The sequence below is a fragment of the Coccinella septempunctata genome, chromosome 3, assembly GCF_907165205.1.
Source record: "Coccinella septempunctata chromosome 3, icCocSept1.1, whole genome shotgun sequence".
Classification (NCBI taxonomy): domain Eukaryota; kingdom Metazoa; phylum Arthropoda; class Insecta; order Coleoptera; family Coccinellidae; genus Coccinella; species Coccinella septempunctata.
This window is the reverse complement of record NC_058191.1, coordinates 17,231,783-17,303,871: the sequence shown is the minus strand read 5'-3', so window position 1 is coordinate 17,303,871 and position 72,089 is coordinate 17,231,783. Positions and strand designations below refer to the sequence as shown.

At 39.5% G+C, this 72,089-nt stretch overlaps 4 protein-coding genes across 12 annotated transcripts; 1 reads left to right on the top strand and 3 right to left on the bottom strand.

Moving 5' to 3' along the window:
- Positions 1 to 14,692: 14,692 nt before the first annotated feature.
- LOC123310313 (histone H1-like) lies at positions 14,693 to 15,140 on the bottom strand. The gene is made up of 2 exons (XM_044893779.1): positions 14,940 to 15,140; positions 14,693 to 14,872 (listed from the first exon to the last, which is right to left on the bottom strand). The coding sequence occupies exons 1-2, from the start codon at positions 15,138 to 15,140 to the stop codon at positions 14,693 to 14,695; spliced, it is 381 nt and encodes a 126-aa protein (XP_044749714.1).
- A 13,949-nt stretch (positions 15,141 to 29,089) lies between these two features.
- Positions 29,090 to 33,162, bottom strand: LOC123310233. 9 transcript variants are annotated; one of them, XM_044893690.1, is made up of 11 exons: positions 32,612 to 33,161; positions 32,184 to 32,542; positions 31,986 to 32,087; positions 31,604 to 31,927; positions 31,212 to 31,537; positions 30,909 to 31,144; positions 30,711 to 30,851; positions 30,112 to 30,652; positions 29,908 to 30,061; positions 29,404 to 29,523; positions 29,090 to 29,350 (listed from the first exon to the last, which is right to left on the bottom strand). In XM_044893690.1, the coding sequence occupies exons 1-10, from the start codon at positions 32,623 to 32,625 to the stop codon at positions 29,501 to 29,503; spliced, it is 2,220 nt and encodes a 739-aa protein (XP_044749625.1). In that variant the 5' UTR covers positions 32,626 to 33,161; the 3' UTR covers positions 29,090 to 29,350; positions 29,404 to 29,500. The 9 variants fall into 9 exon arrangements, with proteins under 9 accessions (XP_044749625.1, XP_044749623.1, XP_044749631.1 ...); XM_044893688.1 differs by having other exon boundaries at positions 29,090 to 29,337; XM_044893696.1 differs by lacking the exon at positions 29,908 to 30,061 and having other exon boundaries at positions 29,090 to 29,337; positions 29,404 to 29,531; positions 32,612 to 33,162.
- Positions 33,163 to 41,863: 8,701 nt separating this feature from the next.
- On the top strand, positions 41,864 to 42,311 carry LOC123310312 (histone H1-like). The gene is made up of 2 exons (XM_044893778.1): positions 41,864 to 42,064; positions 42,132 to 42,311. Exons 1-2 carry the CDS (start codon positions 41,864 to 41,866, stop codon positions 42,309 to 42,311), a joined length of 381 nt encoding a protein of 126 aa, XP_044749713.1.
- Positions 42,312 to 70,027: 27,716 nt separating this feature from the next.
- LOC123310311 (histone H1B-like) lies at positions 70,028 to 70,690 on the bottom strand. Its single transcript, XM_044893777.1, has 2 exons — positions 70,547 to 70,690; positions 70,028 to 70,480 (listed from the first exon to the last, which is right to left on the bottom strand). The coding sequence occupies exons 1-2, from the start codon at positions 70,688 to 70,690 to the stop codon at positions 70,028 to 70,030; spliced, it is 597 nt and encodes a 198-aa protein (XP_044749712.1).
- Between the last annotated feature and the right edge of the window lie 1,399 nt (positions 70,691 to 72,089).

The window sequence follows — 72,089 nt, the reverse complement described above, 5'->3', positions numbered from 1 at the left end:
ATGGATTAGAATTACCGAAAAAAAAATTACCGATTAATAAAATGATATCGTTCCGAAAAATATCTTTTATTGCACCAACCGAAATGGTGGATGCGCTAACCGGAGTAGTAGTCGATTCGTCAAAATATCATTTCAATTCCTAAGGAACTATTGGATCAATTCGAACCAAATCTTGAAACTGCACATAGTTTTCGCATGCATCTCAATATGCAACTCAATTCGAAAACTATGTACAGTTTCAAAATTTGGCTCGAATTGATCCAATAGTTTATGGGAAATTGATATCACACTATGTGAAGTTTGAAGATTTGGGTCGAAATGATCAAACGGTTTTTGAGGAATTCATATCACACTTTGCCGAATTGACCACAGAAATCTTAATTCCTATCTGAATTATCGAACTGAATGAAACTCAATACGTATATCTCAGTTCAAAAATTGTGTAGAGTTTCGAGATTTGGATCGCATTTTGATGGTCAATGAATAATTCCAGATCAACGAACTGAAATTCAACATATGCATCTCAATTTGAAAACCAGTTACAGTTTCAAGATTTTGCCCGAATTGATCCAACAGTTTATGGAAAATTGATATCACACTTTGCCGAATTGACCACTGAAATCTCAATTCCTATCAGAACTATCGATATGAAATTCAACATGTGCATCTCAATTCGAAAACTATGTGAAGTTTCAAGATTTGGGTCGAATTGATCAAACGGTTTTTGAGAAATTCATATCACACTTTGCCAAATTGACCACAGAAATCTCAATGCCTATCTGAACTATAGAACTGAAATTCAACATGTGCATCTCAATATGCAACTCAATTCGAAACCTATGTACAGTTTCAAAATTTGGCTCGAATTGATCCAACAGTTTATGGGAAATTGATATCACACTTTGCCGAATTGACCACTGAAATCTCAATTCCTATCAGAGCTATCGATATGAAATTCAACATGTTCATCTCAATTCGAAAACTATGTGAAGTTTCAAGATTTGGGTCGAATTGATCAAACGGTTTTTGAGAAATTCATATCACACTTTGCCAAATTGACCAGAGAAATCTGAATTCCTATCTGAATTATCGAACTGAATGAAACTCAATACGTATATCTCAGTTCAAAAATTGTGTAGAGTTTCGAGATTTGGATCGAATTTTGATGGTCAATGAATAAAAGAATAAGTTCTATTTATCATGAATTGTTCGATCAAGGAGACTCAACTTTCGGAATAATAACTTCTTTTTTTCATAAAGAACTATTCATGCCCCTCAAAAATAATGAATTGCATTCGATAGATCATCTATCTAGGAATACTATCCAAAAAACAGTTTGAAAAAATTCCTTCATTTGGAGTCTTGCCTGCAAAACGAGTGGCGTAGGGTGTAATTCTCTTGAATTTTCGAAAATCTCCAATATCTCGAAAACCAAGGCCCTTTTACTGAACGTAAAATATATTTTTCTGAACCGCCATAGAGTCCTCTACCCCCAGGCTCAATATTATCCATTCATTACGCCACACCCTGTATATGGATACCTTGACAAGAGCGACTTCGGCAAGTCTTGGAAGAATTGTTTCGGTCCGTCAAAAATGACATATCGGCCTATTTTCCATATCGCATTCGTCCGAAATACGATGCAATGATGAACCCAATAATTGGTACAAATAAAAAACTTTGAAATCCTCGAGATTGCGCAGGAAACTTTCAATTTCAAGTCCTTAGCAATAATTTACCAACCATTCGCCCGTAAAATTTCCGTCAACTTGGCTAATATCGGTCCCACTATTTGAAGAAATCCAAAGTGTTAAGGTCAAACAATGTCATTCTCAGCCTCCGAGTCTCAAGTGCGACAGGCAACCACGCCCGCCACTGGTGTATGTACACAGTTTTCGAATTTAGATGCACATGTTGAATTTCAGTTCGAAAGGACCGTGGGGACCTGTGGACTTCACTTCTACCTGGGGTTAGGCCCCCACAGTTGCTGGCGGTGTGGCAATGAAGGCCACCACAGGGAGGACTGCCGAGGGGAAAGGACGAAGTTCTGTTCCAGGTGCGGCCGTGTGGGGGTCTTTTCCAGGGTGTGTTGCGTTAGAGATAGGGGATCAATGACCGCCAGAACTGACTCAGGACCGACCGCAACTCCAGGGAGCAGGAAAGAGGCCATACTGCCGGACCTCCGACTGAGGCCCGCCGTACCGCCAACACCGTCAGAACCGTCGCCGCCCACATCGTTGCCGCCCCTACCGAAGTAGAAGGTGAAAATGGATTAGAATTACCGAAAAAAAAAATTACCGATTATTAAAATGATACCATTCCGAAAAATATCTTTTATTGCACCAACCGAAATGGTGGATGCGCTAACCGGAGTAGTAGTCGATCCGTCAAAATATCATTTCAATTCCTAAGGAACTATTGGATCAATTCGAACCAAATCTTGAAACTGCACATAGTTTTCGCATGCATCTCAATATGCAACTCAATTCGAAAACTATGTACAGTTTCAAAATTTGGCTCGAATTGATCCAACAGTTCAAGGGCGGATTTAGGGGGGGGGCACGGGGGCACGTGCCACCTTCCCCCCCAGACGGACGGATCTTTCTATACATACTTGACTTGAACTCTTAAAAATAAAAGTGAAGTTAATTTCTCACAGTTACTGTTGATTTTTTTGCTCGTCTGCCAGTTGTGCCCCCCCCAGAAAAAAATCCTGGATCCGCCCTTGCAACAGTTTATGGGAAATTGATATCACACTTTGCCGAATTGACCTCTGAAATCTCAATTCCTATCAGAACTATCGATATGAAATTCAACATGTGCATCTCAATTCGAAAACTATGTAAAGTTTCAAGATTTGGGTCGAAATGATCAAACGGTTTTTGAGAAATTCATATCACACTTTGCAGAATTGACCACAGAAATCTTAATTCCTATCTGAATTATCGAACTGAATGAAACTCAATACGTATATCTCAGTTCAAAAATTGTGTAGAGTTTCGAGATTTGGATCGAATTTTGATGGTCAATGAATAAAAGAATAAGTTCTATTTATCATGAATTGTTCGATCAAGGAGACTCAACTTTCGGAATAATAACTTATGACAAGAATATCCATGAACCTTGACAAGAGCCTTTTTCTGGGTTTTAACCATGTAGAGAGGTATTGGCTTCTTTGTCATTGTCGATGTCATTCTGGACACCTCAGCGTCTGATATTCCCTGGAATATCAGGTCGTACTTAATCAACGCAATATCAGCGTCGGTTGGTAAATGCCTAATAACGGCATATATCTTCTTCTCCTCCTCCATTTGGTAGGTAAAAAATTCTTTACCATGCTGCTCGAAGAATGTAGTGATTTTTCTAAAATCATCTACGGTTGACGCGATGATTTTTATACCGTCTTTAACTGTAGTTTTTTTTTTTTTATAGCAGGGGGAATCTGCGACCGTGAAAACACGGGGCTCTATCTCTCGCCCAGAGGAACCCATTTCTAGGGAACACTGTGGGGTTACTCACTCTCCTGAGTTCGCGACCCACTAAACCTAACCTGCTTTTTGTTGGTTCCGGGCATTTGCCTATAAACCATTTATCCCTTAATCGGTTGATTTCTTCTTGCACATTGTCGTGCTAGGGTTTTCATGTTCGTCCATTTCGGATATCTCTTCTTAGTATAGTTTTAATAAGTTGTCGTACTCATTTTAATCTCTCCTCAATTGATCTCTCGGTCTCTTTTGTAAATTCTCATTCTTCTTCTGTCTTCCTCCGGATCGTAGTCCACTAGTCTCCTGAGTTCTTCGTTTGGATGTTCCTTCGCTGTTTCGAATAACTTTTCAGCTTTCCTCTTCATAAATTCGGTGATGGTTTCCCACTCCAAATCTCGATATATCTGTTTGTTCCTGACAAACCAAGGCGCATCTATACCATATCGTAGTAGCTTGTTTTCTGTTGCCTGAATTCATTGTATATGGCTCTTTGCCGCGAATCCCCAAGCACCTGATCCATAAGTCAGTTGCGGTCTAGCAACGGCTTTGATTAGTTTCAATTTTCTCTCATTTGACATGTGGCTCTTTCTACCTATCAGCGGGTAGAGCATATTCATCGCTGCCTATGTTTTGTCAACGGCTTGTTTGATATGGCTTCTCCATGTTAGACCTTTGTCTAGGGTGATACCTAAATATTTTGCTTCGTTTTTCCATTCGATTTCTTCTCCATCTACCTCTAGATTTGTTGTAGTTCTTAGTCTCCTCTTCTGCAGTAATGTCGCTTGGCTCTTATGTCTGTTGAGTTTTATTTTCCATTTAATACACCAGTCATTTATTTCATCTATAGCTTCTTGTAACATTCCTTCTATAATAACTGTAGTTGCACGGTTGTAATTTATCATTTTTGTGTAGAGAGCTTTAGATATCTCTACCCAATCTGAGGTGCCCATCATCGTGATGGGTGGAATTTTATCGAACAATTCATGATAAATAGAACTTATTCTTTTATTCATTGACCATCAAAATTCGATCCAAATCTCGAAACTCTGCACAATTTTTGAACTGAGATATACGTATTGAGTTTCATTCAGTTCGATAATTCAGATAGGAATTAAGATTTCTGTGGTCAATTCGGCAAAGTGTGATATGAATTTCTCAAAAACCGTTTGATCATTTCGAGCCAAATCTTGAAACTTCACATAGTTTTCGAATTGAGATGCACATGTTGAATTTCATATCGATAGTTCTGATAGGAATTGAGATTTCAGAGGTCAATTCGGCAAAGTGTGATATCAATTTCTCATAAACTGTTGGATCAATTCGAGCCAAATTTTGAAACTGTACATAGTTTTCGAATTGAGGTGCATATTGAGATGCATGCGAAAACTATGTGCAGTTTCAAGATTTGGTTCGAATTGATCCAATAGTTCCTTAGGAATTGAAATGATATTTTGACGAATCGACTACTACTCCGGTTAGCTCATCCACCATTTCAGTTTGTGCAATAAAAGATATTTTTCGGAACGGTATCATTTTAATATCGGTAGGAATTGAGATTTCAGACGTCAATTCGGCAAAGTGTGATATCAATTTCCCATAAACTGTTGGATCAATTCGAGCCAAATTTTGAAACTGTACATAGTTTTCGAATTGAGTTGCATATTGAGATGCATGCGAAAACTATGTGCAGTTTCAAGATTTGGTTCGAATTGATCCAATAGTTCCTTAGAAATTGAAATGATATTTGGACGAATCGACTACTACTCCGGTTAGCGCATCCACCATTTCGGTTGGTGCAATAAAAGATATTTTTCGGAACGGTATCATTTTAATAATCGGTAATTTTTTTTTCGGTAATTCTAATCCATTTTCACCTTCTACTTCGGTAGGGGTGGCAACGATGTGGGCGGCGACGGTTCTGACGGTGTTGGCAGTACGGCGGGCCTCAGTCGGAGGTCCGGCATTATGGCCTCTGTCCTGCTCCCTGGAGTTGCGGTCGGTCCTGAGGCAGTTTTGGCGGTCCCTGGTCTCCTATCTCTAACGCAACACACCCTGGAAAAGACCCCCACACGGCCGCACCTGGAACAGAACTTCGTCCTTTCCCCTCGGCAGTCCTCCCTGTGGTAGCCTTCATTGCCACACCGCCAGCAACTGTGGGGGCCTAACCCCAGGTAGAACTGAAGTCCACAGGTCCCCACGGTCCTTTCGAACTGAAATTCAACATGTGCATCTCAATTCGAAAACTGTGTACATACACCAGTGGCGGGCGTGGTTGCCTGTCGCACTTGAGACTCGGAGGCTGAAAATGACATTGTTTGACCTTAACACTTTGGATTTCTTCAAATAGTGGGACCGATATTAGCCAAGTTGACGGAAATTTTACGGGCGAATGGTTGGTAAATTATTGCTAAGGACTTGAAATTGAAAGTTTCCTGCGCAATTTCGAGGATTTTAAAGTTTTTCATTTGTACCAATTATTGGGTTCATCATTGCATCGTATTTCACGACTTGCCGCAGTCGCTCTTGTCAAGGTTCATGGATATTCTTGTCATAAGTTATTATTCCGAAAGTTGTGTCTCCTTGATCGAACAATTCATGATAAATAGAATTTATTCTTTTATTCATTGACCATCAAAATTCGATCTAAATCTCGAAACTCTACACAATTTTCGAACTGAGATATACGTATTGAGTTTCATTCAGTTCGATAATTCGGATAGGAATTAAGATTTCTGTGGTCAATTCTGCAAAGTGTGATATGAATTTCTCAAAAACCGTTTGATCATTTCGACCCAAATCTTGAAACTTCACATAGTTTCCGAATTGAGATGCACATGTTGAATTTCATATCGATAGTTCTGATAGGAATTGAGATTTCAGAGGTCAATTCGGCAAAGTGTGATATCAATTTCCCATAAACTGTTGGATCAATTCGAGCCAAATTTTGAAACTGTACATAGTTTTCGAATTGAGTTGCATATTGAGATGCATGCGAAAACTATGTGCAGTTTCAAGATTTGGTTAGAATTGATCCAATAGTTCCTTAGGAATTGAAATGATATTTTGACGAATCGACTACTACTCCGGTTAGCGCATCCACCATTTCGGTTGGTGCAATAAAAGATATTTTTCGGAACGGTATCATTTTAATAATTGGTAATTTTTTTTTCGGTAATTCTAATCCATTTTCACCTTCTACTTCGGTAGGGGCGGCAACGATGTGGGCGGCGACGGTTCTGACGGTGTTGGCGGTACGGCGGGCCTCAGTCGGAGGTCCGGCAGTATGGCCTCTGTCCTGCTCCCTGGAGTTGCGGTCGGTCCTGAGGCAGTTCTGGCGGTCCCTGGTCCCCTATCTCTAACGCAACACACCCTGGAAAGGACCCCCACACGGCCGCACCTGGAACAGAACTTCGTCCTTTCCCCTCGGCAGTCCACCCTGTGGTGGCCTTCATTGCCACACCGCCAGCAACTGTGGGGGCCTAACCCCAGGTAGAACTGAAGTCCACAGGTCCCCACGGTCCTTTCGAACTGAAATTCAACATGTGCATCTCAATTAGCAAACTGTGTACATACACCAGTGGCGGGCGTGGTTGCCTGTCGCACTTGAGACTCGGGGGCTGAAAATAACATTGTTCGACCTTAACACTTTGGATTTCTTCAAATAGTGGGACCGATATTAGCCAAGTTGACGAAAATTTTACGGGCGAATGGTTGGTAAATTATTGCTACGGACTTGAAATTTAAAGTTTCCTGCGCAATCTCGAGGATTTTAAAGTTTTTTATTTGTACCAATTATTGGGTTCATCATTGCATCGTATTTCGGACGAATGCGATATGGAAAATAGGCCGATATGTCATTTTTGACGGACCGAAACGATTCTTCCCAGACTTGCCGAAGTCGCTCTTGTCAAGGTTCATGGATATTCTTGTCATAAGTTATTATTCCGAAAGTTGAGTCTCCTTGATCGAACAATTCATGATAAATAGAACTTATTCTTTTATTCATTGACCATCAAAATTCGATCCAAATCTCGAAACTCTACACAATTTTTGAACTGAGATAAACGTATTGAGTTTCATTCAGTTCGATAATTCAGATAGGAATTAAGATTTCTGTGGTCAATTCGGCAAAGTGTGATATGAATTTCTCAAAAACCGTTTGATCATTTCGACCCAAATCTTGAAACTTCACATAGTTTTCGAATTGAGTTGCATATTGAGATGCATGCGAAAACTATGTGCAGTTTCAAGATTTGGTTCGAATTGATCCAATAGTTCCTTAGGAATTGAAATGATATTTTGACGAATCGACTACTACTCCGGTTAGCGCATCCACCATTTCGGTTGGTGCAATAAAAGATATTTTTCGGAACGGTATCATTTTAATAATCGGTAATTTTTGTTTCGGTAATTCTAATCCATTTTCACCTTCTACTTCGGTAGGGGCGGCAACGATGTGGGCGGCGACGGTTCTGACGGTGTTGACAGTACGGCGGGCCTCAGTCGGAGGTCCGGCAGTATGGCCTCTGTCCTGCTCCCTGGAGTTGCGGTCGGTCCTGAGGGAGTTCTGGCGGTCCCTGGTCCCCTATCTCTAACGCAACACACCCTGGAAAGGACCCCCACACGGCCGCACCTGAAACAGAACTTCGTCCTTTCCCCTCGGCAGTCCTCCCTTTGGTGGCCTTCATTGCCACACCGCCAGCAACTGTGGGGGCCTAACCCCAGGTAGAACTGAAGTCCACAGGTCCCCACGGTCCTTTCGAACTGAAATTCAACATGTGCATCTCAATTCGAAAACTGTGTACATACACCAGTGGCGGGCGTGGTTGCCTGTCGCACTTGAGACTCGGAGGCTGAAAATGACATTGTTTGACCTTTTTTTTTTTTTCTTTTTTTTTATAGCAGATGAATCTGCGACCGTGAAAACACGGGGCTCTATCTCTCGCCCAGAGGAACCCATTTCTAGGGAACACTGTGGAGTTACTCACTCTCCTGAGTTCGCGACCCACTAAACCTAACCTGCTTTTTGTTGGTTCCGGGCATTTGCCTATAAACCATTTATCCCTTAATCGGTTGATTTCTTCTTGCACATTGTCGTGCTAAGGTTTTCATGTTCGTCCATTTCGGATATCTCTTCTTAGTATAGTTTTAATAAGTTGTCGTACTCATTTTAATCTCTCCTCAATTGATCTCTCGGTCTCCTTTTGTAAATTCTCATTCTTCTTCTGTCTTCCTCCGGATCGTAGTCCACTAGTCTCCTGAGTTCTTCGTTTGGATGTTCCTTCGCTGTTTCGAATAACTTTTCAGCTTTCCTCTTCATAAATTCGGTGATGGTTTCCCACTTCGAATCTCGATATATCTGTTTGTTCTTGACAAACCAAGGCGCATCTATGGCACATCGTAGTAGCTTGTTTTCTGTTGCCTGAATTCTTTGTATATGGCTCTTTGCCGCGAATCCCCAAGCACCTGATCCATAAGTCAGTTGCGGTCTAGCAACGGCTTTGATTATTTTCAATTTTGTCTCATTTGACATGTGGCTCTTTCTACCTATCAGCGGTTAGAGCATATTCATCGCTGCCTTGGTTTTGTCAACGGCTTGTTTGATATGGCTTCTCCATGTTAGACCTTTGTCTAGGGTGATACCTAAATATTTTGCTTCGTTTTTCCATTCGATTTCTTCTCCATCTACCTCTAGATTTGTTGTAGTTCTTAGTCTCCTCTTCTGCAGTAATATCGCTTGGCTCTTTTGTCCATTGAGTTTTATTTTCCATTTAATACACCAGTCATTTATTTCATCTATAGCTTCTTGTAACATTCCTTCTATAATTTCTGGCTTGCGATGTCGCATTGCGATTCCTGTGTCGTCGGCATATAATGTCAGCATAGTCCTTGGAGATTTTGGTATATCGTGGATATATATGTTATACAGTAATGGCCCAAGTACTGACCCTTGAGGCACCCCTGCTTCCATATATCTGGTTGTGGAGTTTTCTCCTTCCACTTTCACGTAGAATCTTCTGTTCCTCAAATAATTCCTAATCAACTTGCACAGTTTCATTGAATATCCAGCATATCTCATTTTGTAAATCAATCCTTCCTGCCATACTCTGTCGAATGCTCTGGCGACATCTAGTAGTACAAGACCGGTTGCTTGTTTATTTTGAAATCCTTCTGTTATGTATTCTGTGAGTCTCAGTAATTGCTGTTCAGTTGAGTGGTCTCTTCTGAATCCGAATTGCTCTGCTGGAATGAGATTCAGATTTTCAGTTTCTTCTGTAAGCCTCCTAGCGATTACCCTTTCTACTACTTTTCCTAGGGCGGACAATAAACTTATCGGCCTGTAGTTTTGGGGGAATTTTTCATCTTTGCCTGGTTTGTTGAACACTATGACTTCTGCAGTTTTCCACTTTTCCGGATAGTGTTCAGTCCTCATTATACCGTTTGCAATATTTGTGAGAGCAGCTATACCTTTTCTAGGTAATTTTCTCAACATAGCATTCGTTATTTTATCACTTCCGGGAGCTTTTCTATTTTTCAAGCTTCTGATTATCTCTTTTATTTCAAATGGAGAAGTTGGTTTTTCTATTTTGTCGTCTACTGGTGGTTCGCCCATTTCTTCTTCGTTGTTCTCTACAGGATCTTCCAGCTCGTCATTATCGTCATCAGGTCTGTAATTTATTCTCGATTCTCTTTCTATCGAGTCCGCCAGTGCTTCTGCTTTATCGATATTCGTATATGCCATTCCTCTTTCTTCGTGGAGAGGTGGTATTTTAGTCTTTTCTCTTCTCACACATTTTTGCATTTTCCATGCAGAATGATCGATAGTATTTAGTTCTTGAACTCTTTTGTTCCATCTATTTGTTCTCATGTCCTTCAGGGCATTTTTTAGAACTTGGCTGTGTCGGTTTAGATTTCTCTTATTTATATCTGTTTTGTTGAGCCTGTATGTTTTTCTTAGTCTCCGATTTTCCCTGATGAGATCTTTGATTTCTCTGGGTGTATCACCGTGTGGATGTATCGGTGCTGGTCTCGTTATTTTCTTTGTGCTTTTTTTGTAGGCATCTATTATATTCTTTTCTAGTTCATCAACTGCTCTTTCTAGGTCTTCCGGTGTGTTGATTGTCGGTATTTCTGTTACCTCCGATTGTATCAGATGGCTATATTTCGTCCAATCGGTGTATTCTCTTGTTTGCATTAGTTCTCTTCTTGGCCCATCTCCTATTGTTAATTCGATGGGGTTGTGGTTAGAGGTTCCGTCCCACAAGGTCTCTATCGAGAATTCTCTAGTGATATTTTTTATAATTGCGATATCAATTATATCTGGTAATCCATTTCCGAATGCTAGGTACGTTGGATCTTCAGGTCCAATAACGATAGCTTCATGTTTTTCAGCGAGATCTTTCAGTTTTCTGCCATTTCTGTTTTCCATCCTGCTGTTCCATTCTGGAGATTTGCAATTAAAATCTCCGATGCAGATTTTCGGGTTTGTTCCATCTAGTAAGTTGTTGATTTCTTCTTCTAATAGGTTATTTGGGGGTCTTTTATATGCCGATGTGACTTCGACTCTTTGTCGATTTATTTCAGCTACAATCGTCACTGTTTCTATTTGTGACTCGTCAGATCTTCCTTTAAAATAGTGTTTCAGATCTCGTCTAACCAGTAAGGCAACACCTCCCCCAGTGTTTGCGATTCTGTCACATCTATATATCTCATAATTCATGATATTCAATCGCGTATTTGGTTGTATTCTTGTTTCCTGTAAGGCTATAATATCAGGTTTTCTCTCTGATATTATTTCTTCTATCTCGGGTTTTCGAGTTCTGACCCCGTTTATGTTCCAGGAGACTATTTTAAGGGAATTTTTCCTAGTTGTATGTTCCATTATTTCAGTTTACTGAACATTCCTTGGAGTTTTTTCTCCATCTCTCTTTCAATTTTCAACATGATTTTGTTGAAAATTTTTTCAGTAAAAGTGTCTAAATCGTCGGCGGATTCAGAGACTTTTCTGTTTTCTTTTGTTTTGTTGATCGTAGGTTTAGCTTGGGGCATTTTCGAGGTCTCCTTCTTCTGTACTGGTTTGGGTACTTTTCTTGTCGTCTACTTTGGAGGGGGTGGGCTTCTTTTTCTCCTGGACTTTTAGAGGAATCGTGCTCTGCTGAGCCGATTTCTGGCCTGTTTCCCTCTTCCTTGTAACTAATTTGAATTCGCTACATCCTTTGTAGCTTGCTGGATGGCCTTCTTCGCCGCACAGAACGCATGTGGCATTTCTCTCCTCACCTTTTCTGGTAAGTTCGCAATCTCTTGTGCAATGATTGCCCAAACATTTGACGCATCTGTATGGAAAAGAGCACTTGTTTTGGGCATGTCCGTACCTCTGACATCTGAAGCATTGGCTTGGATTTTCTGCCCTTCTTTTTGATTCCACTACAATGCAGAGATTGTAGAGGCGTCTTATTTCGAAAATCTCCTTTCTCTGAGTTTTTACCAGGTATAAGGGTATAAACTTTTTGGTTTTATTGGATGTCATTCTGGACACCTCGGCGTCATGGATTCCTTGGACCTTTAGATCATTTTTTATTAAATCTATTTCAGAGATGCACATGTTGAATTTCAGATCGATAGTTCTGATAGGAATTGAGATTTCAGTGGTCGATTCGACAAAATATCATTTCAATTCCCAAGGAACTATTGGATCAATTCGAACCGAATCCCGAAACTGTACACAGTTTTCGAATTAAGATGCACATGTTGAATTTCAGTTCGATAGTTCAGATAGGAATTGAGATTTCAGTGGTCAATTCGGCAAAGTGTGATATCAATTCCTAAAAACTGTTGGATCAATTCGAACCAAATCTTGAAACTGCACATAGTTTTCGAATTGAGATGCACATGTTGAATTTCAGTTCGATAGTTCTGATAGGAATTGAGATTTCAGTGGACGATTCGACATAGTATCATTCGAATTCTTTACGAACTATTGGATCAATTCGACCCAGATCTCGAAACTGTACACAGTTTTCGAATTGAGATGCACATGTTGAATTTCAGTTCGATAGTTCAGATAGGAATTGAGATTTCAGTGGTCAATTCGGCAAAGTGTGATATCAATTCCTCGAAAACTGTTGGTTCAATTCGAACCAAATCTTGAAATTTCACACGGTTTTCGAATTGAGATGCACATGTTGAATTTCAGTTCGATAGTTCAGATAGAAATTGAGATTCCAGTGGTCAATTCGGCAAAGTGTGATATCAATTCCTCGAAAACTGTTGGTTCAATTCGAACCAAATCTTGAAATTTCACACAGTTTTCGAATTGAGATGCACATGTTGAATTTCAGTGGTCAATTCGGCAAAGTGTGATATCTATTGCTCGAAATCTGTTGGATCAATTCGAACCAAATCTTGAAACTAAAAGTTAACTGAATCTATAACAGAAGTCACCACGTTAGAAAGCGAAAAATCGAAAATACTGCAGCGAAGTGAAAGAACTGAAGTAAAAGTCAAAAGTCGAAAAGTGACCGTCGCGGTGGAAAATTTGCTTTTATAGGCATATCCCCTCTCACGGTAAAAATCTGAAAATTCCAGAATGCGACAAGAATGAAAAACGTCGTCAGCTCCGGTTTATCGCATATCAACAGATGAAAAACGTCGAAATCTTCAGCGGCATGTAAGAAAAACAACGTGAAATACAGATAAGCGGTTTTTTACATTCACTCTGCCTATCGGAATGAACGTACGGAATATTCGAGAATTAAAATATTTGCAAAGACGGAAATTTGAAACGAAAGAAATGCACTAAGATGAACTCCAATTTTCCTCAGAAACTGGACTTCATCACATCAGATAGGAATTAAGATTTCTGTGGTCAATTCTGCAAAGTGTGATATGAATTTCTCAAAAACCGTTTGATCATTTCGACCCAAATCTTGAAACTTCACATAGTTTTCGAATTGAGATGCACATGTTGAATTTCATATCGATAGTTCTGATAAGAATTGAGATTTCAGAGGTCAATTCGGCAAAGTGTGATATCAATTTCCCATAAACTGTTGGATCAATTCGAGCCAAATTTTGAAACTGTACATAGTTTTCGAATTGAGTTGCGTATTGAGATGCATGCGAAAACTATGTGCAGTTTCAAGATTTGGTTCGAATTGATCCAATAGTTCCTTAGGAATTGAAATGATATTTTGACGAATCGACTACTACTCCGGTTAGCGCATCCACCATTTCGGTTGGTGCAATAAAAGATATTTTTCGGAACGGTATCATTTTAATAATCGGTAATTTTTTTTTCGGTTTTTCTAATCCATTTTCACCTTCTACTTCGGTAGGGGCGGCAACGGTTCTGACGGTGTTGGCGGTACGGCGGGCCTCAGTCGGAGGTCCGGCAGTATGGCCTCTGTCCTGCTCCCTGGAGTTGCGGTCGGTCCTGATGCAGTTCTGGCGGTCCCTGGTCCCCTATCTCTAACGCAACACACCCTGGAAAGGACCCCCACACGGCCGCACCTGGAACAGAACTTCGTCCTTTCCCCTCGGCATTCCTCCCTGTGGTGGCCTTCATTGCCACACCGCCAGCAACTGTGGGGGCCTAACCCCAGGTAGAACTGAAGTCCACAGGTCCCCACGGTCCGTTCGAACTGAAATTCAACATGTGCATCTCAATCCGAAAACTATGTTCAGTTTCAAGATTTGGTTCGAATTGATAAAACAGTTTTCGAGGAATTGATATCACACTTTGCCGAATTGACCACTGAAATCTCAATTCCTATCAGAACTATCGAACTGAAATTCACCATGTGCATCTCAATTCGAAAACTGTGTACAGTTTCGAGATTTTTGTCGAATTGATCCAATAGTTCCTTAGGAATTGAAATGATGCTATGTCGTGTTCGATGAAAACATCTTGTCTGACATCGTATCTCTAGCGAGCGAAAATCTATAAAAGTAATATTTGATAGAAAATTCTAGAGGCCCTGAAAAGGACCGGATTTAAATTTTTTTCCTTCCAAAATTATATACGTTTTACTTTTGCTTTTTGGGAGACGTTACTTTCTTCGGAGCCGTTACTGATTTGACCGTTTTTGGTTTCGGTGCTTTGGACTTCTTCGTCGGCTTTTTGTTTGCCTTCTTAGCTTTCGAGGGAGATTTCGTTAATTTTGGCTTCTTTTCTGTTGCAATTGCCGCTCTCTTTTCCGACCTACTCACTAGATAGATGTAGACCTGGCAGGTGATGTGTTCTTCTTGTCGGCTGCCATTGTAGGTGATGCATTCTTATTTGCTCCATCGGCCGACTTGACCAATTTTTTCGCAAATTTCTTCGACGCGTTTGTTGTAGAACCGCCAGCGGCCAATTTGAAAGAGCCAGACGCTTCTTTTCCTTTGGTCTGAATCAAGGAACCGGACTGTACAGCGGTCTTTTCTTATGAACGGTGCAAGTTTTTCAGAATCGACCTTGTAATTCGAACCGATGTATTTCTTGATAGCATGCAACGAGGATCCGCTCCTTTCTTTCAATCCTTTGATGGCACGATTAACCATATCGGAAGTTGGGGGATGGCTGGGTTTGACATGTTTTGACCTTGCTGAGGTTTTTTTCTCAGCTTTTTTCAGCGTCTTACCAACAGCAGTGGCGGGCGTAGTTGCCTGTCGCATTTCAGACTCGGAAGTTGAAAATGACATTGTTTAACCTTTACACCTTAGATTTCTTCTGATAGTGGTACCAATATTAGCGAAGTTGACGGAAATTTGACGGGCGATTGGTTGGTAAATTATTGCTAAGGACTTGAAATTGCAAGTTTCCTGCGCAATCTCGAGGAATTTAGAATTTTTTATTTGTACCAATTATTGGGTTCATCATTGCATCGTATTTCGGACGAATGCGATATGGAAAAAAAGACGATATGTCATTTTTGACGGACCGAAACTATTCTTCCCAGACTTGCGAAAGTCGCTCATGTCAAGGTTCCCGGATATTCTTATCATTAGTTATTATTTCGAAATTTGAGTCTCCTTGGTCGAACAATTCATGATGAATACAAGTTTTTCTTTTATTGATTGACCATCAAAATTCGATCCAAATCTCGAAACTGTACACAATTTTTGAACTGAGATATACGTATTGAGTTTCATTCAATTCGATAATTCAGATAGGAATTGAGATTTCAGTGGTCAATTCGGCAAAGTGTGAAATCAATTTCACAAAAATTGTTGGATCAATTCGAGCCAAATCTTGAAACTGTAACTGTAGATAGTTTTCGAATTGAGATGCATATGTTGAATTTCAGTTCGTTGCTTCTGACAGAAAGGGAGAAACTGAGTACAGTTTCGGGATTTGGGTCGAATTGCTCCAATAGTTCCTTGGGAATTGAAATGATATTTTGTCGAATCGGCCACTGAAATCTCAATTCCTATCAGAACTATCGAACTGAAATTCAACATGTGCATCTCAATTCGAAAACCATGTGCTGTTTCGAGATTTGGTTCGAATTGATCCAACAGTTTTCGAGGAATTGATATCACACTTTGCCGAATTGACCACTGATATCTCAATTCCTATCTGAATTATCGAACTGAAATTCAACAGGTGCATCTCAATCCGAAAACTATGTGCAGTTTCGGGATTTGGGTTGAATTGATCCAATAGTTCCTTGGGAATTGAAATAATATTTTGTCGAATCGACCACTGAAATCTCAATTCCTATCAGAACTATCGAACTGAAATTCAACATGTGCATCTCATTTCGAAAACTGTGTACAGTTCCGAGATTTTGGTCGAATCGATCCAATAGTTCCTTAGGAATTGAAATGATAATATGTCGAATCGACCACTGAAATCTCAATTCCTATCTGAACTAACGAACTGAAATTCAACATGTGCATCTCAATTCGAAAACTGAGTACAGTTTCGGGATTTGGGTCGAATTGATCCAACAGTTTTTGAGGAATTGATATCACACTTTGTTGAAAAGGCCACTGAAATCTCGATTCCTATCTGAACTATCGAACTGAAATTCAACAGGTGCATCTCAATCCGAAAACGATGTGCAGTTTCAAGATTTGGGTCGAATTGATCCAACAGTGTTTGAGGAATTGATATCACACTTTGCCGAATAGACCACTGAAATCTCAATTCCTATCAGAACTATCGAACTGAAATTCAACATTTGCATCTCATTTCGAAAACTGTGTACAGTTTCGAGATTTTGGTCGAATTGATCCAATAGTTCCTTAGGAATTGAAATGATAATATGTCGAATCGACCACTGAAATCTCAATTCCTATCAGAACTATCGAACTGAAATTCAACATGTGCATCTCAATTCGAAAACTATGTGCAGTTTCAAGATTTGGTTCGAATTGATCCAACAGTTTTAAGGAATTGATATCACACTTTGCCGAATTGACCACTGAAATCTCAATTCCTATCTGAACTATCGAACTGAAATTCAACATGTGCATCTCAATTCGAAAACTGAGTACAGTTTCGGGATTTGGGTCGAATTGATCCAATAGTTCCTTGGGAGTTGAAATGATATTTTGTCGAATCGACCACTGAAATCTCAATTCCTATCTGAACTATCGAACTGAATTTCAACATGTGCATCTCAATTCGAAAACTGTGTGAAATTTCAAGATTTGGTTCGAATTGATCCAACAGTTTTCGAGGAATTGATATCACACTTTGCCGAAAAAACCACCGAAATCTCGATTCCTATCTGAACTATCGAACTGAAATTCAACATGTGCATCTCAATCCGAAAACTATATGCAGTTTCAAGATTTGGTTCGAATTGATCCAACAGTTTTCGAGGAATTGATATCACAGTTTGCCGAATTGACCACTGAAATCTCAATTCCTATCTGAACTATCGAACTGAAATTCAACAGGTGCATCTCAATACGAAAACTATGTGCAGTTTCAAGATTTGGTTCGAATTGTTCCAACAGTTTTTAGGAATTGATATCACACTTTGCCCAATTGACCACTGAAATCTCAATTCCTATCTGAACTATCGAACTGAAATTCAACATGTGCATCTCAATTCGAAAACTGAGTACAGTTTCGGGATTTGGGTCGAATTGATCCAATAGTTCCTTGGGAATTGAAATGATATTTTGTCGAATCGACCACTGAAATCTCAATTCCTATCAGAACTATCGAACTGAAATTCAACATGTGCATCTCAATCCGAAAACTATGTGCAGTTTCAAGATTTGGTTCGAATTGATCCAACAGTTTTCGAGGAATTGATATCAGACTTTGCCGAATTGACCACTGAAATCTCAATTCCTATCTGAACTATCGAACTGAATTTCAACATGTGCATCTCAATTCGAAAACTGTGTGAAATTTCAAGATTTGGTTCGAATTTAACCAACAGTTTTTGAGGAATTGATCTCACACTCTGCCGAAAAGACCACCGAAATCTCGATTCCTATCTGAACTATCGAACTGAAATTCAACATTTGCATCTCAATCCGAAATTTATGTGCAGTTTCAAGATTTGGTTCGAATTGATCTAACAGTTTTTAGGAATTGATATCACACTTTGCCGTATAGACCACTGAAATCTCAATTCCTATCTAAACTATCGAACTGAAATTCAACATGTGCATCTCAATTCGAAAAGTATGTGCAGTTTCAAGATTTGGATCGAATTGATCCAACAGTTTTCGGAGAATTGATATCACACTTTGCCGAATTGAATACTGAAATCTCAATTCCTATCTGAACTATCCAATTGAAAATCAACATGTTTATCTCAATTCGAAAACTGTGTACAGTTTCGTGATTTGGTTCGAATTGATCCAATATTTCCTTAGGAATTGAAATGATACAATGTCGAATCGACCACTGAAATCTCATTTCCTATCTGAACTATCGAACTGAAATTCAACATGTGCATCTCAATTCGAAAACTATGTGAAGTTTCAAGATTTGGGTCGAAATGATCAAACGGTTTTTGAGAAATTCATATCACACTTTGCCGAATTGAATACTGAAATCTCAATTCCTATCTGAACTATCCAATTGAAAATCAACATGTTTATCTCAATTCGAAAACTGTGTACAGTTTCGAGATTTGGGTCGAATTGATCCAATAGTTCCTTAGGAATTGATATCACACTTTGCCGAATTGACCACTGAAATCTCAATTCCTATATGAACTATCCAATTGAAAATCAACATGTTTATCTCAATTCGAAAACTGTGTACAGTTTCGTGATTTGGTTCGAATTGATCCAATATTTCCTTAGGAATTGAAATGATACAATGTCGAATCGACCACTGAAATCTCTATTCCTATCAGAACTATCGAACTGAAATTCAACATGTGCATCTCAATTCTAAAACTATGTGCAGTTTCAAGGTTTGGTTCGAATTGATCCAACAGTTTTTAGGAATTGATATTACACTTTGCCGAATTGACCACTGAAATCTCAATTCCTATCTTAACTATCGAACTGAAATTCAACATGTTCATCTCAATTCGAAAACTATGTGCAGTTTCAAGATTTGGTTCGAATTGATCCAACAATTTTCGAGGAATTGATATCACACTTTGCCGAATTGACCACTGAAATCTCAATTCCTATCTGAACTATCGAACTGAAATTTAACATGTGCATCTCAGTTTGAAAACTGTGTACAGTTTCGGGATTTGTGTCGAATTGATCCAATAGTTCCTTAGGAATTGAAATGATATTTTGTCGAATCGACCACTGAAATCTCATTTCCTATCTGAACTATCGAACTGAAATTCAACATGTGCATCTCAATTCGAAAACTATGTGAAGTTTCAAGATTTGGGTCGAAATGATCAAACGGTTTTTGAGAAATTCATATCACACTTTGCAGAATTGACCACAGAAATCTTAATTCCTATCTGAATTATCGAACTGAATGAAACTCAATACGTATATCTCAGTTCAAAAATTGTGTAGAGTTTCGAGATTTGGATCGAATTTTGATGGTCAATGAATAAAAGAATAAGTTCTATTTATCATGAATTGTTCGATCAAGGAGATTCAACTTTCGGAATAATAACTTATGACAAGAATATCCATGAACCTTGACAAGAGCGACTTCGGCAAGTCTGGGAAGAATCGTTTCGGTCCGTCAAAAATGACATATCGGCCTATTTTCCATATCGCATTCGTCCGAAATACGATGCAATGATGAACCCAATAATTGGTACAAATAAAAAACTTTAAAATCCTCGAGATTGCGCAGGAAACTTTCAATTTCAAGTCCTAACTGAAATCCCATTTCCTATCTGAACTATCTCGAGAACATGACTCATGAACATGACATGTGACCATGTCCATGTGAAAGGGGAATGGCTTATACCAATACTGATAAGGCAGATGCATTGGCGGACTCGATCGAACGAGATTCGAGAATAAATTACAGGATAGACGACGATAATGAAGATCAGTTCACCTCGAGACGTTGAAGCAGGTAGATGTGTTGAATGATACCAGTGCGATACGTCATCTCTCGTGTTGTAAAAGAGAAAGTCGAAGTGAAAGTGTACACAAGCGAAGCAGTGCGATACGTCATCTCTCGTGTTGTAAAAGAGAAAGTCGAAGTGAAAGTGTACACTAGCGAAGCCACGGAATTTTTGATTCCGTCTACGAAACTTCCGAAGTTTTTTGTAAGTTCTATAAGTGTGTGTGTTATAGAGCGGAAATTCGTTCAAATTCAGTGTGTTCAGTGTCGAGTCCAGATCACCCCCAAGATCGCTGGTTCCACGGATATCACTGGTGAGTCGATTCATTTTTCTCATAGAAAATATATAACTTAGCCACATAGCTTAGAAGTAACATATTAGTGAGTATTTCCAATATTCATTATTACACAGAAATACCTTATATAGTTCAATACGGACAAAAAGCCATGTCGGAGGTCTCAGACAATGAGAGCTCCTACATGGAAGCTACGGACACCGAAGAATTCAGCGATAGAGAAGCAGAGGAGCTTGTAAGGCTCAAAGAAGAGAATGAGCAATTGAAAGCTCAAATAAATAAATTAACTGAAACCGTAGCTCAGTTGGTCGGGGAGATACGCCTCTTGAGAGAGGAAATTAATAAGAATAAAGCGCCTCAATCCCCTAGTTTTGCGGAAATTGCAAAACTTATTTCGGCACAGAAATCTCCCACATTTGCAGAAATTGCAAAGCCGGTAGCAGTCCCCAAAAATTCCTCCAAACAGGAAGTAGCTCCAGAACCGGAAAAGAAGAAAAATTTTGCAACTCAAGTTGCGAAAACCCAGAACGCGCCACCCACAAAACGCGCGCGTAAAGAAAGTGCATGTTCAGACGAAGAGACCGCAAAAAAAGCAACGGAGATACCTAAAAAAGGTAAAATTCCACCCATCACGACGATGGGTACAGCCTCAGCTCAACAGAAAAACACTCCAGTGGAGGAGAGGAAAGAAAAAATCCCCCCTGTCACCCTGAGAGGTACGTCCGAATGGACGTCAATTTCCAACGCGTTTATGCGAAACGGTATTAAATACCAAAGAGAGACGACAGTAAAGGACGGTATAAGAATCGTCCCACAAACCGCCGATGATCATAGAAGGATGACGGACTTCCTTCATAAAATAAATAGGGAGTTTTACACTCTTCAACGGGAGGAAGAAAAGAAAATCTACGAGGTAGTGAGATACCTACCGCTGGATGCAGATATCCCGACGATTCTTGACGACCTCAAGGATCAAGGGATCGTCGATGCTGAGGTCATAAGGATGACCTCAAATAAAACAAAAAAGCCGATGCCCTTATTGCTGGTTAAAACCCAGAATAAGGGTATCTTCGAGGTGAGAAGGCTCTACAACATGAACTGTGTTGTTGAACCTAAGAGAAGGACGACTGGGCCTGGACAATGTTACCGCTGTCAGCGATATGGACATGCCCAAAGTAAGTGCACTTTTCCATGGAGGTGCGTGAAATGCTCTGGTAATCACAGCTCCAAGGAGTGTACGCTTACCAGGGAGAACGAGGAGCGAAATGCCTCTTGTGTTCTCTGTGGAGAGCAAGGACATCCAGCCAGCTACAAGGGATGTAGCGAATGGAAATTGGTCACTAAAAAGACCAAGAGACCGCCAAGATCGAACCAGACCAGCTCGGGGCCAACACAAAATACACCGAGGCCATCCCAAAACTCTTCGGAAGTGAAGAAACCCCAGGAAACTGCAACCAAAGCAGTCAAAGAGACGAAGAAACCAGAGAAAAAGGCGGAAAGGCAAAAACCGTCAAAAAAGCCGAAACCAGAAAAGGAATTTCTGGAATCACTGAGGAACTGGATAAGTTCACGAAAAACCTCCTCAGCACGATGATGCAGAATCTGGAGAAAGAGATTGAGAAGAAGATGCAGCAAATTATTAAGAATATTTAATGGCTGACACGACGATAAAGAACAATCTCATAATCGTCTCTTGGAACGTCGAAGGATTGAGAGCCCGCAGATCAGAATTCGTAGAACTGATTGAAGAGAAGAGACCGGATGTCATAGCTCTCCAAGAAACGAGACTTAACCCCAACGTTCGAATAGCATTTCCCAATTACGATATCTACAGAAATGATAGACCTAACAGCACAGGTGGCGTTGCTATACTGGGTAGAAGGAATATGGATCACCATTTCGACCAAATATTCAATGGACAAGAAGTAGAAGCAATATCGATTATTATGAATACTAATCGAGGACAAGTGAAGATTATTTCAACTTATAAATCACCGGATAAGGACATGCTGGAAGATGATCTAAAAATGCTACTAGAAGGAAGACACCCTAAAATCATAATTGGTGATCTTAACTGCAAATCGCAGGAATGGAATAGTAGAGTGGAAAATATCAACGGGAGAAGACTGAAGATTTATGCTGAAAAACTTAATGCAGTTGTAATAGGACCTGATATACCGACCTACATACCAAGAGTAAATGGACTACCCGATGTACTGGACATTGTCGTGATGAAAGACATCACTGAAGAAATCAGCATTGATACAATAGAAGACGGAACTTCAGACCACAATCCCATAGAATTCATAGTGGGACATGGCCCAAGAAACGAAGAAGAGACACAAACCAAGGATCGCACAGACAGGGAGAAATATAAGAATTTACTTCAGGAGAAAATCACGGAAATTCCCCAAATAAACACCCGGGATGAATTAGATGAAGCAGTTGAAAAATTGGAAAATCAAATAAAAGAAGCCTATGAAGAAAGCACCAAGAGAATAAGGAAACCAATTCCGAAACATTCACACGGAGATACGCCAAGGGATATAAAGGAACTTATAAAAAAGAACAGAAGACTCAGAAAAATCTACAGAACAACAAAAAGAGAAGAAGACAAGAAGAAACTGAATAAGCTTAGCCAGATATTGAAAAATGCTTTAACAGAACTGCGTAATAACAGATGGCACCAGAGATTAAGGGAACTGAATACAATAGATCACTCGGCTTGGAAAATGCAAAAACGCTTACGACGAGAACAGACAGTTATACCTCCACTGCATGGAGCAAACGGAATTGTATATACGAGACTTGAGAAAGCCGAAGCACTGGCCGACTCAATTGAGAGAGAAGCCAGAATAAATTACAGAAATGATGATGACAATGAAGATCTAGAAGAAGAAGTGGAGGCAAACGAAGAACTGATGATGGAACCACCGGAAACCGAAATCATTCCAAAACCGGCTTCACCAACAGAAATCAAAGAGATCATAATGAAATTGAAAAACAGAAAAGCGCCGGGAGAAGATAGGATAACGAATTATATGTTGAAGAAATTGCCTAGAAAAGAAATAGCAGCCTTGACGAATATAACAAACGGAGTGATGAGGACCGAATACTACCCAAAGAGATGGAAAACTGCAGAAATGATAGTTTTCAACAAGCCTGGAAAGGAACGGAAATTTCCTCAAAATTATAGACCAATCAGCCTACTATCAGCACTAGGAAAAATTGTCGAGAGGGTTTTCGCTGAAAGGCTGAATGAGGAAACAGAAATGTTGAAGATAATTCCACCCGAACAATTTGGATTTCGACGAGAACATTCGACTGAACTCCAATTACTACGGCTCATAGAATACGTCACCGAAGGAATGCAGACCAAACAGGCCACAGGATTGGTTCTGATGGATATCGAGAGAGCTTTTGATAGAGTATGGCACGAAGGCCTAATCTACAAGATGAAAAAAGCAGGATATTCGACCAAGCTATGCAAGATTATAAGGAACTATCTGAGGAATAGAAACTTTTATGTGAAAATAGATGGAGCAACCTCTCAAACCAGACAATTGGAAGCGGGAGTGCCTCAAGGATCGGTACTTGGACCTCTGCTTTACGTAATATACGTCTATGATATCCCGAAGAATGCTAGAAATATGCTCACCTTGTACGCAGATGACACAGGAATAGCGTTCAGACATCGACGCCCAGAGATCATACACCGGAGACTGCAGGAAGCCATAGATGAATTACTCAAATGGTGCATCAAATGTAAAATACAAATCAATGGAAGAAAGACTCAATCAATATTACTACAAAAGAGAAGATTGAGGATGGAAGAAACCTTGAAGTTGATGGAGAAGAGGTTGAATGGAAAAATGAAGCAACATACCTAGGAGTGACGCTTGACAGAGGACTTACATGGAAAAACCACATCAAATGTGCAGTTGATAAAACAAAAGCCGCAATGAGTAAACTTTATCCACTCATAGGCAGAAGAAGTCATCAAGAACATCAAGTTGACGATGATTAAAACTATTGTGCAACCACAACTCACATATGGATCGGCGGCATGGGGCTTCGCAGCCAAGACCCACATCAAGAGAATACAGGCCACTGAGAATAAACTCCTTAGAATGGCGATGGACGTACCCTGGTTTGTTAGGAACAAACAAATCTACAAGGACTTGGAATGAGAACCAGTTACAGAATTTATGAAGAGAAAGGCGGAAAGGATATTCGACAAAGCCAAACAACATCCAAATGAGGAACTACGAAGATTAGTCGACTACGATCCAACGGAAGAAGCTAGAAGGTCAAGAACCTACCACCGAAGACCTAGAGATCAGTTAAGGATTTAAATGTAACCAAAGAAGAGCTTAACCTATAAAAGCTTTAGGCAGCATACAACTACCAACACGACTATGATCTTGTGAGAGTCCAGAAACCATAAGAGTCAACTGGTTAATAGGCAAAATGCCCGGAACCTATGAAGAAGCAGTTAAGGGTTTTTAGTGGGTCTCGAGCTCAGAGAGTGAGAATCCCCATACTGTGCCCCCTCAGCAGAGGGTGTGTCTGTTTGCAGATTTTCCCCCTGCTACACCAAAAAAAAAAAAAAAAGGTCAAACAATGTCATTTTCAGCCTCCGAGTCTCAAGTGCGACAGGCAACCACGCCCGCCACTGGTGTATGTAGACAGTTTTCGAATTGAGATGCACATGTTGAATTTCAGTTCGAAAGGACCGTGGGGACCTGTGGACTTCAGTTCTACCTGGGGTTTGGCCCCCACAGTTGCTGCTGGCGGTGTGGCAATGAAGGCCACCACAGGGAGGACTGCCGAGGGGAAAGGACGAAGTTCTGTTCCAGGTGCGGCCGTGTGGGGGTCCTTTCCAGGGTGTGTTGCGTTAGAGATAGAGGACCAGGGACCGCCAGAACTGCCTCAGGACCGACCGCAACTCCAGGGAGCAGGACAGAGGCCATACTGCCGGACCTCCGCCTGAGGCCCGCCGTACCGCCAACACCGTCAGAACCGTCGCCGCCCACATCGTTGCCGCCCCTACCGAAGTAGAAGGTGAAAATGGATTAGAATTACCGAAAAAAAAATTACCGATTATTAAAATGATACCGTTCCGAAAAATATCTTTTATTGCACCACCGAAATGGTGGATGCGCTAAGCGGAGTAGTAGTCGATTCGTCAAAATATCATTTCAATTCCTTAGGAACTATTGGATCAATTCGAACCAAATCTTGAAACTGCACATAGTTTTCGCATGCATCTCAATATGCAACTCAATTCGAAAACTATGTATAGTTTCAAAATTTGGCTCGAATTGATCCAACAGTTTATGGGAAATTGATTTCACACTTTGCCGAATTGACCACAGAAATCTTAATTCCTATCTGAATTATCGAACTGAATGAAACTCAATACGTATATCTCAGTTCAAAAATTGTGTAGAGTTTCGAGATTCGGATCGAATTTTGATGGTCAATGAATAAAAGATTAAGTTCTATTTATCATGAATTGTTCGATCAAGGAGCAAGGGCGGCTCGTCAGAGGAGTCAAGGGAGGCTAAGCCTCCTCATAAAGCTTAGAGCTAAAATACATTCACTTCTGTCCTGATTTTCAGAAAGTAATTTCTATATAAATTTTCCGAACACCTGAACTAGATATTCAGATAAAAATTAGTTTATTTTTCGGTCCTCCGCTCATAAAAATCCAGCATAACAATCATACAATCCACCGGCTGCGTACGCGTCCGCCGCGTCGAATGAATATTTCCTAGTACTGCCTATTCGGACGGACTGACGGAGGCTGTTGGGCCTGCTGCCTCCGTTGATAGTGTAACTCACGCATACGTTCTCTGGACTCACATACTAGCCGAACAAGAATTCAGCTGACTTACTGTACCATATTCGCCCGTTAAATGTACCAGAGGAGGCACAGCTCCCCTGTTCTCCATTGATTCTTTCGTGCCGTCTTCGACTATATTCGCTTGATCTCCGACGGTAGGTGCGTTGTCCGGCGGTAGTTGTTATGATTTCAATTTTCAATTTGAATGTAACGACTTCGTGGAGAACTGGAACTTCGGGAAATTTGTGATATATTCTTGTTAAGATAGGTTGTTTTGTTAGGGCGTTAGGGGTAAGTACTGATACGGATCAAAAAATAAAATGGAATTGAATATTGAGAATTAACTGTACACGTTGTTAAAACCTTTACAAGACCTCCACCAAATTTAATTACACTAAAGTCTACCGAAAATCGTCAGAATAGAAGTTTCAGTGTTGTTTGGTACGATAAATGTGATTGGTTAACTGGATCGATCAAACGGGAAAAATTATTTTGCTGGCTATATTTACTATTTTCTCATCAAACAGAATATCATGGTTCAAAACGATGTTTTCAGAATTGAAAAATTTACCGCGATCTATCGAAAGGCATAACAAGTAAAAGGAGCATATAGCATCCTCTTGCATTCAAAATCTTAGCACTGACAACTTTTCATTATGTTGAAGAAGTATACTTTATTGACTGATAAGAGTTTGTTCCAACACTCCTCGAAAACTATTAGCCTCCTCAGCTCTCATGACCACGAGCCGCCACTGTCAAGGAGACTCAACTTTCGGAATAATAACTTATGACAAGAATATCCATGAACCTTGACAAGAGCGACTTCGGCAAGTCTGGGAAGAATCGTTTCGGTCCGTCAAAAATGACATATCGGCCTATTTTCCATATCGCATTCGTCCGAAATACGATGCAATGATGAACCCAATAATTAGTACAAATAAAAAACTTTAAAATCCTCGAGATTGCGCAGGAAACTTTCAATTTCAAGTCCTTAGCAATAATTTACCAACCATTCGCCCGTAAAATTTCTGTCAACTTGGCTAATGTCGGTCCCACTATTTGAAGAAATCCAAAGTGTTAAGGTCAAACAATGTCATTTTCAGCCTCCGAGTCTCAAATGCGACAGGCAACCACGCCCGCCACTGGTGTATGTACACAGTTTTCGAATTGAGATGCACATGTTGAATTTCAGTTCGAAAGGACCGTGGGGACCTGTGCACTTCAGTTCTACCTGGGGTTAGGCCCCGTCAGTTGCTGGCGGTGTGGCAATGAAGGCCACCACAGGGAGGACTGCCGAGGGGAAAGGACGAAGTTCTGTTCCAGGTGCGGCCGTGTGGGGGTCCTTTCCAGGGTGTGTTGCGTTAGAGATAGGTGACCAATGACCGCCAGAACTGCCTCAGGACCGACCGCAACTCCAGGGAGCAGGACAGAAGCCATACTGCCGGACCTCCGACTGAGGCCCGCCGTACCGCCAACACCGTCAGAACCGTCGCCGCCCACATCGTTGCCGCCCCTACCGAAGTAGAAGGTGAAAATGGATTAGAATTACCGAAAAAAAAATTACCGATTATTAAAATGATACCGTTCCGAAAAATATCTTTTATTGCACCAACCGAAATGGTGGATGCGCTAACCGGAGTAGTAGTCGATTCGTCAAAATATCATTTCAATTCCTAAGGAACTATTGGATCAATTCGAACCAAATCTTGAAACTGCACATAGTTTTCGCATGCATCTCAATATACCAACCATTCGCCCGTAAAATTTCCGTCAACTTGGCTAATATTGGTCCCACTATTTGAAGAAATCCAAAGTGTTAAGGTCAAACAATGTCATTTTCAGCCTCCGAGTCTCAAGTGCGACAGGCAACCACGCCCGCCACTGGTGTATGTACACAGTTTTCGAATTGAGATGCACATGTTGAATTTCAGTTCGAAAGGACCGTGGGGACCTGTGGACTTCAGTTCTACCTGGGGTTAGGCCCCCACAGTTGCTGGCGGTGTGGCAATGAAGGCCACCAGAGGGAGGACTGCCGAGGGGAAAGGACGAAGTTCTGTTCCAGGTGCGGCCGTGTGGGGGTCCTTTCCAGGGTGTGTTGCGTAGCATACACTAATTCCTCCCTGGTACGAAATTTCTCGACCAATCAGGAAACAGCACTGTATACCACTAATTTCCTCCCCACGTCGACGATTAGGTCGTCGACGTGTAGGAAATCCAAAGGGCACCATAAACAACATAACCTGTATTCCGATAGTGACAGAGTGACAACGACATGATCAAAACAAAAATGTTTTGATTGTAGCAGGTGGAATGTGCTATTCTTTCTCATATTTGCGTGTTATTTTAAGGCCTAAATTTAATTACTTTTGTGGAGAGCAAAGATGTTTGCGTGTTGTTTGTTCGTGTGCATATATTTTGTTCTAAATTTTCGAAGACTCGCGGATTATCAAATGAATTTAAAGTTAGAATATATAGATTTGTCATCAATTTTGTAATAAAAAACAAGCAGAAATATTGTAGTAATTCATTTGGGCATTACGATTACGAGTTCAACTTTTCGCAAATTACATACAGTTCGAGTACAATTCAAAAACTCTGAAGTGAAAATTAAGAAATTTTAATTACAGCAATTCGATAGCGAGTTACGAATAAGCATGATCCATTATTTGTGAAGCAGTGAAAATAATGCCACAAATAATATTGTCTTTTTTTGTATATTTCATTTGATCATCTCTAAAAAATTATGATTCGTACATACCGACAGTAAGTCACTTTGTATTATAATTGGAAAGGCTCAAAAAATCTGAAATTAATTTCCTACTGAGGAGTAAAAGAAAAAATGTCTCGCTATTGATAAATGTGCTTCATTATTGTTATGTTAGTATTTAGCTAAGATTTGATCATCTCTCTCTGATTAGTACAGAACATACTTATATTTTGTATTATGATTTGGAAAAACTTAAATCAGTTTCATTCTAAGGAGTAAAGGAAAAAAAAGTCTTGCTTTGATTAACATGCTTCTTTATTCATGTTAATATTTAGCTGAGGTTAGTGCAACGGGGAACCATACAATTCTGCGTATGATACAAGAGCTCAGGGAAAAACCTCAGAAGAAAAAACCCTGCCTCCCCGTGTTTACAAAAAAAAACCAAACGAAATTAACAGGAGATATTCAATACTGAAGGACATCTTATCTTGATTCTTCCATAAAGGGAAATTAGAGTCTTCTCCGAGGTGGTTGAAATTCAAAGTCTGAAATAGAAAGCTGTACAAGATTGAAAATTAATTATGTGTCAAATCAATTAAAAATTGACCAACCTCTTTCAAGTATGGCCTTAAAACCATCCTTATACCAACATGTTGCAATAGAAAAATACATAAGGACTCTTTCAATTCCAATTTTCCTCTTCTAACATTATTTAATTATCTCATTTAGATCTAGAATACTCAAAAAATAAAATTCAAATGTACATCAAGCTTCTATAAATTATAGAAAAAATACTTCCTTATTGAAATTTTTTTTATTACCACTACCTTGAATCGTACTTTTATTTGGTGTTAAAAAACATGCTTTATTTGTCGATAACCTTACAACCTTCCATTATATCACCTGTTAGTTAGTAGATTTGAGTAAATGACATGCAGTATTTCAAAAGAAACTGAAAAGGCAAAGAGTCTTCTTCATATTGATCTGGAATAATCAAAATAAGCTACATTTACACATCATACCAAGCCCCAATACATTAGAAAACATACATTTATTCCATAGACAATAAACCTTTTGACTCCACCAACATGATGTGCAACTTGACTACTTCTTACTTGGGAAATACAACTGTTTCTCTATTTTTCTTTTTCTGCTGGTAGAAGCATTATTGCATTGCAAGTTATAAGCGTCTCTAATAATTTTTGCAATGTTACGAAGGGTACCCACATCCAATAAACCAAGCTGCATTCTAGCTTGTTCTAATACAATCTATAATAAACTATGAAGAACCATATGCATGAATCATCACAAAGACTTACATCTTTTGTAGTAGAATCTATTGGATCATTTGTAATTTGACTGGATCCACCTACGACACTCTGGACATCCATTTCATAAGCAGCCCTACTTGTTGATGGTTGACATATATATAAGTTGTTGTCCTCATCATCATCATTTACAGTTCTCACACCTAAAACAGAATCGCTTCTCTCTGCGACCAGAGCAACTGCATGTATATGTTTACACATGGCAGCTTTTATAGTAAACTCTGCACATTGACATCTAAACCTATGGATGCATATTTTGCACTTAATGCAATATAGAGATGTGCAATCCTTATCACACAACTCATTATATGACACAATATAAAATTTATTACTCACGGATTCCGATGGTACTCTAAACTCACCAGTTTCTAAGCATACTACTTTATCGGTCAGTCCATTTTCTGCTTTCGAATGAGCTTCTCGGTTAACTCTGGCCTGGTATTGATTGGCAGAAGGTCTTTCCGTGTCAATAATGTTTTTCCACATCTTTTCATTTACCAATTCCTCCAAAGTGTCCAGTAATTTCTCTACCCTACAATACATTTTATAGAATATGATTATTATTCATGGTGCATCCTTCAAAACAATACCGTAAATTCTGATTTCCCCTCATTTTATTGTACTTCAATACTTTATTCAGGCTTTCTATAGCCATGTTGGTATTAATCCCAACATTTACTCTGTGGCAGTGAGCCCACATCATGATTCTTTCTTCACTTTGGAAATAATAACTGAAAAACATTTATGAAAATCTTCAATTATACTCTTCCACATTTAAAACAACTCACTTCTTTAAATATTTCAAAAACTCATTTTCCTGTCCTTCTTCCAAATGCTTGAAATATTCGTCTTTCATCTTGTGGAATGTTGATACATCAGTCTCCTTCAAAATTTTTCGCATTCTATTTTTCATCTCTTTTTTGTTGTCCACATTCTTCAACTTGTTTCTCCCCTGTATATTCCAATTCTTAATAACATGCCAAGTACAGAGGAGCCTTCTTGGCTTTCTTTCTGTTACCATTGCCTGGAAAATGTATTAAAAATTTAATAGCTGTAACATAAATCCAATATGTAGCTATGTTCTTCAATACCTGACACCATGCATTATAATATTTTATATCATCATCGGTCATAATATATTCTGCGTCCACTGGCTCTCCAATCTTAGATTTCAAAGCATCAAAAAAAATATTTTGGATGGTTTGATCCAGTCTATTCGATAATAAGAAAGCCACCGGGAAACCGATTTTATTCTCATCTTTGACTAAAACTATAGTCAGATCATAATGTCTTGAGTTTGTGCCATGGGTTCCATCGATGCATATTATCCTTTTGAATTGTTTGAGCTTTCTCTCCATATCATCGTTCATGAATCCTAGAGCAAAGTCTTCTGCCTTCAATCCTGGGTAGGTTTCTCCTGATAATTTTACAATTTGTAAAGAAAGAATAGGAATGAAGGCACAATTTTGAATAATATACATACCAATTTGCTTGAACAAAAAAACATAATTTTTTCCTTGACTGTTCCACTCTTTCACTTTCAAAGTGGTGGCAACCATGTCATCATCATGTCTCCTCTTCTCTATGTTGAATTTTCTTATAATATAAGCAAGATCTGCCCTTTTAAGCACATTAATTCTTTCTAGCTTATTGCCGGTTATAGTTCTTGCATCTTCCAAAATTCTTTCTTTTGTGACTCCAGCTGCCAATTTACTAGCAATCATTTCCTGCTGGTCCTTTGTCAAATGTTTAGATCGCAGTAGATCGTCATGACCAACATGTGTTTCAACAAATTTAACATCCACCCCTTGAACATATTCAGTATATCGCTCTAGAGAATACAACTAAAATATTACAATATTTACCTGTATTACATATCTTCACACGAATTCTAGAAGGGCAGAAACCAGAGATTTTGATACTTCCCCCAGTTTTCATGCTGCGTTTGCTACATTGGCTAGTATATCCTAAAAATGGAACAGATAGATGATATTACATTATCGCTGGTGAAATAATAATACTTCACTTGTAAATATTATGATGAATAACAAATAGGTACAAACCTGAAAAATTACTACGATTGCATTCATAATATACCACCTGTCCATCGCTGATTTTACGATCTCTTCGTTTTACGTAATCCACATTTCTGTTATCAAGTGCTCTCCAAGTCTCAAATTCTTCTTCATTCTTAAAAGTAAAAAGTGATGTCTTGATACTTAGAGAATGAATCTGCTGTAAGTGATTAATCAGCATATCATGAGACTCAAGAGCTACTTTTTCTTCTTGAGGGCAAATGGGGCATTTTATATGCACTGTCTGTTTTGCAATAGGTTGTTCATTATGAACATCTCGCAAATGGCGATATTTCGCCGAAACACTAGAGTATTTCTTTTTACAGATTTGACAAATCAGTTTATCGCTGAAATATGAGGTTTTAATAATGAATCAATAATATGTATAATAACATAACATAACAGTGAATACATACTTTTCCCCATCCATGTTCAAGAATCTATTTCCTGAAAGCTAAACTACAAGTTAAAAATTGAAGCAATGAAAATTGCTTTAATTTGAAGAAACTCCTGAAATACAATAGATATGAATTAGAGCAATAAAAATTGCTTTAATTTGAAGAAACTCCTGAAATACAATAGATATGAATTAGAGCAATAAAAATTGCTTTAATTTGAAGAAACTCCTGAAATACAATAGATATGAATTAGAGCAATAAAAATTGCTTTAATTTGAAGAAACTCCTGAAATATAATAGATATAAATTAGAGCAATGAAAATTGCTTGAAGATATTCCAAATATATTCTCAAAATATTCAGTAGCAGCTTTCAGAGCACAAATGTTTGGGCAAGTAAGCAACTATCAGAACAATTCAGAATTGAATGGCGGAAAGAGTGGAAAGACCGTTACAAATTCTTCAAGTTGAAGAATACGACAGAGACAGAGACAACTCCCACTCTCCCTCTCTCTCTATCGTTGTCGCATGACATGTGCTGTTTCCTGATTGGTTCGCATCAGGGAGAAATTAGTGTATGCTGTGTTGCGTTAGAGATAGGGGACCAGGGACCGACCGCAACTCCAGGGAGCAGGACAGAGGCCATACTGCCGGACCTCCGACTGAGGCCCGCCGTACCGCCAACACCGTCAGAACCGTCGCCGCCCACATCTTTGCCGCCCCTACCGAAGTAGAAGGTGAAAATGGATTAGAATTACTTCCTATCAGAACTATCGAACTGAAATTCAACATGTGCATCTCAATTCGAAAACTATGTGCTGTTTCAAGATTTGTTTGGAATTGATCCAACAGTTTTCGAGGAATTGATATCACACTTTGCCGAATTGACCACTGAAATCTCAATTACTATCTGAACTATTGAACTGAAATTCAACATGTGCATCTCAATTCGAAAACTGTGTGAAATTTCAAGATTTTGTCCGAATTGAACCAACAGTTTTTGAGGAATTGATTTCACACTTTGCCGAAAAGACCACTGAAATCTCGATTCCTATCTGAACTATCGAACTGAAATTCAACATGTGCATCTTAATCCGAAAACTACGTGCAGTTTCAAAATTTGGTTCGAATTGATCCAACAGATTTCGAGGAATTGATATCACACTTAGCCGAATTGACCACTGAAATCTCAATTCCTATCTGAACTGTCGAACTGAAAATCAACATGTGCATCTCAATTCGAAAACTGTGTGAAATTTCAAGATTTGGTTCGAATTGAACCAACAGTTTTCGAGGAATTGATATCACACTTTGCCGAATTGACCACTGAAATCTCAATTCCTATCAGAACTATCGAACTGAAATTCAACATGTGCATCTCAATTCGAAAACTGTGTGAATTTTCGAGATTTGGTTCGAATTGAACCAACAGTTTTCGAGGAATTGATTTCATACTTTGCCGAAAAGACCACTGAAATCTCGATTCCTATCTGATCTATCGAACTGAAATTCAACATGTGCATCTTAATCCGAAAACTACGTGCAGTTTCAAGATTTGGTTCGAATTGATCCAACTGATTTCGAGCAATGGATATCACACTTTGCCGAATTGACCACTGAAATCTCAATTCCTATCTGAACTATCGAACTGAAATTCAACATGTGCATCTCAATTCGAAAACTGTGTGAAATTTCAAGATTTGGTTCGAATTGAACCAACAGTTTTCGAGGAATTGATATCACACTTTGCCGAATTGACCACTGGAATCTCAATTTCTATCTGAACTATCGAACTGAAATTCAACATGTGCATCTCAATTCGAAAACTGTGTGAAATTTCAAGATTTGGTTCGAATTGAACCAACAGTTTTCGAGGAATTGATATCACACTTTGCCGAATTGACCACTGAAATCTCAATTCCTGTCAGAACTATCGAACTGAAATTCAACATGTGCATCTCAATTCGAAAACTATGTGCAGTTTCAAGATTTGGTTCGAATTGATCCAACAGTTTTTAGGAATTGATATCACACTTTGCCGAATTGACCACAGAAATCTTAATTCCTATCTGAATTATCGAACTGAATGAAACTCAATACGTATATCTCAGTTCAAAAATTGTGTAGAGTTTCGAGATTTGGATCGAATTTTGATGGTCAATGAATAAAAGATTAAGTTCTATTCCTCGAAAACTGTTGGATCAATTAGAACCAAATCTTGAAACTGCACATACTTTTCGAATTGAGATATACATGTTGAATTTCAGTTCGATAGTTCTGATAGGAATTGAGATTTCAGTGGTCTATTCGTCAAAGTGTGATATCAATTCCTCGAAAACTGTTGGATCAATTCGAACCAAATCTTGGAACTGCACATAGTTTTCGAATTTAGATGCACATGTTGAATTTCAGTTGGATAGTTCAGATAGGAATTGAGATTTCAGTGGTCAATTCGGCAAAGTGTGATATCAATTCCTAGAAAACTGTTGGATCAATTCGAACCAAATCTTGAAACTGCACATACTTTTCAAATTGAGATACACATGTTGAATTTCAGTTCGATAGTTCTGATAGGAATTGAGATTTCAGTAGTCGATTCGACAAAATATCATTTCAATTCCTAAGGAACTATTGGATCAATTTGACCCAAATCTTGAAACTGCACATAGTTTTCGAATTGAGATGCACATGTTGAATTTCAGTTCGATAGTTCAGATAGGAAATGAGATTTCAGTGGTCGATTCGTTAAAGTATGATGTCAATTCCTAAGGAACTATTGGATCCATTCGACCCAAATCTCGAAACTGTACACAGTTTTTGAATTGAGATGCACATGTCGAATAACAGTTCGATAGTTCAGATAGGAATTGAGATTTCAGTGATCAATTCGGCAAAGTGTGATATCAATTCCTTGAAAACTGTTGGATCAATTCGAACCGAATCTTGAAACTGCACATAGTTTTCGAATAGAGATGCACATGTTGAATTTCAGATCGATAGTTCTGATAGGAATGGATATTTCAGTAGTCGATTCGAAAAAATATCATTTCAATTCCTAAGGAACTATTGGATCAATTCGACCCAAATCCCGAAACTGTACACAGTTTTCGAATTGAGATAAACATGTTGAATTTCAGTTCGATAGTTCAGATAGGAATCGAGATTTCAGTGGTCAATTCGGCAAAGTGTGATATCAATTCCTAGAAAACTGTTGGATCAATTCGAACCAAATCTTGACACTGCACATACTTTTCAAATTGAGATACTTATGTTGAATTACAGTTCGATAGTTCTGATAGGAATTGAGATTTCAGTGGTCTATTCGTCAAAGTGTGAAATCAATTCCTCAAAAACTGTTGGATCATGAGGATAAATTCACTGGTCGATTCGGCAAAGTGTGATATCAATTCCTAAAAACTGTTGGATCAATTCGAACCAAATCTCGAAACTGCACATAGTTTTCGAATTGAGATGCACATGTTGAATTTCAGTTCGATAGTTCAGATAGGAAATGGGATTTCAGTTAGGACTTGAAATTGAAAGTTTCCTGCGCAATCTCGAGGATTTTAAAGTTTTTTATTTGTACCAATTATTGGGTTCATCATTGCATCGTATTTCGGACGAATGCGATATGGAAAATAGGCCGATATGTCATTTTTGACGGACCGAAACGATTCTTCCCAGACTTGCCGAAGTCGCTCTTGTCAAGGTTCATGGATATTCTTGTCATAAGTTATTATTCCGAAAGTTGAATCTCCTTGATCGAACAATTCATGATAAATAGAACTTATTCTTTTATTCATTGACCATCAAAATTCGATCCAAATCTCGAAACTCTACACAATTTTTGAACTGAGATATACGTATTGAGTTTCATTCAGTTCGATAATTCAGATAGGAATTAAGATTTCTGTGGTCAATTCTGCAAAGTGTGATATGAATTTCTCAAAAACCGTTTGATCATTTCGACCCAAATCTTGAAACTTCACATAGTTTTCGAATTGAGATGCACATGTTGAATTTCAGTTCGATAGTTCAGATAGGAAATGAGATTTCAGTGGTCGATTCGACAAAATATCATTTCAATTCCTAAGGAACTATTGGATCAATTCGACACAAATCCCGAAACTGTACACAGTTTTCAAATTGAGATGCACATGTTAAATTTCAGTTCGATAGTTCAGATAGGAATTGAGATTTCAGTGGTCAATTCGGCAAAGTTTGATATCAATTCCTCGAAAATTGTTGGATCAATTCGAACCAAATCTTGAAACTGCACATAGTTTTCGAATTGAGATGAACATGTTGAATTTCAGTTCGATAGTTCAGATAGGAATTGAGATTTCAGTGGTCAATTCGGCAAAGTGTAATATCAATTCTTAAAAACTGTTGGATCAATTCGAACCAAATCTTGAAACTGCACATAGTTTTCGAATTGAGATGCACATGTTGAATTTCAGTTCGATAGTTCTGATAGGAATTGAGATTTCAGTGGTCGATTCGACATTGTATCATTTCAATTCCTAAGGAAATATTGGATCAATTCGAACCAAATCACGAAACTGTACACAGTTTCCGAATTGAGATAAACATGTTGATTTTCAGTTGGATAGTTCATATAGGAATTGAGATTTCAGTGGTCAATTCGGCAAAGTGTGATATCAATTCCTAGAAAACTGTTGGATCAATTCGAACCAAATCTTGAAACTGCACATACTTTTCAAATTGAGATACACATGTTGAATTTCAGTTCGATAGTTCTGATAGGAATTGAGATTTCAGTTGTCTATTCGTCGAAGTGTGAAATCAATTCCTAAAAAACTGTTGGATCAATTCGAACCAAATCTTGAAACTGCACATACTTTTCAAATTGAGATGCACATGTTGAAGTTCAGTTCGATATTTCACATAGGAATTGAGAATTCAGTGGTCAATTCGGCAAAGTGTGATATCAATTCCTAAGGAACTATTGGATCAATTCGAACCAAATCTTGAAAGTGCACATAGTTTTCGAATTGAGACGCACATGTTGAATTTCAGTTCGATAGTTCAGATAGGAATTGAGATTTCAGTGGTCAATTCGGCAAAGTGTGATATCAATTCCTAAGGAACTATTGGATCAATTCGACCCAAATCTCGAAACTGTACACAGTTTTCGAATTGAGATGCACATGTTGAATTTCAGTTCGATAGTTCTGATAGGAATTGAGCTTTCAGTGGTCTATTCGTCAAAGTGAGATATCAATTCCTCAAAAACTTTTTGATCAATTCGAACCAAATCTTGAAACTGCACCTACTTTTCGAATTGAGATGCACATGTTGAATTTCAGTTCGATAATTCTGATAGGAATTGAGGATTCAGTGGTCTATTCGACAAAGTATCATTTCAATTCCTAAGGAACTATTGGATCAATTCGAACCAAATCTTGAAACTGTACACAGTTTTCGAATTGAGATGCACATTTTGAATTTCAGTTCGATAGTTCAGATAGGAATTGAGATTTCAGTATTCAATTCGGCAAAGTGTGATATCGATTCTTCGAAAACTGTTAGATCAATTCGAACCAAATCTTGAAACTGCACATACTTTTCAAATTGTGATGCACATGTTGAAATTCAGTTCGATAGTTCAGATAGGAATTGAGATTTCAGTGGTCAATTCGGCAAAGTCTGATATCAATTCCTCGAAAACTGTTGGATCAATTCGAACCAAATCTTGAAACTGCACATAGTTTTCGGATTGAGATGCACATGTTGAATTTCAGTTCGATAGTTCTGATAGGAATTGAGATTTCAGTGGTCGATTCGACAAAATATCATTTCAATTCCCAAGGAACTATTGGATCAATTCGACCCAAATCCCGAAACTGTACTCAGTTTTCGAATTGAGATGCAGTTGAATTTCAGTTCGATAGTTCAGATAGGAATTGAGATTTCAGTGGTCAATTGGGCAAAGTGTGATATCAATTCCTAAAAACTGTTGGAACAATTCGAACCAAATCTTGAAACTGCACATAGTTTTCGAATTGAGATGCACATGTTGAATTTCAGTTCGATAGTTCTGATAGGAATTGAGATTTCAGTGGTCGATTCGACAAAATATCATTTCAATTCCCAAGGAACTATTGGATCAATTCGACCCAAATCCCGAAACTGTACTCAGTTTTCGAATTGAGATGCAGTTGAATTTCAGTTCGATAGTTCAGATAGGAATCGAGATTTCGGTGGTCTTTTCGGCAGAGTGTGAGATCAATTCCTCAAAAACTGTTGGTTCAATTCGAACCAAATCTTGAAATTTCACACAGTTTTCGAATTGAGATGCACATGTTGAAATTCAGTTCGATAGTTCAGATAGGAATTGAGATTTCAGTGGTCAATTCGGCAAAGTCTGATATCAATTCCTCGAAAACTGTTGGATCAATTCGAACCAAATCTTGAAACTGCACATAGTTTTCGGATTGAGATGCACATGTTGAATTTCAGTTCGATAGTTCTGATAGGAATTGAGATTTCAGTGGTCGATTCGACAAAATATCATTTCAATTCCCAAGGAACTATTGGATCAATTCGACCCAAATCCCGAAACTGTACTCAGTTTTCGAATTGAGATGCAGTTGAATTTCAGTTCGATAGTTCAGATAGGAATTGAGATTTCAGTGGTCAATTGGGCAAAGTGTGATATCAATTCCTAAAAACTGTTGGAACAATTCGAACCAAATCTTGAAACTGCACATAGTTTTCGAATTGAGATGCACATGTTGAATTTCAGTTCGATAGTTCTGATAGGAATTGAGATTTCAGTGGTCGATTCGACAAAATATCATTTCAATTCCCAAGGAACTATTGGATCAATTCGACCCAAATCCCGAAACTGTACTCAGTTTTCGAATTGAGATGCACATGTTGAATTTCAGTTCGATAGTTCAGATAGGAATTGAGATTTCAGTGGTCAATTGGGCAAAGTGTGATATCAATTCCTAAAAACTGTTGGAACAATTCGAACCAAATCTTGAAACTGCACATAGTTTTCGTATTGAGATGCACCTGTTGAATTTCAGTTCGATAGTTCAGATAGGAATTGAGATTTCAGTGGTCAATTCGGCAAACTGTGATATCAATTCCTCGAAAACTGTTGGATCAATTCGAACCAAATCTTGAAACTGCATATAGTTTTCGGATTGAGATGCACATGTTGAATTTCAGTTCGATAGTTCAGATAGGAATCGAGATTTCGGTGGTTTTTTCGGCAAAGTGTGATATCAATTCCTCAAAAACTGTTGATTCAATTCGAACCAAATCTTGAAATTTCACACAGTTTTCGGATTGAGATGCACATGTTGAAATTCAGTTCGATAGTTCAGATAGGAATTGAGATTTCAGTGGTCGATTCGACAAAATATCATTTCAACTCCCAAGGAACTATTGGATCAATTCGACCCAAATCCCGAAACTGTACTCAGTTTTCGAATTGAGATGCACATGTTGAATTTCAGTTCGATAGTTCATATAGGAATTGAGATTTCAGTGGTCAATTCGGCAAAGTGTGATATCAATTCCTAAAAACTGTTGGATCAATTCGAACCAAATCTTGAAACTGCACATAGTTTTCGAATTGAGATGCACATGTTGAATTTCAGTTCGATAGTTGTGATAGGAATTGAGATTTCACTGGTCGATTCGACATATTATCATTTCAATTCCTAAGGAACTATTGGATCAATTCGACCAAAATCTCGAAACTGTACACAGTTTTCGAAATGAGATGCAAATGTTGAATTTCAGTTCGATAGTTCTGATAGGAATTGAGATTTCAGTGGTCTATTCGGCAAAGTGTGATATCAATTCCTCAAACACTGTTGGATCAATTCGACCCAAATCTTGAAACTGCACATCGTTTTCGGATTGAGATGCACCTGTTGAATTTCAGTTCGATAGTTCAGATAGGAATCGAGATTTCAGTGGCCTTTTCAATAAAGTGTGATATCAATTCCTCAAAAACTGTTGGATCAATTCGACCCAAATCCCGAAACTGTACTCAGTTTTCGAATTGAGATGCACATGTTGAATTTCAGTTCGTTAGTTCAGATAAGAATTGAGATTTCAGTGGTCGATTCGACATATTATCATTTCAATTCCTAAGGAACTATTGGATCAATTCGACCACAATCTCGGAACTGTACACAGTTTTCGAAATGAGATGCACATGTTGAATTTCAGTTCGATAGTTCTGATAGGAATTGAGATTTCAGTGGTCGATTCGACAAAATATTATTTCAATTCCCAAGGAACTATTGGATCAATTCGACCCAAATCCCGAAACTGCACATAGTTTTCGGATTGAGATGCACCTGTTGAATTTCAGTTCGATAATTCAGATAGGAATTGAGGTTTCAGTGGTCAATTCGGCAAAGTGTGATATCAATTCCTCGAAAACTGTTGGATCAATTCGAACCAAATCTCGAAACAGCACATGGTTTTCGAATTGAGATGCACATGTTGAGTTTCAGTTCGATAGTTCTGATAGGAATTGAGATTTCAGTGGCCGATTCGACAAAATATCATTTCAATTCCCAAGGAACTATTGGATCAATTCGACCCAAATCCCGAAACTGTACTCAGTTTCTCCCTTTCTGTCAGAAGCAACGAACTGAAATTCAACATATGCATCTCAATTCGAAAACTATCTACAGTTTCAAGATTTGGCTCGAATTGATCCAACAATTTTTGTGAAATTGATTTCACACTTTGCCGAATTGACCACAGAAATCTCAATTCCTATCTGAATTATCGAATTGAATGAAACTCAATACGTATATCCCAGTTCAAAAATTGTGTACAGTTTCGAGATTTGGATCGAATTTTGATGGTCAATCAATAAAAGAAAAACTTGTATTCATCATGAATTGTTCGACCAAGGAGACTCAAATTTCGAAATAATAACTAATGATAAGAATATCCGGGAACCTTGACAAGAGCGACTTTCGCATGTCTGGAAGAATAGTTTCGGTCCGTCAAAAATGACATATCGTCTTTTTTTCCATATCGCATTCGTCCGAAATACGATGCAATGATGAACCCAATAATTGGTACAAATAAAAAATTCTAAATTCCTCGAGATTGCGCAGGAAACTTGCAATTTCAAGTCCTTAGCAATAATTTACCAACCAATCGCCCGTCAAATTTCCGTCAACTTCGCTAATATCGGTACCACTATCAGAAGAAATCTAAGGTGTAAAGGTTAAACAATGTCATTTTCAACTTCCGAGTCTGAAATGCGACAGGCAACTACGCCCGCCACTGCTGTTGGTAAGACGCTGAAAAAAGCTGAGAAAAAAACCTCAGCAAGGTCAAAACATGTCAAACCCAGCCATCCCCCAACTTCCGATATGGTTAATCGTGCCATCAAAGGATTGAAAGAAAGGAGCGGATCCTCGTTGCATGCTTTCAAGAAATACATCGGTTCGAATTACAAGGTCGATTCTGAAAAACTTGCACCGTTCATAAGAAAAGACCGCTGTACAGTCCGGTTCCTTGATTCAGACCAAAGGAAAAGAAGCGTCTGGCTCTTTCAAATTGGCCGCAGGCGTTTCTACAACAAACGCGTCGAAGAAATTTGCGAAAAAATTGGTCAAGTCGGCCGATGGAGCAAATAAGAATGCATCACCTACAATGGCAGCCGACAAGAAGAACACATCACCTGCCAGGTCTACATCTATCTAGTGAGTAGGTCGGAAAAGAGAGCGGCAATTGCAACAGAAAAGAAGCCAAAATTAACGAAATCTCCCTCGAAAGCTAAGAAGGCAAACAAAAAGCCGACGAAGAAGTCCAAAGCACCGAAACCAAAAACGGTCAAATCAGTAACGGCTCCGAAGAAAGTAACGTCTCCCAAAAAGCAAACGTAAAACGTATATAATTTTGGAAGGAAAAAAATTTAAATCCGGTCCTTTTCAGGGCCTCTAGAATTTTCTATCAAATATTACTTTTATAGATTTTCGCTCGCTAGAGATACGATGTCAGACAAGATGTTTTCATCGAACACGACATAGCATCATTTCAATTCCTAAGGAACTATTGAATCAATTCGACAAAAATCTCGAAACTGTACACAGTTTTCGAATTGAGATGCACATGGTGAATTTCAGTTCGATAGTTCTGATAGGAATTGAGATTTCAGTGGTCAATTCGGCAAAGTGTGATATCAATTCCTCGAAAACTGTTTTATCAATTCGAACCAAATCTTGAAACTGAACATAGTTTTCGGATTGAGATGCACATGTTGAATTTCAGTTCGAAAGGACCGTGGGGACCTGTGGACTTCAGTTCTACCTGGGGTTAGGCCCCCACAGTTGCTGGCGGTGTGGCAATGAAGGCCACCACAGGGAGGAATGCCGAGGGGAAAGGACGAAGTTCTGTTCCAGGTGCGGCCGTGTGGGGGTCCTTTCCAGGGTGTGTTGCGTTAGAGATAGGGGACCAGGGACCGCCAGAACTGCCTCAGGACCGACCGCAACTCCAGGGAGCAGGACAGAGGCCATACTGCCGGACTCCCGACTGAGGCCCGCCGTACCGCCAACACCGTCAGAACCGTCGCCGCCCACATCGTTGCCGCCCCTACCGAAGTAGAAGGTGAAAATGGCTTAGAATTACCGAAAAAAAAATTACCGATTATTAAAATGATACCGTTCCGAAAAATATCTTTTATTGCACCAACCGAAATGGTGGATGCGCTAACCGGAGTAGTAGTGGATTCGTCAAAATATCATTTCAATTCCTAAGGAACTATTGGATCAATTCGAACCAAATCTTGAAACTGCACATAGTTTTCGCATGCATCTCAATACGCAACTCAATTCGAAAACTATGTACAGTTTCAAAATTTGGCTCGAATTGATCCAACAGTTTATGGGAAATTGATATCACACTTTGCCGAATTGACCTCTGAAATCTCAATTCTTATCAGAACTATCGATATGAAATTCAACATGTGCATCACAATTCGAAAACTATGTGATGTTTCAAGATTTGGGTCGAAATGATCAAACGGTTTTTGAGAAATTCATATCACACTTTGCCGAATTGACCACAGAAATCTTAATTCCTATCTGAATTATCGAACTGAATGAAACTCAATACGTATATCTCAGTTCAAAAATTGTGTAGAGTTTCGAGATTTGGATCGAATTTTGATGGTCAATGAATAAAAGAATAAGTTCTATTTATCATGAATTGTTCGATCAAGGAGACTCAACTTTCGGAATAATAACTTATGACAAGAATATCCATGAACCTTGACAAGAGCGACTTCGGCAAGTCTGGGAAGAATCGTTTCGGTCCGTCAAAAATGACATATCGGCCTATTTTCCATATCGCATTCGTCCGAAATACGATGCAATGATGAACCCAATAATTGGTACAAATAAAAAACTTTAAAATCCTCGAAATTGCGCAGGAAACTTTCAATTTCAAATCCTTAGCAATAATTTACCAACCATTCGCCCGTAAAATTTCCGTCAACTTGGCTAATATCGGTCCCACTATTTGAAGAAATCCAAAGTGTTAAAGTCAAACAATGTCATTTTCAGCCTCCGAGTCTCAAGTGCGACAGGCAACCACGCCCGCCACTGGTGTATGTACACAGTTTTCGAATTGAGATGCACATGTTGAATTTCAGTTCGAAAGGACCGTGGGGACCTGTGGACTTCAGTTCTACCTGGGGTTAGGCCCCCACAGTTGCTGGCGGTGTGGCAATGAAGGCCACCACAGGGTGGACTGCCGAGGGGAAAGGACGAAGTTCTGTTCCAGGTGCGGCCGTGTGGGGGTCCTTTCCAGGGTGTGTTGCGTTAGAGATAGGGGACCAGGGACCGCCAGAACTGCCTCAGGACCGACCGCAACTCCAGTTAGCAGGACAGAGGCCATACTGCCGGACCTCCGACTGAGGCCCGCCGTACCGCCAACACCGTCAGAACCGTCGCCGCCCACATCGTTGCCGCCCCTACCGAAGTAGAAGGTGAAAATGGATTAGAATTACCGAAAAAAAAATTACCGATTATTAAAATGATACCGTTCCGAAAAATATCTTTTATTGCACCAACCGAAATGGTGGATGCGCTAACCGGAGTAGTAGTCGATTCGTCAAAATATCATTTCAATTCCTAAGGAACTATTGGATCAATTCGAACCAAATCTTGAAACTGCACATAGTTTTCGCATGCATCTCAATACGCAACTCAATTCGAAAACTATGTACAGTTTCAAAATTTGGCTCGAATTGATCCAACAGTTTATGGGAAATTGATATCACACTTTGCCGAATTGACCTCTGAAATCTCAATTCTTATCAGAACTATCGATATGAAATTCAACATGTGCATCTCAATTCGAAAACTATGTGAAGTTTCAAGATTTGGGTCCAATGATCAAACGGTTTTTGAGAAATTCATATCACACTTTGCAGAATTGACCACAGAAATCTTAATTCCTATCTGATGTGATGAAGTCCAGTTTTCTGAGGAAAATTGGAGTTCATCTTAGTGCATTTCTTTCGTTTCAAATTTCCGTCTTTGCAAATATTTTAATTCTCGAATATTCCGTACGTTCATTCCGATAGGCAGAGTGAATGTAAAAAACCGCTTATCTGTATTTCACGTTGTTTTTCTTACAGGCCGCTGAAGATTTCGACGTTTTTCATCTGTTGATATGCGATAAACCGGAGCTGACGACGTTTTTCATTCTTGTCGCATTCTGGAATTTTCAGATTTTTACCGTGAGAGGGGATATGCCTATAAAAGCAAATTTTCCCCCGCGACGGTCACTTTTCGACTTTTGACTTTTACTTCAGTTCTTTCACTTCGCTTCAGTATTTTCGATTTTTCGCTTTCTAACGTGGTGACTTCTGTTATAGATTCAGTTAACTTTTAGTTTCAAGATTTGGTTCGAATTGATCCAACAGATTTCGAGCAATAGATATCACACTTTGCCGAATTGACCACTGAAATCTCAATTCCTATCTGAACTATCGAACTGAAATTCAGCATGTGCATCTCAATTCGAAAACTGTGTGAAATTTCAAGATTTGGTTCGAATTGAACCAACAGTTTTCGAGGAATTGATATCACACTTTGCCGAATTGACCACTGGAATCTCAATTCCTATCTGAACTATCGAACTGAAATTCAACATGTGCATCTCAATTCGAAAACCGTGTGAAATTTCAAGATTTGGTTCGAATTGAACCAACAGTTTTCGAGGAATTGATATCACACTTTGCCGAATTGACCACTGAAATCTCAATTCCTATCTGAACTATCGAACTGAAATTCAACATGTGCATCTCAATTCGAAAACTGTGTACAGTTTCGAGATCTGGGTCGAATTGATCCAATAGTTCGTAAGGAATTCGAATGATACTATGTCGAATCGTCCACTGAAATCTCAATTCCTATCAGAACTATCGAACTGAAATTCAACATGTGCATCTCAATTCGAAAACTATGTGCAGTTTCAAGATTTGGTTCGAATTGATCCAACAGTTTTTAGGAATTGATATCACACTTTGCCGAATTGACCACTGAAATCTCAATTCCTATCTGAACTATCGAACTGAAATTCAACATGTGCATCTTAATTCGAAAACTGTGTACAGTTTCGGGATTTGGTTCGAATTGATCCAATAGTTCGTTGGGAATTGAAATGATATTTTGTCGAATCGACCACTGAAATCTCAATTCCTATCAGAACTATCGATCTGAAATTCAACATGTGCATCTCTGAAATAGATTTAATAAAAAATGATCTAAATGTCCAAGGAATCCATGACGCCGAGGTGTCCAGAATGACATCCAATAAAACCAAAAAGTTTATACCCTTATACCTGGTAAAAACTCAGAGAAAGGAGATTTTCGAAATAAGACGCCTCTACAATCTCTGCATTGTAGTGGAATCAAAAAGAAGGGCAGAAAATCCAAGCCAATGCTTCAGATGTCAGAGGTACGGACATGCCCAAAACAAGTGCTCTTTTCCATACAGATGCGTCAAATGTTTGGGCAATCATTGCACAAAAGATTGCGAACTTACCAGAAAAGGTGAGGAGAGAAATGCCACATGCGTTCTGTGCGGCGAAGAAGGCCATCCAGCAAGCTACAAAGGATGTAGCGAATTCAAATTAGTTACAAGGAAGAGGGAAACAGGCCAGAAATCGGCTCAGCAGAGCACGATTCCTCTAAAAGTCCAGGAGAAAAAGAAGCCCACCCCCTCCAAAGTAGACGACAAGAAAAAAGAAGTACCCAAACCAGTACAGAAGAAGGAGACCTCGAAAATGCCCCAAGCTAAACCTACGATCGACAAAACAAAAGAAAACAGAAAAGTCTCTGAATCCGCCGACGATTTAGACACTTTTACTGAAAAAATTTTCAACAAAATCATGTAGAAAATTGAAAGAGAGATGGAGAAAAAACTCCTAGGAATGTTCAGTAAACTGAAATAATGGAACATACAACTAGGAAAAATTCCCTTAAAATAGTCTCCTGGAAGATAAACGGGGTCAGAACTCGAAAACTCGAGATAGAAGAAATAATATCAGAGAGAAAACCTGATATTATAGCCTTACAGGAAACAAGAATACAACCAAATACGCGATTGAATATCATGAATTATGAGATATATAGATGTGACAGAATCGCAAACACTGGGGGAGGTGTTGCCTTACTGGTTAGACGAGATCTGAAACACTATTTTAAAGGAAGATCTGACGAGTCACAAATAGAAACAGTGACGATTGTAGCTGAAATAAATCTACAAAGAGTCGAAGTCACATCGGCATATAAAAGACCCCCAAATAACCGATTAGAAGAAGAAATCAACAACTTACTAGATGGAACAAACCCGAAAATCTGCATCGGAGATTTTAATTGCAAATCTCCAGAATGGAACAGCAGGATGGAAAACAGAAATGGCAGAAAACTGAAAGATCTCGCTGAAAAACATGAAGCTGTCGTTATTGTACCTGAAGATTCAACGTACCTAGCATTCGGAAATGGATTACCAGATATAATTGATATCGCAATTATGAAAAATATCACTAGAGAATTCTCGATAGAGACCTTGTGGGACGGAACCTCTAACCACAACCCCATCGAATTAACAATAGGAGATGGGCCAAGAAAATAACTAATGCAAACAAGAGAATACACCGATTGGACGAAATATAGCCATCTGATACAATCGGAGGTAACAGAAATACCGACAATCAACACACCGGAAGACCTAGAAAGAGCAGTTGATGAACTAGAAAAGAATATAATAGATGCCTACAAAAAGAGCACAAAGAAAATAACGAGACCAGCACCGATACATCCACACGGTGATACACCCAGAGAAATCAAAGATCTCATCAGGGAAAATCGGAGACTAAGAAAAACATACAGGCTCAACAAAACAGATATAAATAAGAGAAATCTAAACCGACACAGCCAAGTTCTAAAAAATGCCCTGAAGGACATGAGAACAAATAGATGGAACAAAAGAGTTCAAGAACTAAATACTATCGATCATTCTGCATGGAAAATGCAAAAATGTCTGAGAAGAGAAAAGACTAAAATACCACCTCTCCACGGAGAAAGAGGAATGGCATATACGAATATCGATAAAGCAGAAGCACTGGCGGACTCGATAGAAAGAGAATCGAGAATAAATTACAGACCTGATGACGATAATGACGAGCTGGAAGATCCTGTAGAGAACAACGAAGAAGAAATGGACGAACCACCAGTAGACGACAAAATAGAAAAACCAACTTCTCCATTTGAAATAAAAGAGATAATCAGAAGCTTGAAAAATAGAAAAGCTCCCGGAAGTGATAAAATAACGAATGCTATGTTGAAGAAATTACCTAGAAAAGGTATAGCTGCTCTCACAAATATTGCAAACGGTATAATGAGGACTGAACACTATCCGGAAAAGTGGAAAACTGCAGAAGTCATAGTGTTCAACAAACCAGGCAAAGATAAGAAATTCCCCCAAAACTACAGGCCGATAAGTTTATTGTCCGCCCTAGGAAAAGTAGTAGAAAGGGTAATCGCTAGGAGGCTTACAGAAGAAACTGAAAATCTGAATCTCATTCCAGCAGAGCAATTCGGATTCAGAAGACACCACTCAACTGAACAGCAATTACTGAGACTCACAGAATACATAACAGAAGGATTCCAAAATAAACAAGCAACCGGTCTTGTACTACTAGATGTCGCCAGAGCATTCGACAGAGTATGGCATGAAGGATTGATTTACAAAATGAGATATGCTGGATATTCAATGAAACTGTGCAAGTTGATTAGGAATTATTTGAGGAACAGAAGATTCTACGTGAAAGTGGAAGGAGAAAACTCCACAACCAGATATATGGAAGCAGGGGTGCCTCAAGGGTCAGTACTTGGGCCATTACTGTATAACATATATATCCACGATATACCAAAATCTCCAAGGACTATGCTGACATTATATGCCGACGACACAGGAATCGCAATGCGACATCGCAAGCCAGAAATTATAGAAGGAATGTTACAAGAAGCTATAGATGAAATAAATGACTGGTGTATTAAATGGAAAATAAAACTCAATGGACAAAAGAGCCAAGCGATATTACTGCAGAAGAGGAGACTAAGAACTACAACAAATCTAGAGGTAGATGGAGAAGAAATCGAATGGAAGAACGAAGCAAAATATTTAGGTATCACCCTAGACAAAGGTCTAACATGGAGAAGCCATATCAAACAAGCCGTTGACAAAACCAAGGCAGCGATGAATATGCTCTAACCGCTGATAGGTAGAAAGAGCCACATGTCAAATGAGACAAAATTGAAAATAATCAAAGCCGTTGCTAGACCGCAACTGACTTATGGATCAGGTGCTTGGGGATTCGCGGCAAAGAGCCATATACAAAGAATTCAGGCAACAGAAAACAAGCTACTACGATGAGCCATAGATGCGCCTTGGTTTGTCAAGAACAAACAGATATATCGAGATTCGAAGTGGGAAACCATCACCGAATTTATGAAGAGGAAAGCTGAAAAGTTATTCGAAACAGCGAAGGAACATCCAAACGAAGAACTCAGGAGACTAGTGGACTACGATCCGGAGGAAGAAAGAAGAAGAATGAGAATTTACAAAAGGAGACCGAGAGATCAATTGAGGAGAGATTAAAATGAGTACAACAACTTATTAAAACTATACTAAGAAGAGATATCCGAAATGGACGAACATGAAAACCCTAGCACGACAATGTGCAAGAAGAAATCAACCGATTAAGGGATAAATGGTTTATAGGCAAATGCCCGGAACCAACAAAAAGCAGGTTAGGTTCAGTGGGTCGCGAACTCAGGAGAGTGAGTAACCCCACAGTGTTCATGGGTTCCTCTGGGCGAGAGATAGAGCGCCCCGTGTTTTCACGGTCGCAGATTCCCCTGCTATAAAAAAAAAAAAAAAGGTCAAACAATGTCATTTTCAGCCTCCGAGTCTCAAGTGCGACAGGCAACCACGCCCGCCACTGGTGTATGTACACAGTTTTCGAATTGAGATGCACATGTTGAATTTCAGTTCGAAAGGACCGTGGGGACCTGTGGACTTCAGTTCTACCTGGGGTTAGGCCCCCACAGTTGCTGGCGGTGTGGCAATGAAGGCCACCAAAGGGAGGACTGCCGAGGGGAAAGGACGAAGTTCTGTTTCAGGTGCGGCCGTGTGGGGGTCCTTTCCAGGGTGTGTTGCGTTAGAGATAGGGGACCAGGGACCGCCAGAACTGCCTTAGGACCGACCGCAACTCCATGGAGCAGGACAGAGGCCATACTGCCAGACCTCCGACTGAGGCCCGCCGTACCGTCAACACCGTCAGAACCGTCGCCGCCCACATCGTTGCCGCCCCTACCGAAGTAGAAGGTGAAAATGGATTAGAATTACCGAAAAAAAAATTACCAATTATTAAAATGATACCGTTCCGAAAAATATCTTTTATTGCACCAACCGAAATGGTGGATGCGCTAACCGGAGTAGTAGTCGATTCGTCAAAATATCATTTCAATTCCTAAGGAACTATTGGATCAATTCGAACCAAATCTTGAAACTGCACATAGTTTTCGCATGCATCTCAATATGCAACTCAATTCGAAAACTATGTGAAGTTTCAAGATTTGGCTCGAAATGATCAAACGGTTTTTGAGAAATTCATATCACACTTTGCCGAATTGACCACAGAAATCTTAATTCCTATCTGAATTATCGAACTGAATGAAACTCAATACGTATATCTCAGTTCAAAAATTGTGTAGAGTTTCGAGATTTGGATCGAATTTTGATGGTCAATGAATAAAAGAATAAGTTCTATTTATCATGAATTGTTCGATCAAGGAGACTCAACTTTCGGAATAATAACTTATGACAAGAATATCCATGAACCTTGACAAGAGCGACTTCGGCAAGTCTGGGAAGAATCGTTTCGGTCCGTCAAAAATGACATATCGACCTATTTTCCATATCGCATTCGTCCGAAATACGATGCAATGATGAACCCAATAATTGGTACAAATAAAAAACTTTAAAATCCTCGAGATTGCGCAGGAAACTTTGAATTTCAAGTCCGTAGCAATAATTTACCAACCATTCGCCCGTAAAATTTCGTCAACTTGGCTAATATCGGTCCCACTATTTGAAGAAATCCAAAGTGTTAAGGTCGAACAATGTTATTTTCAGCCCCCGAGTCTCAAGTGCGACAGGCAACCACGCCCGCCACTGGTGTATGTACACAGTTTGCGAATTGAGATGCACATGTTGAATTTCAGTTCGAAAGGACCGTGGGGACCTGTGGACTCCAGTTCTACCTGGGGTTAGGCCCCCACAGTTGCTAGCGGTGTGGCAATGATGGCCACCACAGGGTGGACTGCCGAGGGGAAAGGACGAAGTTCTGTTCCAGGTGCGGCCGTGTGGGGGTCCTTTCCAGGGTGTGTTGCGTTAGAGATAGGGGACCAGGGACCGCCAGAACTGCCTCAGGACCGACCGCAACTCCAGGGAGCAGGACAGAGGCCATACTGCCGGACCTCCGACTGAGGCCCGCCGTACCGCCAACACCGTCAGAACCGTCGCCGCCCACATCGTTGCCGCCCCTACCGAAGTAGAAGGTGAAAATGGATTAGAATTACCGAAAAAAAAATTACCAATTATTAAAATGATACCGTTCCGAAAAATATCTTTTATTGCACCAACCGAAATGGTGGATGCGCTAACCGGAGTAGTAGTCGATTCGTCAAAATATCATTTCAATTCCTAAGGAACTATTGGATCAATTCTAACCAAATCTTGAAACTGCACATAGTTTTCGCATGCATCTCAATATGCAACTCAATTCGAAAACTATGTACAGTTTCAAAATTTGGCTCGAATTGATCCAACAGTTCATGGGAAATTGATATCACACTTTGCCGAATTGACCTCTGAAATCTCAATTCCTATCAGAACTATCGATATGAAATTCAACATGTGCATCTCAATTCGAAAACTATGTGAAGTTTCAAGATTTGGGTCGAAATGATCAAACGGTTTTTGATAAATTCATATCACACTTTGCAGAATTGACCACAGAAATCTTAATTCCTATCCGAATTATCGAACTGAATGAAACTCAATACGTATATCTCAGTTCAAAAATTGTGTAGAGTTTCGAGATTTAGATCGAATTTTGATGGTCAATAAATAAAAGAATAAATTCTATTTATCATGAATTGTTCGATCAAGGAGACACAACTTTCGGAATAATGACTTATGACAAGAATATCCATGAACCTTGACAAGAGCGACTGCGGCAAGTCGTGAAATACGATGCAATGATGAACCCAATAATTGATACAAATGAAAAACTTTAAAATCCTCGAGATTGCGCAGGAAACTTTCAATTTCAAGTCCTTAGCAAAAATTTACCAACCATTCGCCCGTAAAATTTCCGTCAACTTGGCTAATATCGGTCCCACTATTTGAAGAAATCCAAAGTGTTAAGGTCAAACAATGTCATTTTCAGCCTCCGAGTCTCAAGTGCGACAGGCAACCACGCCCGCCACTGGTGTATGTACACAGTTTTCGAATTGAGATGCACATGTTGAATTTCAGTTCGAAAGGACCGTGGGGACCTGTGGACTTCAGTTCTACCTGGGGTTAGGCCCCCACAGTTGCTGGCGGTGTGGCAATGAAGGCTACCACAGGGAGGACTGCCGAGGGGAAAGGACGAAGTTCTGTTCCAGGTGCGGCCGTGTGGGGGTCCTTTCCAGGGTGTGTTGCGTTAGAGATAGGGGACCAGGGACCGCCAGAACTGCCTCAGGACCGACCGCAACTCCAGGGAGCAGGACAGAGGCCATACTGCCGGACCTCCGACTGAGGCCCGTTGTACCGCCAACACCGTCAGAATCGTCGCCGCCCACATCGTTGCCACCCCTACCGAAGTAGAAGGTGAAAATGGATTAGAATTACCGAAAAAAAAATTACCGATTATTAAAATGATACCGTTCCGAAAAATATCTTCTATTGCACCAACCGAAATGGTGGATGCGCTAACCGGAGTAGTAGTCGATTCGTCAAAATATCATTTCAATTCCTAAGGAACTATTGGATCAATTCGAACCAAATCTTGAAACTGCACATAGTTTTCGCATGCATCTCAATATGCAACTCAATTCGAAAACTATGTACAGTTTCAAAATTTGGCTCGAATTGATCCAACAGTTTATGGGAAATTGATATCACACTTTGCCGAATTGACGTCTGAAATCTCAATTCCTACCGATATTAAAATGATACCGTTCCGAAAAATATCTTTTATTGCACAAACTGAAATGGTGGATGAGCTAACCGGAGTAGTAGTCGATTCGTCAAAATATCATTTCAATTCCTAAAGAACTATTGGATCAATTCGAACCAAATCTTGAAACTGCACATAGTTTTCGCATGCATCTCAATATGCACCTCAATTCGAAAACTATGTACAGTTTAAAAATTTGGCTCGAATTGATCCAACAGTTTATGGGAAATTGATATCACACTTTGCCGAATTGACCTCTGAAATCTCAATTCCTATCAGAACTATCGATATGAAATTCAACATGTGCATCTCAATTCGAAAACTATGTGAAGTTTCAAGATTTGGCTCGAAATGATCAAACGGTTTTTGAGAAATTCATATCACACTTTGCCGAATTGACCACAGAAATCTTAATTCCTATCTGAATTATCGAACTGAATGAAACTCAATACGTATATCTCAGTTCAAAAATTGTGTAGAGTTTCGAGATTTGGATCGAATTTTGATGGTCAATGAATAAAAGAATAAGTTCTATTTATCATGAATTGTTCGATAAAATTCCACCCATCACGATGATGGGCACCTCAGATTGGGTAGAGATATCTAAAGCTCTCTACACAAAAATGATAAATTACGACCGTGCAACTACAGTTATTATAGAAGGAATGTTACAAGAAGCTATAGATGAAATAAATGACTGGTGTATTAAATGGAAAATAAAACTCAACGGACAAAAGAGCCAAGCGATATTACTGCAGAAGAGGAGACTAAGAACTACAACAAATCTAGAGGTAGATGGAGAAGAAATCGAATGGGAAAACGAAGCAAAATATTTAGGTATCACCCTAGACAAAGGTCTAACATGGAGAAGCCATATCAAACAAGCCGTTGACAAAACCAAGGCAGCGATGAATATGCTCTACCCGCTGATAGGTAGAAAGAGCCACATGTCAAATGAGAGAAAATTGAAAATAATCAAAGCCGTTGCTAGACCGCAACTGACTTATGGATCAGGTGCTTGGGGATTCGCGGCAAAGAGCCATATACAATGAATTCAGGCAACAGAAAACAAGCTACTACGATGTGCCATAGATGCGCCTTGGTTTGTCAGGAACAAACAGATATATCGAGATTTGGAGTGGGAAACCATCACCGAATTTATGAAGAGGAAAGCTGAAAAGTTATTCGAAACAGCGAAGGAACATCCAAACGAAGAACTCAGGAGACTAGTGGACTACGATCCGGAGGAAGACAGAAGAAGAATGAGAATTTACAAAAGAGACCGAGAGATCAATTGAGGAGAGATTAAAATGAGTACGACAACTTATTAAAACTATACTAAGAAGAGATATCCGAAATGGACGAACATGAAAACCCTAGCACGACAATGTGCTAGGGTTGCGAGTGTGTGTGTAGTGGGTCGCGAACTCAGGAGAGTGAGTAACCCCACAGTGTTCCCTAGAAATGGGTTCCTCTGGGCGAGAGATAGAGCCCCGTGTTTTCACGGTCGCAGATTCCCCCTGCTATAAAAAAAAAACTACAGTTAAAGACGGTATAAAAATCGTCGCGTCAACCGTAGATGATTTTAGAAAAATCACTACATTCTTCGAGCAGCATGGTAAAGAATTTTTTACCTACCAAATGGAGGAGGAGAAGAAGATATATGCCGTTATTAGGCATATACCAACCGACGCTGATATTGCGTTGATTAAGGACGACCTGATATTCCAGGGAATATCAGACGTTGAGGTGTCCAGAATGACATCGACAATGACAAAGAAGCCAATACCTCTCTACATGGTTAAAACCCAGAAAAAGGCTCTTGTCAAGGTTCATGGATATTCTTGTCATAAGTTATTATTCCGAAAGTTGAGTCTCCTTGATCGAACAATTCATGATAAATAGAACTTATTCTTTTATTCATTGACCATCAAAATTCGATCCAAATCTCGAAACTCTACACAATTTTTGAACTGAGATATACGTATTGAGTTTCATTCAGTTCGATAATTCAGATAGGAATTAAGATTTCTGTGGTCAATTCTGCAAAGTGTGATATGAATTTCTCAAAAACCGTTTGATCAATTCGACCCAAATCTTGAAACTTCACATAGTTTTCGAATTGAGATGCACATGTTGAATTTCATATCGATAGTTCTGATAGGAATTGAGATTTCAGAGGTCAATTCGGCAAAGTGTGATATCAATTTCCCATAAACTGTTGGATCAATTCGAGCCAAATTTTGAAACTGTACATGGTTTTCGAATTGAGTTGCTTATTGAGATGCATGCGAAAACTATGTGCAGTTTCAAAATTTGGTTCGAATTGATCCAATAGTTCCTTAGGCATTGAAATGATATTTTGACGAATCGACTACTAATCCGGTTAGCGCATCCACCATTTCGGTTGGTGCAATAAAAAATATTTTTCGGAATGGTATCATTTTAATAATCGGTAATTTTTTTTTGGGTAATTCTAATCCATTTTCACCTTCTACTTCGGTAGGGGCGGCAACGATGTGGGCGGCGACGGTTCTGACGGTGTTGGCGGTACGGCGGGCCTCAGTCGGAGGTCCGGCAGTATGGCCTCTGTCCTGCTTCCTGGAGTTGCGGTCGGTCCTGAGGCAGTTCTGGCGGTCCCTGGTCCCCTATCTCTAACGCAACACACCCTGGAAAGGACCCCCACACGGTCGCACCTGGAACAGAACTTCGTCCTTTCCCCTCGGCAGTCCTCCCTGTGGTGGCCTTCATTGCCACACCGCCAGCAACTGTGGGGGCCTAACCCCAGGTAGAACTGAAGTCCACAGGTCCCCACGGTCCTTTCGAACTGAAATTCAACATGTGCATCTCAATTCGAAAACTGTGTACATACATCAGTGGCAGGCGTGGTTGCCTGTCGCACTTGAGACTCGGAGGCTGAAAATGACATTGTTTGACCTTAACACTTTGGATTTCTTCAAATAGTGGGACCGATATTAGCCAAGTTGACGGAAGTTTTACGGGCGAATGGTTGGTAAATTATTGCTAAGGACTTGAAATTGAAAGTTTCCTGCGCAATCTCGAGGATTTTAAAGTTTTTTATTTGTACCAATTATTGGGTTCATCATTGCATCGTATTTCGGACGAATGCGATATGGAAAATAGGCCGATATGTCATTTTTGACGGACCGAAACGATTCTTCCCAGACTTGCCGAAGTCGCTCTTGTCAAGGTTCATGGATATTCTTGTCATAAGTTATTATTCCGAAAGTTGAGTCTCCTGGATCGAACAATTCATGATAAATAGAACTTATTCTTTTATTCATTGACCATCAAAATTCGATCCAAATCTCGAAACTCTACACAATTTTTGAACTGAGATATACCTATTGAGTTTCATTCAGTTCGATAATTTTGATAGGAATTAAGATTTCTGTGGTCAATTCGGCAAAGTGTGATATGAATTTCTCATCAAAATTCGATCCAAATCTCGAAACTCTACACAATTTTTGAACTGAGATATACCTATTGAGTTTCATTCAGTTCGATAATTTTGATAGGAATTAAGATTTCTGTGGTCAATTCGGCAAAGTGTGATATGAATTTCTCAAAAACCGTTTGATCATTTCGACCCAAATCTTGAAACTTCACATAGTTTTCGAATTGGGATGCACATGTTGAATTTCATATCGATAGTTCTGATAGGAATTGAGATTTCAGAGGTCAATTCGGCAAAGTGTGATATCAATTTCCCATAAACTGTTGGATCAATTCGAGCCAAATTTTGAAACTATACATAGTTTTCGAATTGAGGTGCATATTGAGATGCATGCGAAAACTATGTGCAGTTTCAAGATTTGGTTCGAATTGATCCAATAGTTCCTTAGGAATTGAAATGATATTTTGACGAATCGACTACTACTCCGGTTAGCGCATCCACCATTTCGGTTGGTGCAATAAAAGATATTTTTCGGAACGGTATCATTTTGTCATTTTTTTTTCATTCCGAGTCATTCGCTTGACAAGAGAAGACGTGCTACAGTGCTCCTAGTGCTATAAAAGAGAAAGCGGACGAGAAAGTCGAAGTGTCATAAAAGAGAAAGCGGACGAGAAAGTCGAAGTGTCACAGTGCCGTAAAAGTGAAAGCGGAGGTGAAAGTGTACACTGGCGAAGCTGCGGAATTTATGATTCCGTCTACGAAACTTCCGAAGTTTTTTGTAAGTTCTATAAGTGTATGTGTTATAGAGCGGAAATTCGTTCAAATTCAGTGTATTCAGTGTCGAGTCCAGATCCCAAGATCGCTGGTTCCACGGATATCACTGGTGAGTCGATTTATTTTTCTGATAGTATAGAAAATATTTAATTTAGCCACATAGCTTAATAGTAACATAGTAGTAAGGATTTCCAATATTCATTATTATTCCGAAATACCTCATATAGTTCAATACGGACAAAAAGCCATGTCGGAGGTCTCAGACAATGAGAGCTCCTACATGGAAGCTACGGACACCGAAGAATTTAGCGATGGAGATGCAGAGGAGCTTGTAAGGCTCAAAGAAGAGAATGGGCAATTGAAGGCTCAAATAAATAAATTAACTGAAACCGTAGCTCAGTTGGTCGGGGAGATACGCCTCTTGAGAGAGGAAGTTAACAAAAATAAAGCTCCTCAATCCCCTAGTTTTGCTGAAATTGCAAAACAGAATACGGCACAGAAATCCCCCACATTTGCAGAAATTGCAAAGCCGGTAGCGGTCCCCAAAAATTCCTCCAAACAGGAAGTAGCTCCAGAACCGGAGAAGAAGAGAAATTTTGCAACTCAAGTTGCTAAAACCCAGAACGCGCCGCCCACAAAACGCGCGCGTAAAGAAAGTTCATCTTCAGACGAAGAGACCGCAAAAAAAGCAACGGAGTTACCTAAAAAAGATAAAATTCCACCCATCACGACGATAGGTACAGCCGATTGGGTAGAGATCTCAAAAGCTCTCTACTTGAAGAAACTCAGCTACAACAGAGCAACCGTCGTCATTCCGAGTCAATCGCTTGACAGGAGAAGACGTGCTACAGTGCTATAAAAGAGAAAGCGGACGAGAAAGTCACAGTGCCGTAAAAGTGAAAGCGGAGGTGAAAGTGCCCACTAACAAAGCTACGGAATATTTGATTCCGTCTGTGGAGTTTTTGTAGGTTCTATATTTGTTATCGGAATTTTAATTCGTTAAAGTTTTCAAAGTTGGTGTTCATCCTAAGTGTCCAGAGAATTTTTTTTATTTTCTCGTTGGTACTGCAGAAAACATCAGGTGAGCTTATTTTTCGTATCTTTCTTTCTGATTTTTCTCATAGCGTAGAGAATTTTTGATGTTTTTATGCATGAGATACATTTTTCTTTTGTCTTGAAAAATTTTATTTCCAATTTCTTTGAGTAGCAAAGTAATTATTAATTAGATTCTAAAATGTCTGACCATTCGGACTGCGATTCCGTAATGGAAGAAGACGCGCCAGAAATCGCTAATGTCGTGTCCGAACACGATATTTTGAGAGAGGAGAACGCAAGTTTGAAAGCGAGGGTGAATGAGTTAGATAGATGCGTATCTAGCTTAGTTGCTGAGATTAAAAATCTCAGGGAGAGGCTCGAGTTGCAGGAGGGAAATAAGGAAAGTTACTCCAAAGCACTCAAGAAGAACATTATTTTGAAAAATGTCCAAGAAGTGAACTTACCGGTTCAAAAACAGAAGATGGAGGTGGTCAAAACCCCTCAAACCAAAATTTCCCCACCCGCCAAAAGAGTGAGAAAGGATAGCTCCTCGTCAAATGAAGATACAAACAAGAAAAGAGTCTTGGAAACCCCAGACCAAGAGAAAACCACTCCAGTGGAGAGAAAAGAAAAAATCCCCCCTGTGACCCTGAGAGGTACGTCCGAATGGACTTCAATTTCGAATGCGTTAATGCGAAACGGTATTAAATACCAAAGAGCGACGACAGTAAAGGACGGTATAAGAATCGTCCCACAAAGCGCCGATGATCATAGAAGGATGACGGACTTCCTTCATAAAATAAATAGGGAGTTTTACACTCTTCAACGGGAGGAAGAAAAGAAAATATACGCGGTAGTGAGATACCTACCGCTGGATGCAGATATCCCGACGATCCTTGACGACCTCAAGGATCAAGGGATCGTCGATGCTGAGGTCATAAGGATGACCTCAAATAAAACAAAACAGCCGATGCCCTTATTGCTGGTTAAAACCCAGAATAAGGATATCTTCGAGGTGAAAAGGCTCTACAACATGAACTGTGTTGTTGAACCTAAGAGAAGGACGATTGGGCCTGGACAATGTTACCGCTGTCAGCGATATGGACATGCCCAAAGTAAGTGCACTTTTCCATGGAGGTGCGTGAAATGCTCCGGTAATCACAGCTCCAAGGAGTGTACGCTTACCAGGGAGAACGAGGAGCGAAATGCCTCTTGTGTTCTCTGCGGAGAGCAAGGACATCCAGCCAGCTACAAGGGATGTAGCGAATGGAAATTGGTCACTAAAAAGACCAAGAGATCGCCAAGATCGAACCAGACCAGCTCGAGGCCAACACAAAATACACCGAGGCCATCCCAAAACTCTTCGGAAGTGAAGAAACCCCAGGAAACTGCAACCAAAGTGGTCAAAGACACGGAGAATCCAGAGAAAAAGAAGGAAAAGTCAAAAACCGTCAAAAAAGCCGAAACCAGGAAAGGAATTTCTGGAATCACTGAGGAACTAGATAAGTTCACGAAAAACCTCCTCAGGACGATGATGCACAATCTGGAGAAAGAGATTGAGAAGAAGATGCAGCAAATTATTAAGAATATTTAATGGCTGATACGACGATAAAGAACAATCTCATAATTGTCTCTTGGAACGTCGAAGGATTGAGAGCCCGCAGATCAGAATTCGAAGAACTGATTGAAGAGAAGAGACCGGATGTCATAGCTCTCCAAGAAACAAGACTTAACGCCAACGTTCGGATAGCATTTCCCAATTACAATATCTACAGAAATGATAGACCTAACAGCACAGGTGGCGTTGCTATACTGGCTAGAAAGAATATGGATCACCATTTCGACCAAATATTCAATGGACAAGAAGTAGAAGCAATATCGATTATTGTGAATACTAATCGAGGACAAGTGAAGATTATTTCAACTTATAAATCACCGGATAAGGACATGCTGGAAGAGGATCTAAAAATGCTACTAGAAGGAAGACACCCTAAAATCATAATTGGTGATCTTAACTGCAAATCGCAGGAATGGAATAGTAGAGTGGAAAATACCAACGGGAGAAGACTGAAGATTTATGCTGAAAAACTTGATGCAGTTGTAATAGGACCTGATATACCGACCTACATACCAAGAGTAAATGGACTACCTGTTGTACTGGACATTGTCGTAATGAAAGACATCACTGAAGAAATCAGCATTGATACAATAGAAGACGGAACTACAGACCACAATCCCATAGAATTCATAGTGGGACATGGCCCAAGAAACGAAGAAGAGACACAAACCAAGGATCGCACAGACTGGGAGAAATATAAGAATTTACTTCAGGAGAAAATCACGGAAATTCCCCAAATAAACACCCGGGATGAATTAGATGAAGCAGTTGAAAAATTGGAAAATCAAATAAAAGAAGCCTATGAAGAAAGCACCAAGAGAATAAGGAAACCAATTCCGAAACATTCACACGGAGATACGCCAAGGGATATAAAGGAACTTATAAAAAAGAACAGAAGACTCAGAAAAATCTACAGAACAACAAAAAGAGAAGAAGACAAGAAGAAACTGAATAAGCATAGCCAGATATTGAAAAATGCTTTAACAGAACTGCGTAATAGCAGATGGCACCAGAGATTAAGGGAACTGAATACAATAGATCACTCGGCTTGGAAAATGCAAAAACGCTTACGACGAGAACGGACAGTTATACCTCCACTGCATGGAGCAAACGGAATGGTATATACGAGACTTGAGAAAGCCGAAGCATTGGCCGACTCAATTGAGAGAGAAGCCAGAATAAATTACAGAAATGATGATGACAATGAAGATCTAGAAGAAGAAGTGGAGGCAAACGAAGAACTGATGATGGAACCACCGGAAACCGAAACCATTCCAAAACCGGCTTCACCAACAGAAATCAAAGAGATCATAATGAAATTGAAAAACAGGAAATCGCCGGGAGAAGATAAGATAACGAATTATATGTTGAAGAAATTGCCTAGAAAAGGAATAGCAGCCTTGACGAATATAACAAACGGAGTGATGAGGACCGAATACTACCCAAAGAGATGGAAAACTGCAGAAATGATAGTTTTCAACAAGCCTGGAAAGGAACGGAAATTTCCTCAAAATTATAGACCAATCAGCCTACTATCAGCACTAGGAAAAATCGTCGAGAGGGTTATCGCTAAAAGGCTGAATGAGGAAACAGAAATGTTGAAGATAATTCCACCGAACAATTTGGATTTCGACGAGAACATTCGACTGAACTCCAATTACTACGGCTCATAGAATACGTCACCGAAGGAATGCAGACTAAACAGGCCACAGGATTAGTTCTGATGGATATTGAGAGAGCTTTTGATAGAGTATGGCACGAAGGCCTAATCTACAAAATGAAAAAAGCAGGATATTCGACCAAGCTGTGCAAGATTATAAGGAACTATCTGAGGAATAGAAACTTTTATGTGAAAATAGATGGAGCAACCTCTCAAACCAGACAATTAGAAGCGGGAGTGCCTCAAGGATCGGTACTTGGACCTCTGCTTTACGTAATATACGTCTATGATATCCCGAAGAATGCTAGAAATATGCTCACCTTGTACGCAGATGACACAGGAATAGCGTTCAGACATCGACGCCCAGAGATCATACACCGGAGACTGCAGGAAGCCATAGATGAATTACTCAAATGGTGCATCAAATGGAAAATACAAATCAATGGAAGAAAGACTCAAGCAATATTACTGCAAAAGAGAAGATTGGGGATGGAAGAAAACCTTGAAGTTGATGGAGAAGAGATTGAATGGAAAAATGAAGCAACATACCTAGGAGTGACGCTTGACAGAGGACTTACATGGAAAAACCACATCAAATGTGCAGTTGATAAAACAAAAGCCGCAATGAGTAAACTTTATCCACTCATAGGCAGAAGAAGTCATATGAATAAGAACATCAAGTTGACGATGATTAAAACAATTGCGCGACCACAACTCACATATGGTTCGGCGGCATGGGCTTCGCAGCCAAGACCCACATCAAGAAAATACAGGCCACTGAGAATAAACTTCTTAGAATGGCGATGGACGTACCCTGGTTTGTTAGGAACAAACAAATCTACAAGGACTTGGAATGGGAACCAGTTACAGAATTTATGAAGAGAAAGGCGGAAAGGATATTCGACAAAGCCAAACAACATCCAAATGAGGAACTACGAAGATTGGTCGACTACGATCCCACGGAAGAAGCTAGAAGGTCAAGAACCTACCACCGAAGACCCAGAGATCAGTTAAGGATTTAAATGTAACCAAAGAAGAGCTTAACCTATAAAAGCTATAGGCAGCATACAAATATCAACACGACTACGATCGTGTGAGAGTCCAGAAACCATAAGAGTCAACTGGTTAATAGGCAAAATGCCCGGAACCTATGAAGAAGCAGTTAAGGGTTTTTAGTGGGTCTCGAGCTCAGAGAGTGAGAATCCCCACACTGTTCCCCCTCAGGAGAGGGTGTGTTCGTCTGTTTGCAGATTTTCCCCCTGCTACAAAAAAAAAAAAAAAAAAAAAAAAGCAACCGTCGTGAAAGACGGGATCAGGATCGTAGCCTCGACTGTGGACGACTACAGGAACATAACAAAATATTTTGACCAGATTGGTAAGGAGTACTTCACGTTCCAGATGGAGGAAGAGAAAAAGATATATGCAGTTATAAGACATCTCCCAATAGATGCTGACCTAGATTTAATAAAAAATGATCTAAAGGTCCAAGGAATCCATGACGCCGAGGTGTCCAGAATGACATCCAATAAAACCAAAAAAGTTTATACCCTTATACCTGGTAAAAACTCAGAGAAAGGAGATTTTCGAAAGTAGACGCCTCTACAATCTCTGCATTGTAGTGGAATCAAAAAGAAGGGCAGAAAATCCAAGCCAATGCTTCAGATGTCAGAGGTACGGACATGCCCAAAACAAGTGTTCTTTTCCATACAGATGCGTCAAATGTTTGGGCAATCATTGCACAAAAGATTGCGAACTTACCAGAAAAGGTGAGGAGAGAAATGTCACATGCGTTCTGTGCGGTGAAGAAGGCCATCCAGCAAGCTACAAAGGATGTAGCGAATTCAAATTAGTGACAAGAAAGAGGAAAACAGGCCAGAAATCGGCTCAGCAGAGCACGATTCCTCTAAAAGTCCAGGAGAAAAAGAAGCCCACCCCCTCCAAAGTAGACGACAAGAAAAAAGAAGTACCCAAACCAGTACAGAAGAAGGAGACACCGAAAATGCCCCAAGCTAAACCTACGATCAACAAAACAAAAGAAAACAGAAAAGTCTCTGAATCCGCCCACGATTTAGACACTTTTACTGAAAAAATTTTCAACAAAATTATGTTGAAAATTGAAAGAGAGATGGAGAAAAAACTCCAAGGAATGTTCAGTAAACTGAAATAATGGAACATACAACTAGGAAAAATTCCCTTAAAATAGTCTCCTGGAACATAAACGGGGTCAGAACTCGAAAACCCGAGATAGAAGAAATAATATCAGAGAGAAAACCTGATATTATAGCCTTACAGGAAACAAGAATACAACCAAATACGCGATTGAATATCATGAATTATGAGATATATAGATGTGACAGAATCGCAAACACTGGGGGAGGTGTTGCCTTACTGGTTAGACGAGATCTGAAACACTATTTTAAAGGAAGATCTGACGAGTCACAAATAGAAACAGTGACGATTGTAGCTGAAATAAATCGACAAAGAGTCGAAGTCACATCGGCATATAAAAGACCCCCAAATAACCTATTGGAAGAAGAAATCAACAACTTACTAGATGGAACAAACCCGAAAATCTGCATCGGAGATTTTAATTGCAAATCTCCAGAATGGAACAGCAGGATGGAAAACAGAAATGGCAGAAAACTGAAAGATCTCGCTGAAAAACATGAAGCTATCGTTATTGGACCTGAAGAACCAACGTACCTAGCATTCGGAAATGGATTACCAGATATAATTGATATCGCAATTATGAAAAATATCACTAGAGAATTCTCGATAGAGACCTTGTGGGACGGAACCTCTAACCACAACCCCATCGAATTAACAATAGGAGATGGGCCAAGAAGAGAACTAATGCAAACAAGAGAATACACCGATTGGACGAAATATAGCCATCTGATACAATCGGAGGTAACAGAAATACCGACAATCAACACACCGGAAGACCTAGAAAGAGCAGTTGATAAACTAGAAAAGAATATAATAGATGCCTACAAAAAGAGCACAAAGAAAATAACGAGACCAGCACCGATACATCCACACGGTGATACACCCAGAGAAATCAAAGATCTCATCAGGGAAAATCGGAGACTAAGAAAAACATACAGGCTCAACAAAACAGATATAAATAAGAGAAATCTAAACCGACACAGCCAAGTTCTAAAAAATGCCCTGATGGACATGAGAACAAATAGATGGAACAAAAGAGTTCAAGAACTAAATACTATCGATCATTCTGCATGGAAAATGCAAAAATGTCTGATAAGAGAAAAGACTAAAATACCACCTCTCCACGGAGAAAGAGGAATGGCATATACGAATACCGATAAAGCAGAAGCACTGGCGGACTCGATAGAAAGAGAATCGAGAATAAATTACAGACCTGATGACGATAATGACGAGCTGGAAGATCTTGTAGAGAACAACGAAGAAGAAATGGACGAACCACCAGTAGACGACAAAATAGAAAAACCAACTTCTCTATTTGAAATAAAAGAGATAATCAGAAGCTTGAAAAATAGAAAAGCTCCCGGAAGTGATAAAATAACGAATGCTATGTTGAAGAAATTACCTAGAAAAGGTATAGCTGCTCTCACAAATATTGCAAACGGTATAATGAGGACTGAACACTATCCGGAAAAGTGGAAAACTGCAGAAGTCATAGTGTTCAACAAACCAGGCAAAGATAAGAAATTCCCCCAAAACTACAGGCCGATAAGTTTATTGTCCGCCCTAGGAAAAGTAGTAGAAAGGGTAATCGCTAGGAGGCTTACAGAAGAAACTGAAAATCTGAATCTCATTCCAGCAGAGCAATTCGGATTCAGAAGAGACCACTCAACTGAACAGCAATTACTTAGACTCACAGAATACATAACAGAAGGATTCCAAAATAAACAAGTAACCGGTCTTGTACTACTAGATGTCGCCAGAGCATTCGACAGAGTATGGCATGAAGGATTGATTTACAAAATGAGATATGCTGGATATTCAATGAAACTGTGCAAGTTGATTAGGAATTATTTGAGGAACAGAAGATTCTACGTGAAAGTGGAAGGAGAAAACTCCACAACCAGATATATGGAAGCAGGGGTGCCTCAAGGGTCAGTACTTGGGCCGTTACTGTATAACATATATATTCACGATATACCAAAATCTCCAAGGACTATGCTGACACTATATGCCGACGACACAGGAATCGCAATGCGACATCGCAAGCCAGAAATTATAGAAGGAATGTTACAAGAAGCTATAGATGAAATAAATGACTGGTGTATTAAATGGAAAATAAAACTCAACGGACAAAAGAGCCAAGCGATATTACTGCAGAGGAGGAGACTAAGAACTACAACAAATCTAGAGGTAGATGGAGAAGAAATCGAATGGAAAAACGAAGCAAAAAATTCAGGTATCACCCTAGACAAAGGTCTAACATGGAGAAGCCATATCAAACAAGCCGTTGACAAAACCAAGGCAGCGATGAATATGCTCTACCCGCTGATAGGTAGAAAGAGCCACATGTCAAATGAGACAAAATTGAAAATAATCAAAGCCGTTGCTAGACCGCAACTGACTTATGGATCAGGTGCTTGGGGATTCGCGGCAAAGAGCCATATACAAAGAATTCAGGCAACAGAAAACAAGCTACTACGATGTGCCATAGATGCGCCTTGGTTTGTCAGGAACAAACAGATATATCGAGATTTGAAGTGGGAAACCATTACCGAATTTATGAAGAGGAAAGCTGAAAAGTTATTCGAAACAGCGAAGGAACATCCAAACGAAGAACTCAGGAGACTAGTGGACTACGATCCGGAGGAAGACAGAAGAAGAATGAGAATTTACAAAAGGAGACCGAGAGATCAATTGAGGAGAGATTAAAATGAGTACGACAACTTATTAAAACTATACTAAGAAGAGATATCCGAAATGGACGAACATGAAAACCCTAGCACGACAATGTGCAAGAAGAAATCAACCGATTAAGGGATAAATGGTTTATAGGCAAATACCCGGAACCAACAAAAAGCAGGTTAGGTTTAGTGGGTCGCGAACTCAGGAGAGTGAGTAACCCCACAGTGTTCCCTAGAAATGGGTTCCTCTGGGCGAGAGATAGAGCCCCGTGTTTTCACGGTCGCAGATTCCCCCTGCTATAAAAAAAAAAAAAAAAAAGGGTATCATTTTAATATCGGTAGGAATTGACATTTCAGAGGTCAATTCGGCAAAGTGTGATATCAATTTCCCATAAACTGTTGGATCAATTCGAGCCAAATTTTGAAACTGTACATAGTTTTCGAATTGAGTTGCATATTGAGATGCATGCGAAAACTATGTGCAGTTTCAAGATTTGGTTCGAATTGATCCAATAGTTCCTTAGGAATTGAAATGATATTTTGACGAATCGACTACTACTCCGGTTAGCGCATACACCATTTCGGTTGGTGCAATAAAAGATATTTTTCGGAATGGTATCATTTTAATAATCGGTAATTTTTTTTTTCGGTAATTCTAATCCATTTTCACCTTCTACTTCGGTAGGGGCGGCAACGATGTGGGCGGCGACGGTTCTGACGGTGTTGGCGGTACGCGGGCCTCAGTCGGAGGTCCGGCAGTATGGCCTCTGTCCTGCTCCCTGGAGTTGCGGTCGGTCCTGAGGCAGTTCTGGCGGTCATTGATCCCCTATCTCTAACGCAACACACCCTGGAAAAGACCCCCACACGGCAGCACCTGGAACAGAACTTCGTCCTTTCCCCTCGGCAGTCCTCCCTGTGGTGGCCTTCATTGCCACACCGCCAGCAATTGTGGGGGCCTAACCCCAGGTAGAACTGAAGTCCACAGGTCCCCACGGTCCTTTCGAACTGAAATTCAACATGTGCATCTCAATTCGAAAACTGTGTACATACACCAGTGGCGGGCGTGGTTGCCTGTCGCACTTGAGACTCGGAGGCTGAAAATGACATTGTTTGACCTTAACACTTTGGATTTCTTCAAATAGTGGGACCGATATTAGCCAAGTTGACGGAAATTTTACGGGCGAATGGTTGGTAAATTATTGCTAAGGACTTGAAATTGAAAGTTTCCTGCGCAAGCTCGAGGATTTCAAAGTTTTTTATTTTTACCAATTATTGGGTTCATCATTGCATCGTATTTCGGACGAATGCGATATGGAAAATAGGCCGATATGTCATTTTTGACGGACCGAAACAATTCTTCCCAGACTTGCCGAAGTCGCTCTTGTCAAGGTATCCATATACAGGGTGTGGCGTAATGAATGGATAATATTGAGCCTGGGGGTAGAGGACTCTATGGCGGTTCAGAAAAATCTATTTTACGTTCAGTAAAAGGGCCTTGGTTTTCGAGATATTGGAGATTTTCGAAAATTCAAGAGAATTACACCCTACGCCACTCGTTTTGCAGGCAAGACTCCAAATGAAGGAATTTTTTCAAACTGTTTTTTGGATAGTATTCCTGGATAGATGATCTATCGAATGTAATTCATTATTTTTGAGGGGCATGAATAGTTCTTTATGAAAAAAAGAAGTTATTATTCCGAAAGTTGAGTCTCCTTGATCGAACAATTCATGATAAATAGAACTTATTCTTTTATTCATTGACCATCAAAATTCGATCCAAATCTCGAAACTCTACACAATTTTTGAACTGAGATATACGTATTGAGTTTCATTCAGTTCGATAATTCAGATAGGAATTCAGATTTCTGTGGTCAATTTGGCAAAGTGTGATATGAATTTCTCAAAAACCGTTTGATCAATTCGACCCAAATCTTGAAACTTCACATAGTTTTCGAATTGAGATGAACATGTTGAATTTCATATCGATAGCTCTGATAGGAATTGAGATTTCAGTGGTCAATTCGGCAAAGTGTGATATCAATTTCCCATAAACTGTTGAATCAATTCGAGCCAAATTTTGAAACTGTACATAGGTTTCGAATTGAGTTGCATATTGAGATGCACATGTTGAATTTCAGTTCGATAGTTCAGATAGGCATTGAGATTTCTGTGGTCAATTTGGCAAAGTGTGATATGAATTTCTCAAAAACCGTTTGATCAATTCGACCCAAATCTTGAAACTTCACATAGTTTTCGAATTGAGATGCACATGTTGAATTTCATATCGATAGTTCTGATAGGAATTGGGATTTCAGTGGTCAATTCGGCAAAGTGTGATATCAATTTTCCATAAACTGTTGGATCAATTCGGGCAAAATCTTGAAACTGTATATGGTTTTCAAATTGAGATGCATATGTTGAATTTCAGTTCGTTGATCTGATAGAACTGAAAATTTCGTAGGTCGTCTCGACAAAGTTCGATTTCAATTCCTAAGGAAAGGTTGGATCAATTCGACCCACATTTCGAAACTGTACAAAGTTTTCGAATTGAGATACACATGTTGAATTTCAGTTCGATAGTTCAGATAGGAATCGAGATATCAGTGGTCAATTCGGCAAAGTTTGATATCAATTTCTCAAAATCTGTTGAATCAGTTCGACCCAAATCTTGAAACTACACATAGTTTTCGAAGTGAGATGGACATGTTAACTTTCAGTTCGATAGTTCTGATAGGAATTGAGATTTCAGTGTTCGATTCGACACAGTATTATTTCAATTCCTAAGGAAATATTGGAATAATTCGACCCAAATCTCGAAACTGTACACAGTTTTCGATTTGAGGTGCACGTGTTGAATTAGAGTTCGATAGTTTAGATAAGAATTGAGATTTCAGTGGTCAATTCGGCAAAGTATGATATGAATATCTCGAAAACTGTTGGATCAATTCGAATATTATATTAGTTTTCATGATTTTTTGATCGGATAGCTTGAAAGAAATCGTGAATATTCTGCACCTGAAATTATTCGGCAAAATTGCTGACCGTCAAATGATTTTTAGAATTCGGCACTTATGTGATAGCATTTTCAAAAATATTTACATTTTCCGAAAAAAATTACCTACCGTGTTCGATGAAAACATCTTGTATGACATCGTATCTCTAGCGAGTGAAAATCTATAAAAGTAATATTTGATAGAAAATTCTAGAGGCCCTGAAAAGGACCGGATTCAAATTTTTTTCCTTCCAAAATTATATACGTTTCACTTTTTCTTTTTGGGAGACGTTACTTTCTTCGGAGCCGTTACTGATTTGACCGTTTTTGGTTTCGGTGCTTTGGGCTTCTTCGTCGGCGATTTGTTTGCCTTCTTAGCTTTCGAGGGAGATTTCGTTAATTTTGACTTCTTTTCTTTCGCAATTGCCGCTCTCTTTTTCGACCTACTCACTGTAGATGTAGACCTGGCAGGTGATGTGTTCTTCTTGTCGGCTGCCATTGTAGGTGATGCATTCTTATTTGCTCCATCGGCCGACTTGACCAATTTTTTCGCAACTTTCTTCGACGCGTTTGTTGTAGAACCGCCAGCGGCCAATTTGAAAGAACCAGACGCTCCTTTTCCTTTGGTCTGAATCAAGGAACCGGACTGTACAGCGGTCTTAAGATATTTTCTTATGAACGGTGCAAGTCTTTCAGAATCGACCTTGTGATTCGAACCGATCTATTTCTTGATAGCTTGCAACGAGGATCCGCTCCTTTCTTTCAATCCTTTGATGGCACTATTAACCATATCGGAAGTTGGGGGATGGCTGGGTTTGACATGTTTTGACCTTGCTGAGGTTTTTTTCTCAGCTTTTTTTAGCGTCTTACCAACAGCAGTGGCGGGCGTAGTTGCCTGTTGCATTTCAGACTCGGAAGTTGAAAATGTCATTGTTTAACCTTTACACTTTAGATTTCTTCTGATAGTGGTACCGATATTAGCGAAGTTGACGGAAATTTGACGGGCGATTGGTTGGTAAATTATTGCTAAGGACTTGAAATTGCAAGTTTCCTGCGAAATCTCGAGGAATTTAGAATTTTTTATTTGTACCAATTATTGGGTTCATCATTGCATCGTATTTCGGACGAATGCGATATGGAAAATAGGCCGATATTTCATTTTTGACGGACCGAAACTATTCTTCCCAGACTTGTGGAAGTCGCTCCTGTCAAGGTTCCCGGATATTCTTATCATAAGTTATTATTTCGAAATTTGAGTCTCCTTGATCGAACAATTCATGATGAATAGAACTTTTTCTTTTATTGATTGACCATCAGAATTCGTACACAATTTTTGAACTGAGATATACGTTTTCAGTTTCATTCAATTCGATAATTCAAATAGGAATTGAGATTTCAGTGGTCAATTCGGCAAAGTGTGAAATCAATTTCACAAAAATTGTTGGATCAATTCGAGCCAAATCTTGAAACTGTAGATAGTTTTCGAATTGAGATGCATAAGTTGAATTTCAGTTCGTTGCTTCTGACAGAAAGGGAGATCGGAGGTCGATTCGATTGATTTTGATATCAATTCCTAAGAATCTGTTGGATCTATTCGATCCAAATCTCGAAACTTTACTAATTTTTGAATTGAGATATACGTGTTGAGTTTCAGTTCGATAGTTCAGATAGGAATTGAGATTTCTGTGGTCAATTCGGCAAAGTGTAATATTGGGGTGTAAGGGGAAAGGATGCGTTTTATAGCCTCTCCACTCAAATGCCAACCTCACCTACTCGCGGTGCACCCTTTTCTTACGAACGAGGCTCTGGCGACCGAACATGAGCGGTATAACTCTGTTTTCCACAATTACGTAGCCTAAACATTGGCTTGAGCAGGAAATGGCTCTCTGCGTTGCTCAAGTAACGTCTCAGACCTTGTCATCTGGATACCTGTGCCACAGGATAATCTAGTCGTAGCCGCAACCAAAGTTGCACTGACAGCGTTACCAGTGCAGCTTTTGAACACCTCCTAACGCAGCTCCTACAAAAAGATGGATCAGTCGAACAGGACAAAATTCGTATCCGGAGGTAAAATACCCTCCCATTCGGATCTCCGGGGAAGGGTGCCTGAGCGAGTGAATCATCGAACAAACACCAATGAAAAGCACATAGCTTTTGCAGCATGGAACGTCAGAACCTTGCTAGACAACCCCAAGGCCGACCGACCAGAGAGGCGTACTGCCCTAATCGATAAGGAACTGCAACGAACATCCATTGCAATAGTTGCTTTAAGCGAAACACGCTTTTCGGACGAAGGCAGCTTGGTAGAAAAAGCGTATACTTTTTTCTGG

What these genes read in the sequence shown, in the direction of transcription:
- LOC123310313 (XM_044893779.1), bottom strand. Translation starts at nt 15,140, where the DNA reads ATGCGACAGGCAACTACGCCCGCCACTGCTGTTGGTAAGACGCTGAAA. An exon ending in ACATCGGTTCGAATTACAAG is followed by an intron (nt 14,873 to 14,939) that starts GTCGATTCTGAA and finishes TCCTTGATTCAG; the next exon opens with ACCAAAGGAAAAGAAGCGTC.
- LOC123310233 (XM_044893690.1), bottom strand. An exon ending in CAATCGTAGTAATTTTTCAG is followed by an intron (nt 32,088 to 32,183) that starts GTTTGTACCTAT and finishes TTCCATTTTTAG; the next exon opens with GATATACTAGCCAATGTAGC. An exon ending in ATTATAATGCATGGTGTCAG is followed by an intron (nt 31,145 to 31,211) that starts GTATTGAAGAAC and finishes TACATTTTCCAG; the next exon opens with GCAATGGTAACAGAAAGAAA.
- LOC123310312 (XM_044893778.1), top strand. Translation starts at nt 41,864, where the DNA reads ATGCGACAGGCAACTACGCCCGCCACTGCTGTTGGTAAGACGCTGAAA. An exon ending in ACATCGGTTCGAATTACAAG is followed by an intron (nt 42,065 to 42,131) that starts GTCGATTCTGAA and finishes TCCTTGATTCAG; the next exon opens with ACCAAAGGAAAAGAAGCGTC.
- LOC123310311 (XM_044893777.1), bottom strand. Translation starts at nt 70,690, where the DNA reads ATGACATTTTCAACTTCCGAGTCTGAAATGCAACAGGCAACTACGCCC. An exon ending in ATCCCCCAACTTCCGATATG is followed by an intron (nt 70,481 to 70,546) that starts GTTAATAGTGCC and finishes ATCAAGAAATAG; the next exon opens with ATCGGTTCGAATCACAAGGT.